Here is a 72,089-nt window from a genome sequence, read left to right on the forward strand (position 1 = left end):
ACTATGTGTGGGTCCTACTATATGTCCTAAAAAAATATTTATTAAATTAAGAATAATATTAAAATTTGTATTAGGTTAAAAGCTCTCCAAATTCTCATATAAAATATGAAAGCTTGTTTCAATCAAGGGACGGATTATTTTTTGTGGCAAATAAAAAATATTAATATAGCTTTGAAATATAGGAACATATTATATGTTTCAATATAAAAACATTGATATTTCCCTATATTTTTAGATTGTACGTAATAAGTCAAATTGAGTAATATTGTATCGCTTTAATTTGTACAAAAACGTTCTTTATATCAATAAATAACTATAAAATATAAACTTACACGTCAATAAGCCGTTACAAAATTTAAGCTCGTGTTTGGTTCTCTTTATAAAAAAAAAACGCACATTTTATTTTTCTTAGGAAACAAGGCTAAGTTGATACCAAAAAATGTGATTTGGTTAACCTTATTATAAAATAAATATATCTTTAAAAACATATGTTGCACAAGTTTATCTAATGTTGTGAAAGCTCATGAATATAATGTTAGTTTTAAAGCGGTTTTTACCAATTGGTATCTCAATTTAGATATTAAAATATAAAAAAAGTATGAACCCATTATCATGGCAATTATTATGGCCATAAGCGCATATCTGACAAGATAATTGGCCGTTACTTTGATGGGTATTCTCGCTTAGAACTCTCGGGGCTGTAAAAGTTTTCATAATTTCACTCATCAGCGGTGCAATTAACGCGATAAGGGAAATTAACAGATCTTGGATACATAAAATACATATATACACATCTATAAAAGTTTTATGACAGATCGCGTTAAAGCATTGGCCGCCATTGTAAAAGTTTAAAACACAATGCATAAATATATATGTATATAATTCTGTACATTATTACCTACTTTATTATGGTTAAAGACAAATAGGTTTAATTTAAGATGTTATATAAAAAGCAGGTTATCTAACAGAACAGATCAAAACATCTTAAAAAAAATATATTATAAGATAATATCAATCACAAGTACCTACAGATTTAAAATAATATTGAAACATCACGTTTTATTACTAAAACTTTCAAACTCAAACCTAATTTAAACGAATGAATTAAACCCAACTTGACCTGATGAAAGTGCTAAACCTAACCATATTTATTGCAATTCCATTATGGCAAGTTGGGTTTGCTTAATTTGCTTAGCTTATGTTTAGGTTATAGCCGCAAAAAGATGTTTCGCAACTGTTTAATTGATTTGCAATGACAATAGAGCGACACATCAGCTGTTAAAACCAAACTCTTTTGAACGTACGTGTAACAATTACATTCCCTTTCGCTCGCTCGCGTGTTAAATGACGAGAGTGAGTGAGAAGAAGTGGGCGTGCGGAACGCATGTAACGCAAGAGAATGTATCGTACCGTACGCGCCTGGTAACAATACATTTTCACTGGTATTGCCTGAAATTATAAACCACCTGTTTGATACATATCGACAGTATCAGTTAATTAAATTATATTTTTACTAGTAGAATTATATTTATTCTAGTAAAAAAATACACATTTACTGTAACATATACAACGATTATTTTTTAAGTATGAATTTTCAAGATAAAATATATCTTATATTTGTACCATCAATTCAATAGTTTCCAATATAAATTATAGTGTGCAACAACATCGTGCCATCCAGGAATGTCATTTTAGCTTATTCCAAGAAGGGGGGGGGGAGCAAAATTGCCTTTGATCGTTTTTTAAAATATTTGGATTTCATTAAGATTCATCGTATTTCAAGAAATGCCATGCATTTTTTAGCCAAATTCAAAGGGTGCAAATGCCCCCTTTTCAAAATAACGTCGCTGGCCATAATGTAATACAATTTTATGATTTGTATAATTAATTCTGTCTAATACAGAGACATGATATGAGCTTTTTTCATAGAGGGGGGGGGGCAATTTTTTTCCAGTCTTACTTCGTTTTTTTAATATTTGGATTTTAATATGGTTTATATTTTTTCATTAATGATATTTTTCTGGTCAGAAAAATCTTAATGGAGGTGGAGGCATTTACCCCTCAAGGAGAGGAAAATGCCTCCATCCTCTCAATTGTCGTCCTTGGCCATAAAGTAAACAGAATTTTATATTTTTTCAGGGTGGGGGCAACACTTGTCCATTCTGTGATTGTTTTTTTTAATATTTCAATTCCAATAAGATTTATTTTATTTCATTAAATCCATTTATCTGGCTAAATTCAAATGCCCCTATCCCCAAAAATGACATTTTTATGAGTTTAATTTATTTATTTAAGCTAGATTTTGGTTTGAACAGCAAATGAACGTTTCGCTACTGGCAACAGATGTAAAAATAGATAAATAATCCACGCTAAAGTGATACTTTTTAACTATAAAACAGATACTTTACAGCAGTAGTGTAGTTCTAAAAAAAGTAGTACCGGAAAGCTACTTCTCTTTAGAGTAATTAGTGAGATATGTGGGTTGTACAGATCTTCTCACAACGATTTATTAAAAGGTTTGTTTAAATTTTTTTGGATTTTTTTGAACGAAGAAACAAATCTTTTAACAAATTGTTGTTAAAAGATCTGTTTCTTCATTCGGCGCCAAAATCAATGGTTATGTAGTCGCTGCGTCACATTAATGCAATATAAACACATTTTAAAAATCAGGTTAGATTCAAACCAGCGGCAACAAACGAGGCTTGGTCTAAACCATGAACACCCCATGAATAAATCTTTGCAATGCATCTATTTAAAAAGAATTATATAGCACAAAAACACCTTTGATATTGTCCAGTAATATGCATGTCATTGAATGAAATACTGTGAATCCTAATGAAATCTGAATTTAAAAAAAACTACCAGCCAGGCCAATTTTTACCCTCCCCCCCCGCACCTCAAAAAATCTGAAATGACGTTCCTAACCGCACGATGTATGTGCAGTTTATTTTTTAGCGCAAAGTTTTACATTTATATTACAAAAATATGATATAAAATTTATAGTGCCAAGTTTTATATTTATAGTACAAAGTATTCAAGTGAAAAGTCACAACTTTATATTAGAAACTAATAAATTTATAGTGCAAAATATTAAACTAAATTAATAACTATTTTTGACAAGTTTTACAAAAGTTTTGTTACAACCTCACATGTTTTAATTTAGTTCATTTAAATGGTTAAATATTTGCTTTTACTAAGATACATTTGCTATCTAAAGTTAGTTTTGAAAACGTTTAGACATATAATAAAAAGAGACTCGTAGATAGTTTTAGAAGAAATTGTCTTAGTAGAGATTTTTGAAAATATTTAATATTCCTAATGAGTTTATAAATGACAAACCTGATATGACACTTTTAAAACTAGTTAATGTTCAAACATTTTTGGCAAGTTAAATTTGTTAAATAAACATCTGCAAGTTACAACTCTGACTCTTATTGATACAAAATCCAAGCTTTATTGGACTTATGCAATTGTATAAAAAAAATGTTTTATGCACAAAAATTGAGCAATTTTAATGACTTAATAAGTGTAAGGTAAAATAGCTTGTAACTTAAATAACAGAATTTCAGATTTGAATGAAATTGCTTTCTCACCTTGAATAACAAAACCGATATTGGTAGATATAACTGTTGTTATTATGCAGTATCAAGAAGAACTCTTAAAATTGCAAAATATCAAATCTTTTAAAACACTATTTAACATAAAAATGCAATGGCGTGACTTTGTATCGAGACAGTAAAAAAAATATTTATGACAAGTTTAGCAATAAAATTATTGTTACCATTTTTATCGTCATATTTAGTTGAATGCGGCTTTTGTTATTGAGAAGAATAGATTGTCTGGATACCACAAACATTAAAAATTTAGAATAAAGATTAAAGGATAATACATAACTCCATTTTTGAGATATGTGCAGGTATAAAAACTACCGCCTACTTCCTTTGATTTGTAGTAAATGCTTATTTTTGCAAAATAAATAGAAAGTCAAGAGTGTAAGGTTATTGAATCGTCTCATTTATCCGACCAGTTACACTTTCTTGGCTTCTCAAATGTAAAACTAGTATATTTATTATTTAAAAATTGCCGGAAAACCGTTATACCGGTATTAAAAGCTCTAGTAACAATCCAAACATTTTCACTACATTTACAAAGACAGAAAGTGGCCTTCGCTGATGTTTACATTTGGAAAGCGATAAGTCAACAGAAACGACTAAGTCCGGGTGGAAGCTTTTCTCCCAAAGAAAGAAACAAACTTCCCTTTGGGCAGAGGATAAACGTGCCGAAGAAGGGTTCAGAAACTCTTTCCGGAATAATATGAATACAAAGCGTGTTTACCCGGTGGCCGCCAGGGATAAATATCCCATCATTTTCTTGTTCACCCACGGTCAAAATTGGACTTTGTAACAAGTACGTGGCTCAACTGGAACCACGTTGAATCTACGTATCTACGTTTGTGTACGTATTAAGCTTGTCACAACTAAATAACTCAATGCGGTGCGTGCGTATGTTGAAACTTTTTCGCTGGACCATTGTTGTTGTTTTGCTCGTCCTTTGTGAATATTTCACCAAAGAATTGTCACAATTGAAAGTAAAATGTCTACGTTATGTGATGGTGTACAATTCGGGAAGGAAGGGGAAAATTTATTTATTTTTCCTCTTTTCTTGAGTGTTTTATTGCTATTTATCTTTGTAGGTTGAAAAAAATTGTATTGTACGAGAGCATAACACGCTCATTGTGAAAATTATCTCATATAAATATATATATATCCATTTGTAATGAATTATATGCTTCAGATATTGTGATGTTATGTACGCATAATAATAATGTACATGATGAAAAATAATATAGTTATTGAGATGTTACATAAGAAACCTAAAATGAACTTATGATAAATATTTTATATAAATATATTACCTTTATAATTTCATATTGTATAAAATAAATCACAAACCACAGAGAATAAACCTATTAACAGGCCTCACAAAAGGAGAGGAGAAAGGGCAAATTCTTTGAGAGGCCCAACTCTGAAACAAATCATAGTAAGAATATATTTACTGAATAATAAAAAATCGACCTAAGATAATAAATCTGAACTAAATTACAGTTGTTTGAGATGTATCTATATCTTTAAGCCTTTTTTTTACATATTATAAAACAAATTAAATGAGCAGAACATTGCCTTCAAAAGCACACACTTTCTATGTTGTACATTCACAATAAACATAATTATTCAATACAAATTGTAGTTTTTTGACGCGACTCGTTAGTGTTAAAAAGTTTTTGCAAATTATTGTTGACTTTATTGCTTTTTTCACGTTTAAAAATTATTAGACATGAGAAGAAATATTTAATGAATATAAATTAGTAGCAGTAAATTTAGAAAGAAGCAAAGAAATAACGAAAAATCAACAACAGCACTAGCTGAATTATATAAATTTAATGTTTTTATAGATTGTATTATTGGTAATTTAACAAATGGATTTAATGCAGAAAAATAAATAAATAATACATTAAGTTTTATGTGGATCTTCTTAAAAAATAAAATCTAGAAAAAACAGTCTCGAATCTATCCCGAAAATATTTTTTAAAATGTCATTTTTGGTAAATCATGTCGGAATACATTTTCGCTAGTAGATATATATGTTTTTACCAGTAAAATATTAATTACTTTGTAAATACTGGTAAAATTATATGATTTTAATTTTCTATATATAGTAATACATATACATATTTACCAACTTATCATTATTTAATTACATCTGATGTATAAATGTAATTTTTTGGTAAAGTTATATTTTTACTAGTAAAGTTCAAATACATTTTCACCAGTCGATATGTATTTCTATTAACAAAAATAAAGTTTAACTGATAAGTGTTAATATGCTGCTCTATAATATCTATAAAGCTCAATTGGATAGTTGCGAAACGTCCGATTTCTGTTCAAACCCAAACCTAACCTAAGTTTTAGAACTTTCGTTAGTTCAAATTCAAAACACAAACTAAGCCAACTCATCTCTCATGGAAAAATAAGCCGAAGAATAATTACAAACAAACATCGCATCTCACATATTGCTCCATAGTTTGTCTGCATTTCGAATTTACACTATGTTTTAAAAATATGATAGATATCGTTACTGATATTACTATAGAATTATAATATAAGAGGGCTGATCAAAGTATATTCAAACTGAATTTTGGTCAATAGGAGAGCTTATTGCTTTTGACGTGGATTTTTGACTTCTGAGAAGGGATAATTGTTTTTGCGCACTCCTATTCAGTGAAATTTGGTTTAGCTGTGCTTTATTTAATTTTCAATAGTAATATTGTAATAAAAAGTCTTAATATAAACGCTTGAAAATCCAACGTTTTCACCGCAATGGCACGATTTCATTGCTTTTGACCTGGACTGGAAGTTCATAATATGGCAACACTGAGCAGCAAAGAAAACACGACAAATTAACATATAATAGGTGTACCGGAAAAGAATGTCGTTTTTTTTGTTATCACTTTTAAGTGGTCAGTTGTGCTTCATCAGTTGAACTTTTACAACGTTTTCTGTGTTGTTTCTCTGACTACGTATACCTGGAGTGTATTAGGACTTTTAAACAAAAAAAATTACAACCCTATATACAATGGAGAGCTTTGTAACGAATGAGAAATTTATTCGAAATTTTATGCTTTATCATTTCATGAAGAAAAAAAGTGCAACACGTGTTACAAAAAATATTTGTGATTTACTGGGAGATATTTTGAATGTTCGTAAATGCCAGAGGTGGTTTAAACAATTTAAATCCGGCAATTTTGATCTAAAAAATAACCCTGGAAGTGGTCGACCTGTTAAAGTGGATAGCGATGTTTTAACTGAGCTGATTCACCAAAATCCATCTTCAACGATTCAAGAACTCGCGGAGCAACTCTGATGTTCATGGTCAAGCGAGCAAGAGCATATCAAAAAAATCAGCAAGACGCGGAAACAAGGAAAATGGATACCTCATGAATTAAGTGAAAAATCTAGGTGAGCGTCTAAACGCGTGCACTGAGTTATTGGAATTAAATACCAAAACTCCATTTCTACAACATCTTGTAACTGGTGACGAAAAATGGGTGTTGTATTCAAACCAAGGACGCAAGAAACAATGGCTTTCAAAGGGCCAGGTACCAAAACCCACCCCTAAGCCCGGGCTCTCTGCAAAAAAAGTTATTTTGTCTGTTTTGTCGGACTGCAAGGGAATAATTTATTTTGAAACATTAAAACCCGGACAGACAATTAACGCTCAAATGCATTGTGATCAACTAGAGCGTTTAGATGCAGAAATAAATAAAAAAAGACCTGCACTGGCTAATCGTTAAATGCACAAAATTGTTTTATTAAAAAACGACATTCTTTTCCGGTACACCTAATAAATATTATGAGTAGATATTTTTAATAATTTTTAATGTCTAATTAAAATATTATATTTCGCATTAAATATGTTTTTAGAAAATATGTCGCAACGGTGGCTAATTTTTATATTTATTTGTAGCATAGTAATTATTATTATTTATTCCAGAAATTATATTACAATGTTAAAAAATATATAAAATGACATTGCCTATACTTCTAAACTACAAAATAGCATTGAAATTAATTAACAAAAAAATAATGTATATGTAACAACCATATATTATGTAAGTAAAAGTATAGAAAAGTCTGCGTTCAATTATTATTGGTAAGTTGACATTTAAATTAAAACATAATTTTATATGCAAACACTTAATAAAAATTAGTAATATAAATATAACTAGCACAATAACATTAATATATTATTAAATACATGTAGGTATCTTGCCAAACGTAAATTTTTAATGAAGCTTGAAAATCAGTTCATTTAACACTAAAAATATTTGTATATGTACATACATAAATACTAAATATTATTCTTAGAAATTAGCAATAATATATTTCAACGAAAAATAATCTTGTATATGCTTAATTACGTAAAAGCATAATTAATTATTAAACATATCTCAACATATTATTTCACTACATTAAACTCGTTAATTATATTATGTTATGTTATGTACGAACAAATGTATATTTGGATCGATTTTTAGGTCATATTGCGTTAATTTTTTATTACACGTTTTGTATTAAAAATAATATAAAATTTCGTTTGAAAACTGTCGTGTCGCTTTCAAAGCTTTTTTACACGTTTAAATGCCAGTCCCCATTTGCAGCAAAATGAAAAAGCTTTCTCCTGAACCTTTGCCACTGAGTAAAGGAATGCTTTTCTATGAATTTCGTGTAGTCGAGTACGAAATGAACAAAAAACCTTTGAACTTTGTAGTTACAGTAAATAACGCTTGAAAATAAGACTAAATATAGATTCTGTGTATAAACGGACTGTAAGTGCCATAAATTAGGTTCTAAAAACGTTTTAAATGTCTATTTTTATTTATAAAAATATCTACAATATATTAACAGACATTTAAAGAATATGAGATAACAAAACATTTTACAGTTTCGAAAAGCTTCAGCCAAATAAATGTAATATTAAATAACTAAAACTAAACGAATTATTGTTATATAATGGTTTTATCTTTGACTATTTCATGCTTAGCTTGAATACCTTTATATAAAATATAATGTATTTTATGCCAAAAAGGGATCCATAAACGTGTTAATCGGTATACCATATAAATAATAAGTAAACAGCTGCGCAAAACCTGTTTATGGTAAAGATTTTATCTACAACATAGATGATTTGTGAATAATGTAATGTAAACTGTTTTATTATATCATAATATTTTTATAAAAACTAGTATGTCGATCTAAAATTATTAAACAAATAAATAATAAAACAGTATTTGATTTCTTTAAATAAAACGGCCTTTTATACACTGTGCTTGAAAATGTGTGTTTTCAAAAAATAGTTTGCCACGTTTAATAAAATGTTTAAGTTATTTTATAAAAAATGGGTTTAACACTAAAACTTTCTTGCATGTATATAGTACCGGTAAAAGATTGTCCATCTATTAATAAAAATCACCATTTAAAAACTAGTTTTTGGTCGCCATTGAATAATATAATATTGACAGTACTCGTCTGTGTTTTGACAAAAAATTTTGAACTTTATACAATATTTGTATAAAATGAATATTTCTAATTTTTATTTGTGTGGATCGTATGTTAGTCTAATGAGAAGCAATTCAAACAATTTTAAATTTAAAATTAAAGTTTGTATTAAACATATATACAATATTAAACAGTAATAAAATGCACCACTTAAGACACAGTTTCAAAACACATAACTTAGGGGCGCAGACCCTTGGCGGCGCGTCATTTAAAGTCTGTTTTAACATTGTTTTGAGGGGTGACGCAGACTTTGTTTTTAATTTAAAGTACTTTTTAGAGGATTTCCTAAATAATACGGAGGCATGAACGTTTGGGTAATAGCGACCCAGTATAGTACTAACTTGATTTTGAGATAACTATAAGTAGTGCTAAGAAAAAGGGTAGTGCACTGTTCAATATGCTCCAATTGATGATGTGGCCTTGGTATCTAGCAAAAAATTAAATTACTAAAAAGCGTTGACAAACGTATGATAAGCCAACGATCACTATTGTGGCGACCACACTTATAGGCACATTTAAAAGGGCGATTGTCTCATTGTTAATGACCGTGACCAAAAACATTCATTCATTACCAATGAGATAACTTAATAAACAATCTAATAGGATTCACCGAAGAGTCTCATTGGCCGTGAGGTCAACCACCCCCTAAACTATATTCCTTAAAAATGTCTTATCACGATTTTTCTCTTTGAAGTGGTTTTGAGAAACAGCATTCTAACCTTTGGATGAAAAAATCCTGTCACAAATTATAGTATTGTAGATGATTTATAAACCACTCTTGAGCAAAAGTGGAATTTAAATAATGAATTAAGAAGTTTTACGAAGCTCTCCTAAAAGCGACACAGCTTCTTTTAAGCAATAAATATTTTTACAGCATCAAGAGAATTTTTATTTTGACAAAATTTCTATACTATAGTCACTCTTTAATCAAAGACCATTGTGCATTTTTAATTGTCATGCAAAGTTGATAAAAAGTGTTTTATTAATAGGTCACTTCAGAAAGTATTCGAAGAAATGCAATCTTACTGTTTGTTAAAGTTTTAAAGGTGTAAACCAATCTTATTTGGCCTAATTGGCTAAAATAAACTCGTTCACTATGAGTCAAAGCTGCTAACATCAATATTATAAAAAAAAAATATTATTTGTAACGCTACTTTAAATACGAAAGGCACTTAGACATCATTACATAATTTAACGTTCCTGTCAGAAATATAATTTAAATGAAAGTAAACGATTTTTGCTATATATGCGCTTATGTACACTAGTTGGAATAAATTATGTTTTTCTCTTGCCCTACAATTGATGCGTGCAGTTATTCTGACGATTTAACGGTGAAGAATTATTTGAGCCCAACCACTGACAGGTGGACATTTGACAACATTGCACATTTCTTACTGTCAGCATTGTCAATTACATACTATTATTTTCTGTGAAGGACGATCGTCACGTCCGTTAGCATCACAAAAATGCACTTGTAGCATTTTACTTTATTGCGCTTTAAGCGTGTATGCTTAAAAAGTGCTTTCTCGTGCTAAATGCACATTTGCGATAAATTAAATTTTCTATCTGAGTGGTTCCTTAAAATTGAATGGCATTATTGCAACACTTAATTGAAAAAAATACCAAAATACTGAATTTAAAAATATGATCTGGTAATAAAAATCAATAAACAATATCGTCATTTAGTTACTAAGGAAAATTGCACAAATCTTTGCAAATTAGTCATTATTCCTATTCGGAAGAGACATAATTAAACTTTTTTTATTAGCCTTCAATATAAAGGCGTTTAAAATATTAAGGGCGAACTTAAAAAATATTTGACTATAAAATTTTTCAATTAAACTCAAGGGCATTTTACAACTTAACCGTGTAATTAAAATGTGAGTTACAATGTTTCATTTAATTTTATAAAAATATTTATAATTTTTCAATTTTAAGCATCGATTTTATATTATATTTCTTTTTGTAGTTTAGAATAGTATTACATAAATGAAGTTAATTCGTTCCTAATATTTTAGTCACTTCATATTAAGTTAATAATAATATTTTAACGAAACAGTAACTAAGTTAAACAAATATAAATTATTGCAATGTACTCAAAATATTGTAGAGGTTTTAGTTTTAGTTACGACTAAAAATATAGGAAGCTTAGTTCGCTTGCTTCGCTTGGTTCCTAACAAAGAGAAATAATTTACTATAATTTTATATATTATGGCACTGGAAAAGAAACTGCAGCTCTTAAAGCTTCTTTGAGCGCTTTCAAAGACGTTACTATAAAAAATTGATTGTAGCTTTTTCTATCAAAGAACCTGATACTCATATATTATAAACAAATTTAACAAGCCTTCATTGTGTTTAATACCAATTCAAAGATACTTTTTTATATAAGGTACACCTTATATAATATTTCTTTCGCAAGTGAAATTATTATAAGCGGAAATGCACTGGTATTTTTAGCAAAGGCTGTCACACAGTACAAATGACAGGGCTGTCATCGCTGTTCCTCAAATGATTCATCACCGTTTCGTTCATAGCCCCGCGGTGAATAATGGTGTGCATTTGAAAATTTAACCCTGTTCTGACCCATTATGATAAATTGGTGCTCGTAGTAATAACCGGGAATGCGCCTCGATAAATACACACTCATATCTTTGGCACTGTACAGCACAAAAATAATCAAATTACTGTTTTGTGGCAATTAATTTCCCCTTTGACAAACAAGTTTTTTTTTATGTACGCATAATGAATTTTTATTTAAAAAATGTCACTTTGCTCCTATGGCGTATTTTTCCTGCAATCGTTTTAGCACATGTTGTAATATATAATAATTGTATTAAAATAATTTGTTTTTGTAAATATTGTGTTTGTCAGAGTCTAACAGCTAAAATCCAATAAGCACATAAAATAATTAAAGTGTTAAAGCGCAAATATATACCTATTCATATAAACAAGTATAAAGAGTAAAATAAACATGAAATTCTCACTGCCTTATATAACCGAATTACGAAAATATCCTAATTTTAATATTTATTAATACAAATGGAAATTAAAATAGCAACTATTACACTACCAATCTGTGAACATTATTTTTTTAAATATTAAAGTTATTTATGGTCTACGAAAGTCTCATTTAAGTGTAGTCATTGTTTAAGTATATAACTTAAGTATATAGAAGACCACTACTTCGTTTATGATTCCCCGTACAAGCAAATAAAGCAACTAAAACTATTTTAATATCAAAATTTTGCCATTTTTATGAAATATGTTTATGTTTTACAACGTTGTACAATTTTTCCACACTCTAGTATTCTTGACCCGCTCTGTATATACGAGTAAAAGCATTAGGCGCTTCAGATTTCTTGTCACCTCCAGACACTACGTGTCGCGTTAGCGTTTTACGAGATTACCATAATTTCACTTAAAATAAAACGTACATTTGCAGAATCACATTAATATGTATTTCGCATTTGTCAGCTAAGACGCATCCTTGTTAACATTCAACGTGCGTCAATCAAATCCAGAATTAGAGTGAATAAAATTAAATATGAAATTCTATTTTATAATTACTCTTAATCTAAGCCAGTGGTTCTTAACCTTTTCAAAGTCACGGTGCACTTTTGATCATAAGAAAACGTGGCGGTGCACCAGAATTAAATGGTCGAAAAAAGTATGTGGACATAATTTTTATTACATATTTAAAAAAAATAATAGTTACATACAAAATTACATACAATTTTTTTACATATTTTTTTAAATTAAATTATATAAAAAGTATTGAAAATAAATTTAGTTAGTTAAGTTTGCCCTAGAACCAATTTTTAATTACGTGTTTTATTAAAAATATTTGTATTAATATTTAAAGGTGCTCTTTGGGTGGCAAATCTAAGTGGTGCATTTTCCCCCTTTGTTTACCCAAAATGACGTTTCTGCTTAACATAATGGAATTTATATGATTGATCAAAAATTAATTAATGTGATACCTGAGCTTGTTGGCTTTTGCAGATATCAGAAATATTACGTCGAATATTTTATGTAGTTACCCTGAATTCTTCGTTTAAATATTTTTCTGTCTTTCTCGTTTTTTAGTTTTCATATTAGTTGTTGTTGAGAAACCAAGCTCACACTATTATGATGCTGAAAACTGTAACAAAATTTTCAATGCCTTTATGTAAAGAACTGAATATTCCTCTTGGACAGTAATCCAAAAATTCTTCATAGTTATTTCGAAAAAAATAATTTTTAGAGTACGATCAGTCGACAATGAGACTAATTTGATGATTTCGTATCCGGTCATAATTTTCTATATTTAAGAATGAAAAATAATGTGCAATCTTTTCTTCCAATAAAGTTGAATGTTCTATTATTGCGGAAATAACTACCTTGGAAATGTTTTCGTTATGTGAAGGAAACATATCTACTTTTTTTTCTATTAATCGATTTTTCGAAAGAGTTATTTTTTTCCGAAATCCTGTCAATTTGTCAATGGATGGCATGAGTTTTTCGTTTTTTCCTTGAATGCTTGTGTTAACGTTATTTAAGTAATTAAAAATATCTGCTAAATATTTATGCTTTAGCATATATTATGCTTTAGCATACCAATCATTATTCTGTAGACATTTTACAAAGTCACCATACCTTCATTTCGAAAAAAAGATTACCAATTCATTCTTAAGTTCTATGAATCGGCATAAAACTTTACCCTTAGATAACCACCTGACTTCAGTGTGAAAAAGCAAACACTCGTACATAGCTTTCATAGAAATGTAAAGTTTTTTAAACATGCGTGTTGATTTTATGAAATTCACTATATTTACAACTTGATTTAGTACAGGTTTTAGTGCTGCTGGTAATGTTTTCGAAACTAAAGATTCTCTATGTAAATAACAGTGCGTAGATATAATATTAGGTTTTCTTGTCTTTGCAAGGGTTACAAGTCCTTTAAATGAGCCTACCATTGAAGGAGCACCATCCATACAAATTCCTACACATAACTCCCATGATATTTTAAATTGTTCTAAATATGAATAAATAAGATCAAAAACATCTTGCCCTGTCGTATGCTCGGTAAGTTCTTTGCAGCATAGATATTGATTCACTATTTTGTTTTCATTTATGAAACGAACGAATCCTAGTATTTTTGCCTTACGGCTAATGTCAGTAGATTCGTCGACTTGTAAAACAAAATATCGCTTGAAAAGTTTATCGTTAACTGTTTTCTCAGTATCATCCGACATATTTAATTTTTTTTTCATTGTATCGTTTGAAAGAGGAATTTTCATAATTTCCTTTTTGATTCATCACCAAACATAATTTTTCCTATTTCACAATATGCAGGTAAAATTAGAGACTCTGCTATAGTATGTGGTTTTAATTGTACAGCAATCAATTCAGCAATCTTGTATGACGCCAATTGTGCCTTATCGGAAATTTTAACAGTTTTTTCAAAATATTTCGCTTGTTTATTGTGCATGCTTAACAATCTTTTGAAGTAATCTTTACTTTTTGATGCAAGATCGGCGTGCTTCGTAGTGAAGTGGCGATTTAACTTGTCAGTATGCATCGCGCTATTGGACAATTTTTCTCCACATACAACACATAGTGGAATGTGATATCCTTCCTCATTGATGCTAGTAAAACTGAAACGTAAATATTCTTCAGAAAACTGTCCATTATTTTTTTTTATTTTACTGGATATATTTTCTTTTGCATGAGACGTATGTCTAGTAACATCGTCACTACTTCTTCCACTTGTACTCCCAGTGTCATTAATATTTTGATCATTAATATTTTGGTCTGATTCCCAATTTCGTTTGGTAATAAATTTATCCATTGTGCGGTATCACGACTATAATAAGATACAAATTGATTGAAACATTAAGATTTTACTATTTTGCGGATTTTTTGTTTTTACCAATTTTCTCGCGGTGCACTTGCAATAAGCTCGCGGTGCACTGGTGCACCGCGGTGCACCGGTTAAGAACCACTGATCTAAGCAGTAGCATTTAAAATTTTCATTAGTATTATTGATAAATACATAGGTTAAAAAATAAAAAATAAACTAGATTTATATGTGCAAGTGGCTTGTACAATATTTATTTTTAAAGCAGATTAGAGAATGAGATAAAATTTATGTGTTTTCAATCGAGAAGTATTATGTCGAAGCAAATGCTTTAAAGGCTTGAAAAGATCTGACGATGCAGTGAAATGAATACAGGGAAGTTATTTCATCTATGCCTTTGATTGAGCACAATACATCTGTGATGTAGTCAGACAAGATTTTAATAATTAATAATGAATCACCCCCAAAATATTTGAACAAACGCAAAGAATAACCTCTTTTAGAAGCAATGATAATCGATTAATAGAAACAGATACTTGTTTCAGAGAGAGACATTTTATTTTTATTTTTGTTGTATAACAGTTTTATTATCAGATAGTTATGCGTTACTTCAGTCATATTTGGGGAAAGTTCATGCTGAACCCAAATTATTCATATATTTTTTCCTGAGAAATCTCAAATTTTATTTTACTGTCAAACAGAAACAACCGATATCTTGTGATAGTTCCTTAACTAAATTATAATATAAAGATCATATTTCACAAAGAAATTGAATGTGTGATCGTCAATTTTCAGAGATCTTGATTTTAGTTTGTCCTTTAACTCCCTATCACCACTATTTATTCAATTTAATGGCATTTTAGAAAATGACAAGTGTGTCTCATTTAGCTCTGGGCTTAACATTTTTACTATGGGTGGAAAAAAACAGTAAAATTATTAACAGAGCTTTAAACAATAGCAAAATTGACAGCAACAAATAGCTAATTTCAAAGTCAACGGCAAAAAACTTCATATGCGTCTTTCTTTATTTCTGCACCGCGTTAAATAAAAGCTTCCAAAAAAGACGTATGTAAGTAAATAATAATTGAATAATTTTAGAGAATAAAATAAATTAGTTCTGCGCTTTTTTTACACAATAGAAGCTTTCTTTGTTTAATCACATTTATGTAACGAAAATTAAATTATTTACGACATTAAACAATAATTATGTATATTTTTGTATATAAAAGTATAAATAAATAATTTTTGTATATAAAAATTTTTTTTTCACAGTGCTACAAATGTTGTTGCTATTTTGTAACTGGCCAAGTAAGTTTAGGTATTCACAAGATTCATTTTAAGAACAGATTTTATGTTTATTTAATTTAAACTATGGCAAACGCGTCCTTTGTTGGTGTTTTCAAGAACCTCCGCCATTAGTTTTAATTTAGAAGTCACCATAACGACCACTTAAACAATGAAAAGAGAAATATCTCACATTACATTGACCCTAGTCTAAACCCTAAAAACATTTAAAATTTGAGGTATGACCATGCTTCAAATTCTGGTATATCTCATATATTTTTTTTTTAATTTTTATTATATACTGATTTTTTAATATTTTTTTAACGAAGTAGTGAATTTTTATATTTTAAATAGCTGTAAATTTGAAACAAGATGGCGTACCAAGATAGCAAAAGTTTTCTGTCAATATGATTTAAAGTAAGCATATCAAACTTAAAGGCTAACGCGGGCCAAGTAAATAAAGTTGAAGTTTTTGCGGGCCACAAATAATTTCAGTTTTCATAAAAAAGTATGTTTATTTCTAAAGCATAATGTAAAGAGAAAACATCCTTAAATTAATTTTGAAGCATATCTTTTCTGCTACTATCTTTCCTACTTCAGGAGAAATCTTGTTCGCAGTGATTACTTTCAAAACTGACCCAAGGTAATTATCAGTAATTTTGGAACTGCCATATTTTTTATTAAATTTTAAAGCAAAATGTGTCCTTAAAAATCTACATAAATAACAATAAAATGGAATAAATAAAAACACATTTTTTAAACCATTTTGTTAATTTCTCAATGATTTTTTTAGCGAAATAAAAAAATATTAGTCGCCAAATTTAAACCAGATGACAAATCAAAATGGATAATAAACAAAGCAGATTTATTTTTAATAAAAAAAAATATTCTCAGAAAATTTTAGTTTTATATTGCCGCGTCTTTGAGAGCCACGAGTGCGTCTTCTCCTGATGCTCGTTAGAGCCAGAAAGCCTGCACTAATCGAATTATCCTCGGCTCTTGCCATTCAGCTTGCATTGCACACCGTACCAAAAGCGCGCGGTCATAAGCGCGCTTGACAAAAGAGCGCCGAAGAAAAACGCTCAAAGAAATAAAATCTTTACATTTTTTTAAAAACAGTTTAATAATATTTTTAATCAGAATTATCGCGTCATAATTTTTTACTTATGAATTAGATGTAAATATAATTGAAGAATTTTCAAAAATAAAAAAAATTAAAACCAACTATATGAGCGAATAATGTGGTTATATTAATTAAACTACCCTTCAATTTATATTTGTACTTCCTCCCTCAATGGAGGGAGTAAATTGGCAGGTCTAGAAACGGTCAAAAAGCTTATAGCCAAATTAACAGGGGTGATAATCTAAATAATATGCCATTAAATCATAAAAATTAGTGACAAGGCTAGTTTTGCCATGTGAAAAATGATCTTCTAGGCATATGTTAAATTGGAAAACCAGTGTGAGACAACCTTTTATATATTCTATAAAAAAACACCCACCCGCCACACTTTTGTAATTGCTCGTCCCAGCAAAAAGAGCGGAAAACAAAGTCGTCTATTAAAGAGGCCAATGTATAAATACAGGAATACGGGCAACTAACGATCAATTTCTTATATATTTTTTCTGACACTACTACTGACACATTTACTTCGAAGTTCAAGACATTAGAACATTAAGAGCTCTCAAACTAACAATTATCAAGTTTATACGAACTTCGACTAAAAGAAGGCCAGCCTTATTTTAGACGACAAAATCCGTCACTTCTCACTTAGAATCCCGTGGTCCAACTCGAGGTCCAGAATCTAGAGTTGCACCCAGAAAGAAAACTTTAAGTATATGATATATAATACAAAATGTACGCGACGTTTTCAATTGTTGCACAAAATAATTAAATTATGTCTAAGAGAAAACAACAATAAGCAACCTGACAATGCATAAATCATAAATATTTTCCTAGCAACATTATATATTACTAAATGAAAACCAATAATTTATTATATATTTTTGTTCAACGCAAAAAAATAAATATTTTGTGTCCAATCTTTCATAAAAACAACACGTTTAAACAAATCTATACTGGGATAACACTCATCATATATTACACGACTGTTATTATTTGCCACTCTCGTAACATAAAGGAACAGGTCTTGGTTTGACGTGTTCTTGTTTGTTTAACTCCTATGGTAAACACTGGAGCCTGACAGCGTTCTCTTGTCGAGTGTCACGACACTCGATGAAATCAAGTGGATCTAGCAAAACCCACCCATCACCACTCTGTCAATTCTGATATATACTTCTGGAGAAAATTCAGGAGAGTATTATTCAATGCCCTAGTGCGACTTAGTTCATTGAACCCGATATTCATCCTTGAAATTTAAAAATCTTAGGTGCTCACAGAACCATTATTATATTGTGCAACAAGATTTAATGTATATCTTATAGCGATTCATGATAATCACGTTGTTAATTTATGTACATGGCAAAATAAATAAATAAACTAGCACATAGTTGTACATTTGATTAAATGCATAGTATTTGGTAACGTCACACAATCTCATGTATAAATACAATTAATTTTAATAATCACTATGCAGGAGGATGCGCTATATATTTTAGATTATACCATGTCCGTTCTCGTACATGCAAGTACTAGCGAATGTTTGCTCACGTTCTCCACAACAAATTACAATTTAATAATTCAAATCCTTACAAATATAGGGATATTTTGTATATAACAACCAACAAGTAATACCCACATACATATGAATATATAATGTGCGTATATTGCACGATGTTCACGCTTTGAAGTTCAAATCTACGCTTAAGAGTTTACTTATAAATGTCTATTACCTTCATATTCTAGGTGTATGTCAACAAAGTCTACACGTGTACCACTAGAACATTAATCCGATCTTTTTTTTATATTTTTAAATCAAAATATATTATTCGAGTGTATCTATGTAAGTAAATTATAGAAAAGTTAAGCAGCAAATCAATTATGACATTAAATAAATATTTTGTTACCAGGTATATATGTATATATTAAATAGTTAAACATCAGTGAAAACAAATTAAAATGCTAAAAATAAAAAAATGGTATTTGCATTCTTTTTACGAAATTAATCCAGATGACAATTAACAACTACTGGTGAGTATTGTGACACAACAAATTAAAACTGAAGTTTTAAAGTTGGTGAAAACTATTTTATTTATTGTTGAGTATTATCATGGCAAACAGTTTTTATTAAAAATATCACTATGCATCTAATGCTGATTTTTATTAAAATAAAAGTATAACTTTATAATTAAAAATTTGATATCTAAACCCTACAAAAAAATCTAGTTCAATCAAAAAAACCAAAAATATTATTTTTATTAAAAATAAATTCGCATAGCAACAACGAATTTATTTTTATAGACAAATGTTACAAATTAATTAAATTGTATGTAATTAATATTATACACCTGTTGCTCATTAATAAGTAAGTGTCATTAATACGTGTGTATCGTATTAAATATTTGTAAACCCGCTTTAGCAAGTAGATACACAATTTTAATCAACAATAATGATTATCGATTACTAGGATTAAATATTGTATATTGTTTATGTTCATATTTTTTAATACTCATAAGTTTAGAAATAAATAAAAAATACCCATATTTACAAAATAAAATAAAATACGGTTTCACATGACAATATGGCAATCTGTTCTGTGACAAATTTATATTTTTAATCAATAATATTTTGACATTCGCAAAAAAATAATAAAATGAACACTTTAGCAAAATGATTTTGAGGAGGCTTTTGATTAAGTTTATTTAATTTTAATAATCAAGTGTTGATCTTAAATCATCTAAAAACGTTCTATCTTAAAAAAATCATGATAATGAAAAATATAAATTTCTACAATACTCTAAATGAGCTAACTTTGCTCCACGCCTATTTTTAAATGATATATACACAACAGTTGTTCACTCTTAACATGTATTATAAAGGATATCCCAAAATTAACACAAGATTTTAATTTGCCGTCATTTGTGCAGTAAATGTTGACAGCTGAGAGTTTAGGGTTATTACAAATAAATAATAATCATAAATGTACTTTATGGTTCAATAAAAAAATAACAAAATATGTGTTTTCTATTTAATTCAAATCTTGCGTAATTTTGGGACACCCTATATTACATTGTATGAGTTTTAACCACTTGCTAAATTATTTTCATTTTTTTAACAACTATTTTGAACAAACGAAAAGAACAACAAACACGATTTAAATATTAGAGAAATAACATACTCAAATAAATGCAGTAATAATTTAAAGATATTGCAAGAACCACCTAATAGCGCATCCATCTAGTAATGGTAATCATCCCTTCGTAACGCATAAACTACTCTTTGTTGGGAATGGACGCGCGCTAGATAGACAATACATTATACCGTTCGTTGAAGTGGCCATCTGGACCGTTTATATTTGAATACATAAACACATTTCCAAGAAGTAATGTAATTGCCTCCCAAGCATGCTCATCTGCAATTTAACAGTGCTGTCTTAAACTAGCATTTTATAAGATGTGACACAGACACAGCTAAAGACAGACGGGGAGAGAAGAGGCAAGAGACCAAATTGACAAGAGAGACATCAGTGGAACGTCCAAAGAAGATATCACTACAATCACATCCGCTTTAATGAAATCACAGCCGACAATAATACAACTCGACACACCAACAAAAATCATCCGACTTTCAAGGCATCCACATTTTTATATTATGCAAAAATATTAAAAAAAAATATTATGCAAAACCTGTCGGTTTATTATTCGGTTTTTTAGTTTAGTTTTTAAATACTATGTGACGCAGCACTATATATATATATATATATATATATATATACATGATACTTACCCGCGTAAGACAAATCCGGGCGGAATAGTGTCGAATAGTAGACAAAAGAGCGCCTGACAAAGCCGCGCATGACAGACCTGCAAATTAAACAAAAAAATATATTAAATTAAATTTTGTATGTTATACATTAAATGGCTTATCAATAAAAAAAATACATATCCACGATATGCGCAGCACTTTATATAATGAATATATATAAAGTGCTGCGTTACATAGTATTTAAGTCGTATCGAAAATCGGGTTGAACTCTTAGCTAAACTTTCAAAGTGGAAAGTGGCTGATATCTTATCGATAAGCTTGGCTTCGCTCTACTTGGTGTAAGTTCATCTGTACTCTCGTTTTTGACTAGGGTGTCTAAAGAAATTGATACAGTATTACACTATTCTGACATATACTCTTACATAAAATGGATGAGACCCAACGACTCTTCTAATCATCCTGAATGTTTAATCTGGGTTAGGCGAAAATATGCATAGATCATGATTTTTATATAAGTGCTTTGAAACTGTTATTGTATTACAATGCCTGATAGCTATTTTTTTATGTTACAAGTCTTTAAACGACTATGTGTGATACTGACAATATGCTGTCAAATAAAAAATATATAAATCTATTAGATCGATTATCAAAACCTGTATTTTCATGATGATAGATTTCGGTTTATTATTTAGCTTTTAGTAATAATATTCGTTTTACTCTAATATATTTTTTAAATATAAGAAGAAAGTCTACAAACGATCTTAGCCTTTAGATTAATACTATTTTTCACAACATATATAATTAGGCATTATAATAGTTTAGTATTATATGTATTATAAAAAAGTACCATACCAATTCATATTTAAGTTGCCACACTGATAAGATTCTATCAAGTCTTGTAATCCAATTTAAATAAAATGTCACAGCTCATTTGTTAGCACAGCAAGAAAAACTAGTTTTTATTATGATGGTTTTAAAACCGTTACTAAGCAATTGTAGTTAATATTCAATTATTGGATAATAATATATAATATGTAAATAATTAAAAAATAATAAAATACAAATGAATTGCAAAGTATCTAATTCAAATTCTGCTTTATTTCCTCTTTCAATATCATTATATGTGCATTTTCTTGTGAGTATATAAAGCGTTAAGAAAAAGACTCCGCGAATATTTATTAAAGTCAATTAAAATTCTCGTGGTCCATTAGAAATATTTGGAAAATGGTCCGCGAGTACCATTAATATTCATTTCGACTCTTCGAGGAATTTATCTACTCAGTCATTGCTATGATATTTATTTCTAAAAATATATATTTATATCTCCCTAGTGAGAGACGCGTTCTAAAAAATATTTTTCATCTCCCAGATTAATAGAAATATGTCTGGTATTAAAAATATGTGCAAAGTTCGCTTTTTACTTCTTGCGTGAAATATTTTATTTTATATATATTTTTCTATACTACGACGCACGCATATAAATTAAAAATATTACTATAAACATTAATAACAATCGACACGTTCTACAAATTCGTAACATTTTACGCCATAAGACACGTCGACTTGTTTAGCTTTCTTAATTACACAGGAAATTCGCAGAAATTTGTTAATTTATATTGGTTGCTTACACGTGTATAAATTATATTTTAATTATTATATTATACTATTATGTGAATTTCCCGCTTACATTAAAAGTTTTAGATTTTAGACAACTTAGAATTTATCGCCGAACGTTGAAATTAGTAAAGTTACTCGAGGAAATTTAAATCGCTATAAACGTTGCAAACTTTTGATTGTAATTTACATTTGTGCGAATTTCAATGTAACATATTATACGAAACGCAAAGCAATATAAATTATCGTGTGTTTTAAATAATTGAAAAATCAGGTTAGAATACTCAATACAGACAAAAAACTTTTTAATATAAAATAATTTATTTATACTAATTCATTAATGTAGATTAGAACAATCCTGCATTGAAAAATCATATTAATCAATCAGTCTTAACTTCAAGTGGATATCTTTACCTACCTATTAGCTATAGCCCAATAAATTTATTTCTTGCCATATTCATCGAACAACTATTTGCCACTGTAACAAAGCCGCGCGGTCAAACTCGCATAAAACAAATCCGCGCGGAGTAGTGTCGAATAGTAGACAAAAGAGCGCATGACAAAGCCGCGCAAAACAGACCTGCAAATTAAACAAAAAAAGTATATTTTTATATTTCACCTAATTTTACATATTATGCATTAAATGGCTTACCGATTAAAATTTACATACTCGCAATAAGTATACCACAAAAAATACGTTGATACATTCATGTGTTTTAAAATAAGTGTCGTTACTTTCATAAACTTTTGAATGCAATTTCTCAGATTGGGACTGTAAGTGATTACGAATTGAGTCACAAAGTGTACTTTCCAAAACCGCAATGAAGTTTCATAAACTTTTAGTTGCCTTTCAACAACCATTGAAGGCGTTGTTATGTAACCAACCTCTTATCGTAGTATTGTACATGTTAAATTAAATAAAAGTCTGCAAACATTATTGCCTTCATACAATAATATGCCTAAATTAGAGTATTAAAAATGGGTAAGATATCATTTTAGAATATAATTCCTGTTTATGCATATATTTTTATTCTTTAAATATTTTTTTTATTTTTTTTATGCACACAAAAAATTCCTAACCCATCACTGGAAAGAAAAAAACAGTTTTTATTATTAATTGGCATTAAATATAAGCCAATAAGTAACATAATATTTTGCAAATTGAATTATTGTTGGATGTGATATGTCATGATGTGTTCTTGTGATGGTGCTTGACGGTCCGCTCTTGGTATGACTCCAAGGCATCTCTCATCGAGTCTCTAGTGCATATTTTTTCATTTGCCCATCTGCCCCAGTCTGCCTCCCTGTGATTAAGTATAACAACTTTTATATTGCTGGTTTGAGACAGTTTCGGCAAATCACAGATGAAGATGTTAGCGGACCAATTGCATCTCTTCTTTGACCCACCCACAAAATGTAATAAAAATCAAATGGTCAGATAGTCACTCTGGCGATCAGAAGAGTATAAGAACAAGATTAATTTACGCAGGGTAGAATGCATGATATATCGCGCATCCCTTCCGAATAAAGAGTAGTTTTTTTGCTTTATATACTTATAACTGATCTGTGAAATAATAATATTGTTTAGTACCAAAAACTCTCTTCCACTGTTATGCCTTACTTTTGAACAGTATTGCTTTCGTATTCGTTAAAATGACTTTTAAGATAATTGTATGGGTGGCTCAAACCCTTACACTTTAATTGGCAACTTCGCCATTTTATCCAGAACTACCACTAATGATATAAATTCACTACGCGAAAAGCGGAGCTACGCTGAATCTAACGAGATAATCTTAAAAAAGCAGCTGGTTTTAACTTTGAGTATCCAGATACAACAGTTGCCACAATTTCTTAATTTTTATATAAACTTTTATAAATTGTCAGGATCCGCATAATGAATATTTTTAAATTGCTAACAAAATACTATTAAAATTTAATTTTTACTCCACTTTCACTATTTATTAGACTCTTTGTCTTTATTACACTAATCAAAGCAATTTAATCAGCCGAGCACTGCAATATACGTTCATGTTGGGTGAGCACTCGGCCGAGTAGATTGACTCTAGCTTAGTGCTCGGCCGAGTAAATATTTTACTATTCACTTCTTAGGTGCGACTATAATATGACCGATGTTACTAAAAATATTTTGCTCTATTGTAGAATTTTCTATTGGTTGATAAACCAAAGAATAAATATCCTTTGAAGTCAAAGTAACCAATTATCGGCAAAATTTCTCATCAATTTTTTGCTAGCAAGTTGAATAAATCATATTTCCACATTTATTTGGGTAGTCTCTTTTATTATAAAGAGGTTTACAATATTGTTTACGAAAAATATATTACACCAGATGTGACAAATATAATAAAAATATGATTCATATATTAAGTTAATAAATAACATTTTTTCTAACCCTGCTCTTTTTAACTTTTACATATTGAGAGCATTACATTGTTTTAAATAGCATAAAAAAAGCATGGTTTGGAGATGGAATGATTACTATATAGAAAAGCATGGAATATATTTTTATTACTAATATATAAATCTTAATTTAATTAGAAAAATAATTTTCCATTTACACATATAAGACATTATCTAGATGTTTATTTATATACATATATATGTATATAAATTATTATAAATTAATAATAATAAGAGCAAATTCATATGCAATATTTATTGACTTATATCAAATTGGGATATGTTCAAAAGTTTCTTCTCTATTCCGTTCCGATCGAGTGTCAGATATTTGAGTCAAAACTACAAAAAAATACAATAAATATCATAATAACATCTTTCATATAAAGTTAATTGATACTAACCATCTGATGCTCTCGGTGATATCGCTTTAGAAAGAAGCTTAGGTCCTGTTATCGATATGATAAAGGCTCCTAAAGGAGCAGTCATAACAATCGAAAGGATACAAATCATTAAAACTGTTTTTCCATACTGTATTTCTTCTTCAGATCCGCCATTTTCAATAACAGATTCTAATGCCAAAGGACCGAGAGCGGCCTAAAATTTCAACACATATTAATTATCATACATTATATAACAGGTCTTAAACATGAATTTTAAATAACCTGAACGGTGGCTTTGGCCAGCCAAGACAATCCAATAAATAGTTTCTCTTTTATATTAAAATTGCTACCAAAGCATATGATAATTGTCGCTAAAACTCTGATGAAAACACCGCAACATAGACAACCCAGTCCAATAGTAACGATATGAGCATCTAACTCATGCAACTAAAACATATATTCAATAGTTAGTTTATGTCAATTTATGGTCATTTCAGTTTATATTTTCAATAATAAATAATCAATATAAGTATATATACAAAGATAAATACTTTTATTTGTGCTCCTGTGATTCCAAACAGTACCGGCTCAAACACCACCCAAAATAATTGAAAAGCGTTTGATACAGGATTGCTCTTCACGTTCCATCCTTGCGTACTCCAATTATGACTTGCCACAAAAGAAGCCGAGATAATAGCTAATGGACCGGCTCCGGAAAATCCCAACTTATCAGCACCCAAAACTGCAGTATAGCATCCAAAAAAGAGCATAAACACCCTCAAGTGGTTAACATGCTTATCAGTTTTTTCTGGAATAAACTTCAAAAGATAACCCCATATAACACCAAACCCGATGCCTCCGATTATAGAAAGTGGACCCTAAAAAGCAAAAATACTTAATATTACAAAGTATGGATCGTTAATCATATATACTTACTTGTAATATATTAATCGTTAATGAAGATTGGGTGAACATAATGCTGCTGATGATTCCAAATATCGCAATGCTTATAGTATCATCTATGCTTGCTGCAGCTAAAACTAGAGTTGGAATGCCTTTTTGCACGCCATATCCTTCATTTTTGAGAGAGATGAAGCAAGGGACAATCACAGCTGGTGATACAGATGCTATGATGGAGCTTAATAAAAATCCTAAGTGGTAAATAAATTGATTTAAATTTAATAAATATACCACAGTCCATATTTATTGATAGCCCAAAAATCAGAGTTGTATAAATTATGTTATATGATGATGGCAAATATTTTAAAATACTATTTAACAGATTTTAAATAAATACAATATATTATATATGAAAAAACTCATTTGATCTTTGTGGCAAATTTTGAGCATTTTTCGTTTAGCCGGTGTGCGGAGTAATATACTTGACCTTCTGACGAACTACCACAAAATGGAAAAAATACAGGCTGAAGACTATTATGTTCTATGGAACTATTAGTAAAATTATACAAAGAAAGTAGTAATTGGATTTAAATACTGCTATAAGCTTTGCATTAAACAAAAATTAAATATCATGATGTTTTCAGCAGAAAAAGTCATATGAAAAAAATAGTACAGTATGTTATTGCATAACTAAAGTTACAATACAAAAATAAAATTAAATTAGCCAACTAATGAGTTATAACTTTGAGCTTATTTTAATCAGCTGGTGTATGGAGTAATTTCTGCTGGCCTATATGTCGATCAGCTGACATTCCAACACTAAGCGACAACGCATTGAATATGAGCCACCAACTGAAACAGCTGACGTCGCAAGACACGTAGTACTTGAAACTTATTATAGAATAAAACATATGACAGCGCTCAGATTTAGGACTAATACAACTTAAAAAATGATCTAATTTGGTTTTCTTTCTATTCAAAAATGAAATAATTATTACTGAAATATAATATAATGCAAGAATTCTAAATATTTGCTACACAACTGATACAAAAAATTATATTACTCACATTTTTCTTAAATACGGACATTTCATTAAAATATACATTACCCCAGTTCCAAGGTAAATCCAAGAAGTAATGACTCAATATTCCAATAGCCACACATTCAACAATCCACGGCAAGAATCCCAACTTCAATATATCGACGTACATCTTCTTTATAGTCGGAACGTCCAAACTAAGACCGGCTCTTGTTAATATGATTATTACAGCAATTTTCCTTTATATAATAAGCATTCATCAATAAAAGATTAAAATGTATTAAATTAATAAAAATTAACTACCTCAATTGAGTAGTGAACTTTGTGAATTCTCCGTCAAGATTCACTAAGCCTATGTTTTGCAGCAAAATACCCATGAGAAGCATCCCGATTAAAGCTGGCAACGTTGTTAGCTTATATAATAATCTTCCAGCTATATAAGATAAAATAACCACAAAAACCATGTTGCATAATTGGCCGGTTGGAGATGCTAAGTTTGGTGCTAAGAAATATATTATGCCCCATAGTGATAAAACTGAAACGATGATAATAATGCTTTATATTAATTCATTTATTATAATCAAATAATAAGATTAGTAATAGAGATGAGAGAGTTCTTGTGAAAGATAGTGACATATTGATCTATCCCTATCTACTAATACTACATAACATCCTTGTCTTTGGTAGATAAAGACGGGTCATCTGTCATACTTATTAATAGATTGAAAGAAACGATTAATAGTGATTCATTCCCACTAGCATGCTCTATGAGTATGATTAATCTTCGAGTTTTATAAATCGGTTATAGGTTCCAGCACTGAAAATTTAGGTTTTATCTACTTTTACTCTTGATAAGAATTTGTCAAAAATTATTTGAGATATACTAGTAGACAATAGCGACTAATCCTTTTGGAATCACGATTGTATATAATATCTCTATGAATTTATTTGATTAAGCGTCATAAAATTTATTTAAAATATAATATTTAAAATCGTATAGGTATTATTTATAAAATAAGGCACAAGAAAATGTTGTTATAACATTGTTTTTTAAAATAATATGTGTATTATATATTCTTACCTATTAATATAAGCGAGATACGTTTGGCAAAGTTTTTGTAAGTTGGGCAAAATGGATATGGACAAATCTTTTGCCAATTATTTGGTTCCCATGATGTAGTCGGATCTGAATGGCGGCAACTGTCACAAAACAGCATTAACCGGGATCTGAAATGAGTAAAAAAATATGCTGATGACACAACCTTCAAGTAAAATTTATATAGAAAACATGTATTGAATCTATAGATAACTGAGAATTCTCAGGATCAATTTAGAGCTTCTCTCCATTATTATTCTTTTGGTTTGACAATTAGTTTTTTTTTAAATGAGAGTTATATTATTTATAGTTAATTTGATTCAATACTGAATCAGACTTTAATGTCCTTATTTTCCTTATCCGATAGATAATTATTTCAATAAAATATGGGTATGTAATATATACAGAGTAAAATGTCTTAAATACAAAGAAGATTAACTAACACATATAATAATTTCACAGCTAAAAAACAATTTTAATGACACTTTTACTCCATGGCAACTAATTAAGTCACTCTGCATAGATACGAAACTCATTAGTTTCAATGTAATATTTAATTTGAACCGCTTAACTACTAAATTATTACTTGTTACCCAATACATATTAGTTTCAGTTTTAAAACAAAGAAAAATTTAGCAGTTTTATATTACCTTTGATGATTATTATGCTCTTCCATATGATGTGATCCATTATGAGAATTACGAAAAATAGTTTGTTGCGAAATTTTAATTGAATAATTAACCTCTTTATTAAATTACTTAGATAATAATTACACAATCGCAAAGTATAATATTTATCGACTTTTCTACTGAAGAATACTTGTTTAACCTTCTTCCTTTAACTCCAAAATCGAACTGAATTTAAAGCACCGACTAGTTTATTCAAATAAATGATAATCAACACGAAAGATGTAGACATGGAATATGTGACGTAAATAAGAGCTATAGTGTTAATATAATTCTCAAACCTGTATGAGCGTAAAACGTTGTTCTGACGTATAAACCAAGTCTTTGTAAACACTGTAATGACCGAAACTACAATACAATGATTATCACATTATTAACACAAATTATTTAAACTAAAAAATATATACAAACATTATAGATTCATGTTTGCTTTAATAAAGTGTTTACAAATATACTTTTCATAGTAAATATTTAAAGATATTTATATAAGATCTAATAAACTTACTCTGCAATACCAGTTAAATTCGGTAGATTGTCTTTTATGTACTCCAAAATAATAGTGTATATCTAATATGTCTAATATGAACCGTGTTTAGGCAAGACATTATTCCTGATTTAATTTTAAAATGTTGTGAAGTCAATCCTACTGCTCCTTTAAAGAGCAGACTCAATATATTGCTCTAAACGAAGTTATTTCTTTATTCGAGGAAATGTACAAAAAAGTTTAAATTTGGATGAACTATCCTGGGCTACACAGCACCTGTCACTGATGCCGAGCGTACGGACATCTTTACGGACATATTATATCCCACTAGCACAGTCTTTCTGCAATTCTTGCCCTCAGTTTATTAGAACATTATTCTCTTTACGGGATTCGAGTCTCTATGTTGAACAGATGTCCAGTCCATCTGAGACATAATATTAAATATACATAATGACGTTAGGCTCCTGATGAAGCTCGTAGAGTTCATTATTGTACTGACAACGTCAACGTACTTCAAAATTGTTCTTACAAGTCTTATCTAGATGTGTTTTGAATATTCTGGATATACTGGTGCTTTTAAAGTGTCTATGCAAAGACCATAGAGATGCCCGTTGGCTGAAGAATAATCCTTTACCAATCCCAGCGCTGATCTTTTTGAATTAATGAGAGATACCAGACAAACAAACTCAGTCCCATCATTGCAGATATCGTCGATTTCTAGTTTTTGCCACCTAGATATCTTTATATTATAATATGTTACAGTAAAGTTACCTTTTCACTGGCGTTTTAGTGAAATAAAGATATACATTTCTGATAGCGAAAATATAATTTAACTAAAATCATATACTGCTCTAAAATATCTACGATGAACTTACTTTGACTGGGTTAAATGTTCAAACCCAAACCTATTCTAAACGAATTAACATAATGAAAGTTTTAAAACATTAGTTTTGGAACTTTCACAAGGTCAAGTTAATTTTGATTAATTCATTTAGGTTAGGTTTGGGTTTGAATAGTAAATTGTTTCATAGACATTTTAGAGCAGCATATAACTTCATTTCAAAATACAGAATCACTATAACATATACCTTGTTTTCATTGTATTTAATAGCAGTCCTATTGATTCCGCACAGCATTATATACTATAGCTTGGAATGCCTCCACAGTTATATGTTAATATCACCCTCCAAATGTTAAAATCATCCATGCCACTTACTGTACCGATCTTCTATAAATGGTTTCCACTGTCCCATTAAATATATTTGAGTCTTGAATTACTTTTCCATGGGCTAAATTAATGAGCAGGCTTGCGAGAATATCACCTTGTCTAAGTCCGTTGAAATTATTAAAATCCTTGAGAGTATTTTGTATGCGGACCTGGCATTCCACTTTTTTTATCATAATTTGCCAAAGGTAATGAGTTTGCATAGAATTATGAACTCTTCCACTGCTTCGTATAGTTTTACTCTATATAAGTTGTCATAAACCGCCATAAAATCAACAAATTTATGATACGTGTGCGTTGAGCTCATATGAAAATCTGTCACAGGAAGTGTATTTGCTCTATTGTGGAACTCTTTCTTGCAAATTCATATGTACTGTCTTCTTTAATAGAATCAGTTCTCTGAAGCAATTTTTCGTAGAGCATATATGATAAAACCATATTATGCTAATCAGACCTTTAGGGTTCTCACATAGTACACGATCACTTTTTTATATAATATATGTGGCATATCACTCTTTCCTTCCTGTCCTCAAGAAATATATTGTATTTCCACACGTCTTTAATTATCTCAAGTATGCACTTAAGAAGTTTAGTTCAGAGTAATTGATTAGTAAATTATTAATTAAATAATAATTTAACTTATATGCAAAATTATATAATAAAATATGAGCTAAGAAATGTTTTTAAAATTTAAGAATTAAATTAATTATCAACTTGCCTCTATGAATAAATAAATAGGCACAATTCTCCATATTTGCTTATGGTCTAAAACTCTAAAGAATAATTCTACCGTAATTTAAAATATGGATGAATCTTTCTTTAAGGGTTACTATTTGCATTGATTCAATAAGAAACTTATCTAGACTGCTGGTTATTTTACGCTAATTGTTCAAGTAAATAACGGCAAATAAAAGCAAGGTTATTAGCAAGTCGGCAAACTGTGGATATGATAATCTGATTAAATATCGTTACTGTTTATATTTGCTATAATCTATCCAGGATGTATAACTAAATCTAATAATCTTGATTTTATACTATAATTTTATTATATCATTGATTAGTATAAAATTAGGAGCAATACTGAAACAATAGCATAAATTTAGAAAATATATACTAACCTCATTCTCCAATATTCAGTTAGAAAACAAACTGTTTAGAAAACTAACACAACTGCACATTTATAAACACTTTATTCATGAGATTGCTACAAACTGGCTGCACCAAAATATTTTAAGTACACACGTCTGGTATTACAGTATAGTGTTATTACAAGATAAATAATCAATCACATTTAATTGAAAATAAATATAAAAATATATTATTATTTAAATATAAATTACATTAAGCGAAGAGGTAGGTAGTTAAGTTTTAAAACATCACTGAAGATATTTAGATTAATAAAATTATTCTGATATAATAAATTCTTCAGCATCTTTTACAATAAAAATACATCACATCGAAAAAATCTACAGACATATTTTTACAAAAATACATTTATATAAATTTAATTTGTATATTGTCATGATATCAAAAACGAAAACGATTTTTAATAACCCAGTCTGCATACAAGCATATAATTTTTATCAAAATAGATAAGATCCTGTATAATCACAAGTCAAATAAGTACATATAATATTTAAGTAGTCCCCGAGTTCCGGTTTAAGATGTATACATATATTTTATAAAGACATTTATAACGCTATCTAACATTAAATACATTAAACACATAAAAAATCTTTGGCTAACACTTTAATCACACGGTATCGTCATATCACATATCTTCATCAGATATTTGATAAGAAATATACAATGACGTACTAAGTTACTCTCAGATTATTTCCTCTCTATGTTATCATCAAGATTCTTCATTTCGTTATCTTCATTATCAACTTCTTCGTTTAGATCAGATTCGGGCTTTGCTGAAATATATTGTGACTTAAGTATAAAAAATAAATAATACATATATTTGGCATTTGACAAATTGACTTGATGTGAAAGGTACTAATAGAAATGGTAATATCAGCACCTTGTTAAAAAAATTACTATAAAAGGGACTCTGCATGTGCGAGAACACGAAATTTTAAGATTAAATGGCATACGACAAGAAAGCTGACATTTGATAATTCTATTGAACATCTATGGTTTCAAAGTAATGAGGTTAAGAACTCTTCAAACTTCAACAAGCTAACAAGTTTTGTAATCTGTGTTGACACATCTTGACACACAAAACTAAAAAATGATATACATGAGACTCCACCATATTGGAAAATAGCATAATAAAGAGCAAATTGTAAATGCTTTCCAGAAGACTGCTGCTAAGATCTATATCTTTAGATGCATTGTGAAAATATAAAATAATATGTTCAGGTATAGACAATGCTATATAACATTTATAGCTTTCAGTCAATAAGGTTAAGAACTCTTCAATCAATTTATATATGTTTAGTCTTGAACTATAATATTATAACATTTAAAATATATCTTCATAAATAACTACTCTGTTTCTATGTAGAAAAACCAGGTATTCAATAATATCCATCGGTAATACGTATAACGATTATTCTCTATTACCATATGTAAATATTATAGCGACGAAGAAATAAGAGGAAGATCTCTATAAAGATAGACGGATCGTCACTTACTGCAAACATTAGCAGAACAACTGAAATCTATAGACAGGTGAGAGTTTGAGTAGAATTAAAAATAAATCCTGCTAACCGATGATTGTGAGTCATGATCCATATCATCAAATGAGCAAAGAGGATATTGTGATTGAAAATGTTAAAAGATAAAGAAAAAGATCCTTCACAAGATGGACTAAGTAAATCAAGAAAGCAACTAGAGTGTATATCTTCAGTGTAACGAAGTATCAGGATCAAGACTTCAAAGACAATAGGCAATGTCGCGAGTGTAAAAGGTTTCAAATTTCAGTGTCAATGAATACAGATAAATTTCATCATTTATTTTATACTTACGACGTGCTTCATCTGATTTTGTTAGTAATTTGGGACCCGTAATAGATATAAGTAAAGCGCCGAGAGGAGCCGTGAGACCAATAGACAAGATGCAGATCATCAATATTGTTTTGGCATACTGCATTTCTTCTTCTGAGCCATTTTTTAATCTAACTGACTCAATCGCCAAAGGTCCTAACGCTGCCTAATAAACACATGTGAATAAAAAGACAACTTTATAAACTATCCAATACGATATAAACAATACTTACTTGAACAGTTGCTTTTGCCATCCATGACAATCCGATGAAGATCTTCTCTTTCAAATTGAAATTATCTCCATTGCAAATTATCACAGTTACTATAACTCGAATGATCACTGATGAAAATAAACATATTGTACCAATGCAGACGACGTGAGAATCCAGCTCGTTCAATTTCACCAAAGTGCCGGTCAATCCGAATAGGATTGGTTCGAAAATTGTCCATAACATTCTGAAAGATGATATGGCTGGATTGTTTTTAGGATCTAATCCTTGTTTAGTCCAATTGTAACCGGAGACAAAAGCCGCAGATATAACGGCTAAAGGACCTGTAAATTTATTATATCTTATACTTACATCTATTTGATTAAATTAAGCATGTATGTAGTAACAATTACCTGCTCCTGCATAACCGATATAATTAAAACCCAAAACAGACATATATCCACCCAAAAATAATAAAAGAACTCTCAGCGGAAGAACATGTGAGTCATTTTTTTCGGAAAGAAAAGCGACCAAGTATCCCCAAAATATACCAAAGCTGATTCCACTCAATACTGAAATCGGTCCCTAAATACAAATAATTTCATTTAATCGACATTCTAATGGATCAAAATAAAAAGTTAATACTGGGAGTAAAATATACACTAAAATTGAATTTCGCTCATAGATTGATTGGAGTATTTTTATTGAAGATATCAAATAAACACTGATATATTAATTGATAAATAGTGCTTTTTAAAATTAGTGCATATAAAATTTCCAATATTCATTTATATAACATTCTTACCTGTAATATATTATTCAATAATGAAGATTCAGTGAACATTATGCTGCTGATAATTCCATAAACTGCAATGCTCATAGTATCATCAATGCTAGCAGCGGCTAAAACTAATGTCGGAATACCCTTATCTGCTCCATATCCTAATTTTTGTAATTTAATGAAACAAGGAACGACAACAGCCGGAGAAACTGATGCAATTATAGAACTCAAAAGGAAAGCTGTAAAATATTAATATAGTATTTAAACATTTCATTTAAAATATATTTATAATAGTTACCCCAATCCCACGGCATTTTCAGAAAGTAGTGCACTAAAACAGCCATCGCTATGCATTCGACTAACCATGGAATTAGTCCTAACTTCAAGACGCCGACTAATAATCTTTTAATTGTTTGATGATCCAAACTAAGTCCGGCTCTTATTAGAATGATGACTAGAGCAATTTTTCTGAAAGTATTAAGTTATAATTTTAAAACAAGAGTTGATAATATTTGCAAAAGTTATAGTATATTACCTTAACTCTGATGTCACTTTAGAAAATTCACCTTCAAGATTCACAAAACCGACATTTTGCAACAAAATACCAGTAAAGAGCATTCCGATCAAAGCAGGTAAAGTGGTTAATTTGAATATAATTTTACCGACTGCAAAAGCAGTGATAGTTAAAAATACCAAGTCAAATAGTTTACCGCGTGGCTTAACCTGATTAGGTATTATCATCAATAGAACGCTCCATATCAAAATACCTAAAATAAAGATTTATAAATTCAATATGATTTAATAAAACAATACAATATATACCAATAGATCATTTGAAAAATTCGTAACCTGATATTCTTATAAATATTTGTAAAATATTATTTACAAAACTGATTAACTAGTTTATTTTTTATAAGAAGTGGTTTAAATAAAGCCATATTAGTGTGTTTTAAAAATGGATCAAATTAAAAATTGTTCTATGATCAACTTTCTTATATTTATAAAAAAGATGAAGAATTTGTTGTGTGAGAAGAGTAAAAGTTTTCCGTGTTATTGATCAACAAGAAATTGGAATATTGGATCATTTAATAAAATCTTATCTACTTTTTAGTGATTATAATAAATTTCTTTGCATTTCCAAGCGTCCGGAAATAATAGTTTAGAATAGAAATTTGGAGTAAATAAGAAAATAATAGTTTTCGAACATTTAAAATGACCCACAAAATACAATACCTGTCAATAATATAGCAATTATTTTCGTGATTTCTTTATGTGCTGGACATTTTATTTTATTACAAAATATTTTCCAGCACGATTGTTTTGAAGTCTCATATTCTTGTTTAGTTTTTTTTAATCTTAGTCTGAAAATTTAATATAATATTAACACAAAAGCATCATAAAAATGTTTGTACACATTAAATATATTTATTACCTTTTAAAGATTGAGATTTTGCTTTTATTTGATTTATTTTCGTCATCGGGTGGCTTTAAGTTGTTATCAGCTTCCATTATATTTTCACGTTGTAATTAAAACAATCTGAAAAAATAATACAAATCGAAATTAGAACTTGTTGACTTTTATAATAGTTAAAAACGTCTTATCATTACAAATGCTTGAAACGCAATGTCAACTGATTAGTTGATAGAACACACTTGACCTTTCGTTTTAGTTAACCCTATTCTGAGTTGCCATTCAATATAAATTGTGCTATCAGAAATAAATAACAAAATATCTAATTCACATAATAAACTATATATAATTTTAAAAACAATCATGTATCAAGAAAATTTAATATAGGATTAGAACTAAATAAATCAAGTTGTTATCATAACATATGTTATCTAGGGACTATGTCATTACCGATATTTTAGATTCTTGAGATATAAATACATAAATCTTCTAACTAAACTACATAATCCATATCTATATATTAGTCAAAACAATGTAATGGCAATAAATACGCAAGACATAACCTAAAGGTTTTAATCGGCCAAAATGCGAAAAATAACATATATAAACAATAAATGCTAGCTGATACGTTGTTATTATTAAGTATATATTGTAACCAAAGGGAATTTTAATAGAAAATATACAATTTTCGTACGTCATTGAAATATTGACATTGAATTTTTTTGACATTATGTTTTGACGTCTTATAAATGTTGCCATATGAATCGTTGAGGCTGAATGTAAAAACATCAAAGGGGAATCTAATTGTTTTTATAAGCATTAAATTCATAGGTATTGCCAAGCACAGATAAAATAAATTAATATGCATTTATTTAAAAATAATTTATTTTTATTAGCTGTAGCTTGATTATTTTATTAATTTTCTTTTTGCTAAATTTTTAAATTACATACCTAAGGTAGTATGCGAGCCGATTTAAATATGTTATGACCAAAACTGGTCGGCACTTGAGTAACACTGGCGTGACAATTATATTCTCTCGACTGGCAATCTTTTACGCATTCGGACGCATCGTCTCGCGTCCATTTTGTAACAATGTGAACACCACAAATAATTCAATAAAATACTACTGCAGCGGCTCAATGTGTCGAATTGCCACCCGTCACCATCACTGCCCCTAAAATAATATTTAAAACCATAAGGAAAGGCAAAAATACTTTAAAAAAATGTTTATTAAATAAAATTTTATTATAATTGATACAAAAATAAGCAAATTGGTACAATAAATCTATGATTTCTTCCTCCGGGGTTAAATGTATTGCGGTTAATTTACCAAATATAGATTTTTGCTGCAGTAGTTTTTATTGAAAAGTATTTACATTTACATGTTAATGTTCGGCAAACGAGACAGCAGGCAGGACTTGCAACCGGCTAAGAGAATAGTGTGCCCGTCACGCCAGTGTTACCAGAGTGCCGCCGAGTTTTGCTATAATAAAACCTAAATATAAATATATATAAATGAGTCCGTAAAGTACTATATAACCTTCGCCCCCCTTCATAAACCTTTATTTTTTAATATATAAAAGTAAAAATAATAACTTGAATGCTTAAAACAGTTCAAAGCATTATTTTTTATATTTTTTAACCCTACTCTTATCAGGACTGGCTATACAGGCAGTCGCACGGGGCGGCAATTATTTTAAATCATGGCGCAATTTATTCTGAATGAGGGCGCCGTTTTATTATATTTAACACAGTTTGGCGATGGGATGGTGACGGGTGACAATTAGACACAGATTGAGCCGCTGCAGTAATGTTTTATTGAATTATTTTAAGTTTACATGGTTATTTACAAAAACCGGGGCGGACACGTCCAAACCGCCTGAAGATTGCCAGCCGAGAGAATAACCGTCACGCCTAGGGTTGCCAGGTCGCCAAACCTAATAGCCGAACAGACTAGCCAGTTTGGCCGGACGTTTGGGTAAAAAAACCCGGACACCCTACATTATTGAGGATTTTGTTTCTCTATATTAATAGGTACGACAAAAAAAATGTATGTGGAATCAAACTTTTTGAATTATTACCATAAATCTCAAAGCCGGACAAGCCGGACACCGTTTATTTTGGCCGGACACGCAATCAAAAAGCCTAACTATGTCCTGCTTGATCCGGACGTCTGGCAGCCCTAGTCATGCTAGTGCTACCCAAATTTTGGCCATAACAAAATCTATATCTAAATGTAAATATGTTCTAGCAACAGTATCGATATCTCCTCGAATCCTCAAAAAGATACCTTAATCAATCATATGTTCATATTTGATCCAATAAAACAATAGCAGTAGTAGTATTTGTAATTTTTATTCACATTATATAATTAACACGGTAATTTAAGTTTTTAGTAATACTGAACAGAAAAATAAATAGTACTTATCTATTATATAATATCTTACACTTATTAACATTGCCTATATAATACAAATAATCAACAACATAATAATATCACTAAATTTATTAAAAATCTATTTGCTCCCTTATCTATCACTTTTTATTACAAAATAACTCTACGTTTGATGAGTATTTACCGTTGCAACGCCGTTTTCAGCTTCTTCAGCATCATCAGACACATCTTTCTCTTCCTCCTCGTCTATAATTGAAATATCTCTTATAGACGGCCTGTGCGACCTTCTCCAGCCTGAAATCATTTAAAAAAGTTTATTATTGTAATTTAATAAAACACATCTTGAATCAACTAATAATAAAAAAAAATATTACCTTCCAGTACTTGCGGTTGTCTAGTTTTAGTTAATAGCTTTGGTCCTGCGATTGATATAAAAATAGCGCCCAAAGGTGCAGTTAGCACGATTGATAAAATGCAGATCATTAAAACAATCTCGGCAAACTTTTTTTCTTCTTCAGTTCCGTTTAGCTTAATAACGGTATCTAAAGCAACTGGTCCAAGAGCTGCCTATAAAATAATTGATTTTACAATCTATCCAAGAAATGAAATGTAAGGTAGAAAATTAATGTATTTACTTGAACTGTAGCTTTTGCCATCCACGATAGACCAACGAAGAACTTTTCTTTAGTGTTTAGATTACTACGGACTGCTATTGCGGCCGTTACAAGTATTCTTACGATGACTCCGGCAGCAAGACAACCAAAACCAATGCTTACAATATGTAAATCTAGTTCATTAATCTGCAAATATTAGGGAGATTGTTAATTCAATGCAAATTATGGTTTGTAAAAAGGAAATAGTACTAATGAATTATATATAATCATACTTCAAGAAACATAATAAAATATAAATAGAGTAAAAATGAGATCAAAATACTCTTAGGGAGAGATTTACCGGTGTTCTTAAGGATTTTGTAACGCTTTTTATATATGTATATATCAGTGGCGTACGGTGGGTGTTAATATTGGGTGTGCTATAAAAAATAAAAAAAACGTACATTTTTTCATTTTTATTAGCCTAGGTTTTGGCATGCCTAAACTGCCTTACAGCTTTTCCCCATATATAAATAAATAAATAAACATCAAACCTAATCTAAAATATTATTATATAAAAATATCAAATTTCCAATAAACATAAAATTATAATTATTTATATATAAAATCTAATCTTCTTTCTTTGATCATAAATTTTTCTATCACGCTGTCATAAAAAGTGCTCTTCTTTTTAATATCCATAAGGATCCCTTTTTCTATTGAAATCAAGCTAAGGCCACATAGCCTTTCTTGGCCTTGGGTACTTCGATAACAATTATTAATTCGTTTCGGAGCAGAAAATGAACGTTCTGCTGAAGCAGTACTGCTTGGAGGAGTTAATATTAGTTTGCCTAATTTATCTATTTCCTGAAAACCTGACTCAAGATTATTTGTGTTCATAAATTGTACAAGCTCATGAACAGATTTCTCTGCAAATTCAGGCAAATGATAAAGAACAGCAAGCTCATTTTTTAAACTTATATAATCAAATAATGTTCCATAGAATTGTTGCAGTTTGGTAAGTAATTCATTTGGAAATTTTCATTTATATTGCTCATATTTTTCTTTCTCCAGAAGGTGAAAATATTCCAATTTGGACATTGAAGAAAACGGTATTCAATTTGCTTACATATATTATCAACTATTGTATTAAATAGTTGGCTAAACGCGTGCTTTTCTTCAACAAGCAAATCATTACTCAGTCTTGGATAATTTTCTTCCGTTACATGAGAATCCCATAATGTTTCATAATTATTTTCCTGTTCATGTATGAGTTCTTGCAAAATTTCGGTAACTTTCTTACAGCAATATAATATGTCAAGGGATTTGGATTGTAAAATGTTGTATAACACATCAGTTTTTCCAAAAAGGTTTGAAAATATGTGGAGAAGTTTTCTTGTTTCAAAATCTTCCAAAAAGATAAGAAAACCTCGTGCTTTTATTAGTGTCGGGGTCCCATAGTTCACAATTTTTCACGACGTCTCGAAAAAAGTCCGTAAATTAATTTCTGTATTTTTGCACTGTGTTACTTAACCGTGATGTGTAATTCCATATTGTAGGTGTAACAGAAGGATGTCTTCTACCTACAAACTCTTGTAAAGCATTTATTCGTTTGGAAGATTTCGAAAAGAATACAGACAATCCATTTAAAGTTTGAAAGAATGATTTGCACACTTTTATATTGGAAAGACCTTGTTGTAATGTTAAATTCAACATATGAGCATAGCAGTGTGTAAAAATGGCCAATGGATAAACTTCGAGTACTTTGGCTTGCAAACCATAAATAAATTGGGAAGAGGCGGACGTGGTTTGCCAATTTTGATTATCTTCAATTTAATTTCATAACTTCTTTTTGAAAATGGATTATTCAAAATATCTTCAACAGTATTCTTCATAATTTTTGGGGTAAATAAAAAAATATAATCTAGAATAGAAAATTAAATATTGATCATATGTAAATAAGATAATAAACTATTTTACGCCAAAATATAAAAAATGAGTGACCTGTTATTGTGATATAATGTAATAAAAAAGCAGCGACGGACGCAAGAGTTTTTGAAGTACGCGCACCAAATTCGAGACCAATTTTACTACTGAGCGCTGCCAGCCGACAGATCGACTTCAGCCGTTAAATCTCGGAACAATTTACTTTAGTCGGCCGCCGCACTCAAGGTCGGCGCGCCACATGAGTAATACATAGCGTGTCGGTCGCGCGGAAACTTTTAGAGCGACTGATAAATACCAATGCATACTATACACTGCATATTAAAATTTTATAATTTTGCATACTACTGTATGCAAAATGATGTCGCTTTATGCCCTAAATTTTCTAAATTTCTAAATTTATATTTGAGATGGTTTTGCGGGTGTGCGCCGCACACCTAGCACACCCTGAATATACGCCCCTGGTATATATATGTAAGATTAATTATATAATATTGAAAGATTAATCATTAAGTTGGCTGTTTAAGACCAAGTTGTAAGTATGATAGTTAAGTACAAAAAAAGAGCTTAACGCAGGATTGGAATCACTACTATCCTTTTTTGACCACCTAATAAATGTTTAAGCGACGTTTTTGACTTTAATTTTGCTACCATTGAAAATCAACTTGGTAAATCTTAGATAAAATATACTGCACGTCCAGATATGTTTAAAAGGAAATCATTAATTGAAAACATTGTAGAGTTTTACATTAAAAGTAAAGGCATCACGAAGGAATGAACGAAATTGCCTCACTTTTGAAGGAGAGTCATGAATTAGCACATCATATATGATTTTCTAAAGTACCACTTCAGTTGACTGCCAAGCACTTATGCAGCACTTTTAAATAGTTTGATTGTTTCCTAGAAATATTTGTTAGTATATATTAGATCTGGGCTCACTAACATCAGTTGAAAAACAATATACTGGACAAAGAATGGCACTACCAGGACCCCATATAGTTGTGAAGAGTTGCAATGACCAATAAAACTAATCGCTTTATTTAATTGTATCTTTCAAAGAACATTTTTCGTTGATATGATACCGTACCTCTTTACTCTATTAAATTATAGCCATAAATACATACTTTTACTTGTGCACCAGTAATTCCAAAGAGAATTGGTTCAAAGATCATCCAAAATATTTCAAAAGCAGTAGCGACGGGGTTGTCTTCAACGTCCCATCCTTGTTTTGACCAATGGAGGCATGAAACGAAGGATGCTGCTATTACAGCTAGAGGACCTGAATATATTTGGTAACACTTTGTTAAAAAATGTATTATTACATAAGGTAACGAATTCATTTTACTATGGATCCAGCGAATTGTTATATATACCAAATGACGCATTGAATAATTATATTTACAAAAACTGCTTACCATTACTATGCTACTTTATAAATATATACAAGTATTTGGTGAGCTAGTTGTGTTTAACAATAAGTGAGGAACGATTGAATTAAAAGAGAATATTATAGTATTTTTAAGCTATTGCTTACCTGCACCACCGTATCCAATAAGTTCTGATCCCATTACTGCTAGTAAACCTCCAAAGAACAACATTAATACTCTTAATGGCACAACAAAAGGATCGTTCCTCTCAGGCACAAATTTTGCCAAATATCCCCATAGTGCACCAAATCCAACACCGCCAATGATTGACAATGGACCCTATAAAAAGAATGATCATATACAATTTCCATTTGCATTTTATATTCAAGTAGATAAAAATCATACCTGTAAGATAGTATTAGTGAGAGAGGATTGTGTGAACATTATGCTACTTATAATTCCAAAAATGGCTACACTAGCAGCATCATCGATTCCTGCCACTGCTAAAACAAGCGTTGGAATACCTTTGGCTACTCCGTAGCCTTTACATCTTAGTCTAAATAGGCAAGGCACCACTACAGCAGGTGATACAGCTGATATAATAGAACCGAGTAAGAAAGCTGCAATTGTATAAAAGCATTTTAAATAACATGTTATGTCAAACATAAATATAGCAAGATATTGAAATGGTCCAGCTTATTTAAAAAATAAGTTGTGTATGGAAGTCATAGCTAATGTAATTTTCATGTATTTTTATAAAGAAATTGCATTGAAATCCATTGTAATTCTGCAACCACAACCTGCTTCATATAAGATTGCAGATAAATAAAGGTGTATTATATATGTTGAATGTATAATAATATTTACCCCAAACCCATGGCAAACCCAATAGGTAATGAGTCATAAGTCCAACTATAACACACTCCACCGTCCATGGGATCAAGCCCAATTTCAGTACAGTGAGAAACAATTTCTTCATAGCTGGAGGATCTAAATCAAGACCAGCTCTCGTCAATATTATAACTAAAGCTATTGTCCTGTGAAATAAAATAAAAAATTACTATCTATTGCATATATCATAAGTATGAACATTAAAACATTTTTATACCTAAGTTCAGAGGTAACGTGACTGAATTCGTGTTCTATATTGATCCACCCCATATTCTGTAACAATATTCCAGTTAAAAGCATTCCGATTAAAGCTGGAAGGGTAGTGATTTTGAAGATTAGCCATCCTCCGAAGTGAGCCGCTATAGCTAGCACCGCCAGGCCAAATAATTGACCGCCTGGTCCGGCGAGGTTGGGTATTATAGAATACACTACGCCCCAAATGAGTATTCCTGAAGATTTATAAGAATATTGATTAATGAATTTTGATGTATTAGTCAAACTTTGTTTGTATTTGAATACATACCAATTAAAAATATTGAAAGTACTTGGGAAAATTGTCTATATGTTGGACACATTGGGTACGGGCATACTTGCTGCCAGTGGGGAGGCTCCCAAGATGGCGACTCGTCTGGATGGTGACACTTTTGACAAAATATGTACCACCATGATCTGAAAACAAGCAAAATAATATTAAACTGCATCTTTGGTTTACTTGAATTTTAGTAATAATCCCGGGAGGCTGTTTTTGATAACTGTTTGCCAAAGATATTTGGCACCGATTCTTGCCTTTGTTATAGTAAGGCCGACGGTGCTTCATGCAAGTGCTTATAATTCTAGCTCGACAGAATTGTAACTGTTAATGTATACAGATACGATAAGAATCCTCAGCGACACGCATGTACTCCTGAAAAGAACTCAAGACACACTGCATGTGCACTGATAAAGGTTCCAAACGTAGATAAATGCAAGAAGTGTGAAACCAAATATGTATGATTTGGAGTATTCAAAAAAATGTTTTTTCTTAACTGAGTAAAAGTGAAACCATGTAAAACGAACACCGCGTAAATCGAGGGATAAGTGTATATATCGCCATTTATATCATTCTTTACGACTAAATGTAACACATTTAGTCGTAAAGAACTATCGTATATATCGTATATATAACAATCGTATATATTGTTATTTATATCATTCTTTACGACTAAATGTAACAAATATTTAACTACCGAATGAATGCATTAACTATAAACTGTCGTTATTTTTCAATATTCAGTCAAACGATATATTTTATTAAAAATCATTTCAATGCTTTATGGTTTGTCAGATTTTTATACTATATTTTTATTTGAAGTACTAATCGAAGTATATTCAAACTGAATTTTAGTCAATAGAAGAGCGCAAAAAGCAATTATTAGTTCTCGGAAGTCAAAAATTCACGGCAAAAGCAATAAATTCGAGTCGGATCCGTCGCAGTGGGAACGCTCATTACCGAACGTTCCTACTATGACGTAGATTTTTGACTTCTGAGAAGTGATAATTCCTACTATGGCGGCGACGGCATGATTTTATTACTTTTGATATAATATGTTTGATTTGAAGTATTTAAAATAAATTCAAAATAATATTTGTAAAAGTAAAAAAAAATCGCGCGGGGCTCCTAAAGGCGATTGCCCTAACACCGGATCTGTCGATAATAGACGCCGTCCGGGTATGCACAATGGTTTGTTTATTACGACAAAAAAAAATTTAGTACATTAAAGAGCTGCAAATTTATAAGTGTTTGCATTGCTTATTTTAGGCATCAAATTGGTTTAAATGATAATATTATTTTTTAAAGCTCATAAAATGTATAATTTCAAAATCAATTAAAAATATGTATTTTTTTATCAATTAATATTATTATATCAAAATTCTGACCCGAAAAATACGAGCCTTTTACAAGTAGAAATGCAGCAGCTTAAGAACTTTGATCTTTCACGGTCTTCCAATTCCAAGCCTTCCATTTTTTTGGGTTTATACTTAATACACACACTAACTCACTATTATTGCTTTTTTTATTTAACTAATGTTAATATAAATCTCATGATTATAATGTTATGTTCATTATGAAGTGTTAACACTATTTTTATACATTGCTAAACCAAGTTATACTTACTTTTCAACGTTGTTAATAGGAGGTGTGAATTTTCTCGAATAAATCGATTCGGTTGTGGACACCTTCTTTCTGAAGTCGTTTATGCTGGGTCTTTCTGGTGTTCAAAAATTTAAAGATCCACCATTTAACATGCTATGTTTATACATATATAAAATAGTACAAGGATATAAAAGGTCGGCTTTTAATATGTACCTTCCATATGTCCGTGGTGTGATGAATGGTGACTATGCAACGACACGTTGTCATTTGAGTTATGCAATATGCTTTTTTTTCTCGCCGGCCCTAAGTCCGCCACTTCTGAATTCTGCGATATTTTTCTGTTCCTATAAGTCAATGAAACATGCATATAATTAGCGATAAGCTGCAGTACAGTGGTTCTACGGTAGATAATAATTTAAATGAACGACGAAAAGTTGAGCATGCGGCCATGACGTGCAAAGGTTGCTGTATATAAAATTGGTATACCTCTCAAAACCATAATTATCGTAACCGCCATTCCTAGGTTCCATAGGTTCAGTAACGATGGAGACTTTACGACCCGTAGGCTGTGATGTCACGGGAGTTTCATCGAAGGGATATTCTTTAATCGCCGACATCCTACATGTGGTGCTTTACCTATAAAATATATTAATTTATTTATTATTAGAATTTTATACCAACAAAAATACAATTATATCAATGAATACATTTTACATACTTTAATTAAAATAGAGACTACAAATAATTTTATTATTTATTAATTATTTTTTCTTTAAACCAGACGAGTAAAAATTGCTAAAAACATACGACTGACGTATTGACTCGCAAGACGATGTAATCTAGGAAATGCGGAATTCATACGGTAGTTGAAATTATTAAGATAATTTTTTGTCACATGTTTTCAGTGGGTATTTTTATATTAATCACATTAATAAACTAAGGGTAGTTCAATATGATATGAAGTATTTGATTTTTTTAATTAAGTTTTTAATTAAATAAAAAATAAATAAAGCAGTTTTATTTGCTAAATACATATGAGACATATTAGAGAATTTATAATATGTACGACTTATTTCGGTTTTAATTGATTATTATGATATTCATCCGTGAGCTTAAGAAAATCTAGGTAAACCTAATATGTGATGATCGACCGGAATTATAATTATATAATCATTACTAATTTCGATCTTTTCGATGAAAAATCAAAGACACTATGGTTCATATGCGATTTGAACCCAGGTCTTTCAGGTCAACAGTCAGCTACTTATACCACTCGTCTATCATGCTGATCAATGCAAGTGAATTCATATATATATAATTTGTTATTTTAAATAAATATTAAAATAATCTTATTTATCTAAGTAGATAATCAAAACAAATGGAAATTAACTTTAGTAGTTTTATCGTATAGATAAAATTACGATTATTTTTTACAAATTAAATATTGCGTTTTAGAAATCATTATTTTTATTTTTTAAGATTTTTTTTCAAAATTAATCTATTTATATCTATTTTTTGCAAAAGTAAAACTCTAAAGTAGTATTGTATATAGATCCAATAGTATTCATTAGATTTTTATTATTCAAAATATTGCTTTTTTTAATGATCTTCTGAAACACCGTTTATACAAATCATAGTGTGCATTTTGCATGTTTGGCGTGACAGCAAACAATATTAAGCAAATAACAAATACATTAATTTTAAGTATAAACAAATCAGGTAGGCATTAAACGGCAAAAATACCATAATTGTACGAGTTTATTATTTTTTTATTAATTAATATTTTTTTAATTATTAAATTAAATAAATATTTTTTCCAGTAAATCAAGTTTTTTATCCTTTTCTTAAAAAAGTGCAAAATTGCTTTTATCGACGATACATTTTGGAAACAATGATTAATGTGAATAAAATGTGTTGAATAATTATATTTTTGTATTTATACATAACTATTATATATTGCTGTTTTTTTAATTGTTTAATACATATGTTTCACTTAATATTTTTTCACTCGAATTTTTAATAATTTTTAGAAGATTGTAACTTTTGATTGTTGGTGACCACACATATAGGCACATTTAAAAGGGCGATTGTCTCATTGTTAATGACCGTACGCCCCCTAAAGATTGTGTGCTTTTTTAGTATATTTAAATGACACTTATAAATTAAAATATATATTATACAAAAATATCAACGAGTAAATGATTTTATTTGCAAATAAACCCATCGATATGTTTAACGATTGAGTGTCTGTAAATTTTATTTCTTAAAAACTTGTTGTTTATAATATGACGTATATTTTACAAATAACACAAATTATGCGATAATTAAGACGCAAATGCAATGATACTGTTTTTTCTGTCGTTATCGATAATTGGCGTTGCACTTATTATCGATTTACTTAGAATGTAATGTAAACCTATGTTTGTATAGTTTTACTGACAGATGCTCTGTAAAAATATTATTAAAGACATATTTTACAGTATTAATATGCTTTAGATCAGTTTTTATATTTTAGCAAATAAATTTTGCTTGTTTAACTCAAAACAATTACCAAATATTAGATAATCCTAAAATAAACGTTGTTTTAATGAATCGGAAGAATCACTTTTAAGTGATTATTTTAATTTCTAAAGATATAACCTTCTTAAACTTCTCGGTCATTTTTATGTTTCATTACCAAAACATGTTGGAGGCTTTGATGCAAAATATTTCGATAGCCCTTTTTTCATATCATCTGTATTTGAGTGTTGCATTGTTTAAAATAAATAGGTATTCGGAAGGAATAAGATGGATGAGATAAAACCTTTGAGTCAAGTTGATTGATTTTATTGAAAGTCAATTTCTGTTGTTGTTTGGCCAGGTTTATGAGTTTCATAATGTACAATTCCTTTGCAATCCCACCATATTTATTTTACAGTGAACCAGGGCTTCGAGGTAAGTTTTGCTACTTGATTTTTAGATAACCATTATTTTCTACAACGACTGTTTTCGTTTAACTCTTATTGATTATATTTATATATCATGCAATTTTATATAAATTATTTACTTGGTAAAAATTCTACCATCGTAATTTTTGAGGCCAAATATTTTTTCAATGTAAGAATATGAAAACATAGATATAACAAAATACGTATTTAGGTTTTAACTGCCAAGGCATAAGCGACAACAATTTTAGAATTACTTAATACAAATAAAAACTAAAAAAACAATGATTTAAATAACCTAATATTTAGCATCGTGGAATATAAATACAAAATTAAAACCATTCGATTTATTTAACAAAAATAAAGGGATTTTTTTCTATTTGTATTATTCATGTCAAGAAAGTAAATAAAACCTTTTGATACACATGTTCATATAGTATCTTAATCAAAACGCTATTTACTAGTACAATAAAGATTTTTTAAAAGCATAAATAAGATATGTAAATATAATTTTATAATGTAGTTAAAAGCGTATTTCAATAATAACATTTTAAAACAATTTTTTTAAATATGTAAAATACAAATAAAATTTGACACCAAATAATTGACGAAATACTTAAATTTATATAAAATAGTTTATTTTATTAATATTAGTTAATAAAATATAATATACAAAATAATATGGGTGGCTTATAATGTTGTATATAAAACTACTAGCCAATGTTCCTAAGCTTCGCAAATTAGAATGCTATCAAGATCAGTTCTTCCCAAATAAATTAAGCCACATAACCATTCCATATTATGTACAACTTTCATATTTTTAATGTAATATTTTTTATTATACAGAGAACCAAAACTATTTTTTTTAATTTAAATGTATATTCAACATATATTATATTTTGAAACAGTGATTGTACTAGATCACTTAATAACACCCCAAGTTTTATTTATCTTATTGTACTTTCAATCAATTGTTTAGACTCTATAAAAATGAGAATATAGACGCGAATAGTTTAATATGATTCCTGTAACTCATCAGCATAAATTTTTGTGTACCATTTTTACCATATAAAATAAAGCTTTCATCAATTTCAATTAACTGAATAATCGTTAGTGCGTGCAAGAAACAAACTTGTATTGTTATAATTAACTTTAACCATGACCTCATCGATACATTATAGATGCATCATATACAATTTAAAATATGTTTATTCATTAAACATTTTTACACAATTAATACAACTTTGAGCTACTTTTTTGTACATACATTACAAGATAAGGATTGCTAAAATAACAAAATCAAATTTAAGATTGGTTAGGAATGTATTATACAATCACAGCAAATAATCTCTCTGTATTAAATATGACTTATTGGGTATTATGATGATTATGTTTTTCAGTGAACTGTTAATCTCAGATTATATGACTGTTGATGGCGTGTCGTATGATAAAATTTACTGATATGTATGTCAAGTGAGGTATTTAACTATTTGACATTGTTTAAACAAAATCAATTTTCAACGATAAATGCAGGTAAACATGATTTTGAAATGATTAAGATTGAGAACATAAATCAGATGTCATTAATATATATTCTATAATTGAAGCTAGCTGGTATAAATAAAGTTACTTTGATATAAATGACATAATAAATTACTGCTTGAGCTTAATATATTATATTATATCAGTTGTAGACGTATAATAAATTAAATTAAAATATTTAATATGTTTTTTTATTGAATATAAAATAATCTAAAATTATAATATATTCTATATTTAAAATATTTTGCCTATACCTATTTTTTTATTAAGAGTCAGTGGACAAAAACTAATACACGCAGAATTCATGTGATCCCTGAATAAAAATAAGTAAATAAAACTTAAGAAACACATAAAATAATAATAAAAAAACACGTAGAGCAAAGAAAAGATTACAATAAATATGTAACCATAATAATAACTGCACAATCATATTTAGTAAAACGTTTGAATGCTAATTTCAAAATGATTTCACAAAGTCATAAAGCTTGAGATTATAAGCGCAAAGGGTGTGATTTTTTTTAAATATAATTACTAAATTTATCGCAGATACGTGCTTAACAATCTTGATAATATATCATGAGAATAACCCTGGGCACAATAATTTATAAAGAATATTACTTTTAGATTAGGAGAAAGTTTTGGTTAAAACTATATTATCTAGTATAATAATAAAATTGCTAATTATATAGTTAAGTGTCTCTAAAACACGTGTTTCACCAAAATCAATATCTTTACAGAGCAAATTTTTATGTATACGTTAAATATATGATATTTAAATCACCATGACGGAATTTTAAAGGTAAAATTAGTTATAGAAAACGGTCTAGAAAGAGATTTGCTTTAATGACTGTTTCAAGAACAACATTTAAGTTGAAATACATATGTATATTATCGAAGCAGTCCTTAGTTCATTATGTATCAGTTGCACATAAAATATTATCATCAAGAACAGTTATGTGACTCACGTGATGCGGTGACCATTAAACGTTTAAAATGTGATCAGTATGCAAAACAGTGTGCAATAGTCGCTTTCTTGGAATAAAGGAAGTACGTTTATAGTAACTGTTACTTTTTATGGTTCCGAATCATAAATTATTGTACAGCCATTATCTAATCGACAATTATTTTAAGCACGCCGATTATAAGTGCTGATAAGACGCTCTAGACACAAATCACTATATCTAATGAGGTCTATTGTATTGATTTCGGTGTTATTTGATGAGATTTAACAAGTAAATCGATTAGTGTAGTATATTTAATTTTTTTAATTTAATTAAATATCACTATAATATGCACATATTTTTAGTAAAAACAACATATATATTTTATGTTTTGTACTACAAATATTTTAATTTTAAATCTAGGATATACATCATAATTTTAGGAAATTGTATAGAATATTTTTAAAGGGATTTTATAATATTAAAAATTTAAAAACATCACTATGCTATCACTGAATAGTTCGCCATTTTCATATTGTCAAGGTTCACCCTTCATTTAAATTGATAAAAAAATCAACCCTTCAGTTGCTAATTTTTTTTGATTACTTTTTCATAAAAAAACATTTCTTCTTCATCTAATGATTATTTCGTTTCTTTCACATTACAACCGTAATATAATTTACATTAGCTCATTTTTAAATAGATTTTTTTTAAATTGATTTAATGCCTATCAAGAAATAATTAAAAATATAACCGTTACATTAGATAAAATTTTAGAGATGCAATCAATACAGAATATAAAAAAATGTTTAATAAAGGGATGCAAAATATTAAGCTAATATTTTAACTTAACAGAATCTTTAGGCGTCTTTGGAAAAAATACAATTCTAAATATACTTTTGGGTCCGTAAAATGTTGGTGCTAACAAAATGTATTTAATTTAAGAAAATAGTTATATACTTTTCTAATATGATTTTCGATTAATAAATATACTATATTATTCTAAATTTTATACTTAGTTTTATTATTTTCTTAGAAGAAAAAAATCACAGTCGACTAAGCTGTGAATCAATATATACAAATATCTCAAAATACAGTTTTAAGACGTATAGAAAAAAATATATAAATAAACACTTTATGAAATATAATTATCGATGTGTTTTATTTTCCATACAATTGGAGCAATCGTCGGATGTAGGTGGTACTGATTAATAAATAATTTTAATTAAAATGGTTTTTGCAGATTTTAAAAATATATTTAAGAATAACCGTTAGGAATAAATCTCCTGATTTGATTGATTTACCAAAAGATAAAAATCATGATAAAAGTGTTTTCGATTTTATTACGAATTCTTTCTAACCCCTCTCCTTTTTTTGTTATCGGTTAGCTCAGAGGATTTAAATATGTTTAATACATCGGAAATTGATAGATAGCTCGTGAATATTTTTTCACTTAAAAAGTCGACCCCGATAACAAACAAACATTTGCAAAAAATCTTGGAAGATTTTTCGCAGAAGTTGTTTACGTGTAGAGAACCTACACTTGCTCTTAAAAGTGATTACGATATCTTTAGTGGAAGTTTATCTAGCCACTGAGATAGTAAAAATAATATAATGGTAAACGAGATCCACAAAAATCATCTGCATATAAAATAAAACTTGAATATGTAATTTACGTATATACTAGGTATTTTCCTAATTCATCTCCCGTAAAACTGATGGTTTTTATTAGAGAATGTTTCTAAGTGATTTCACATGTTCAATTGCTGTAAAAAACATATTCTATAGCGAATGCTCTAATGATTTGTAAAGGCAATAATTGCGGATGTTATTTAACTTCTAACTATATTAAGATATTATTAAGTTAATAATATTTTTTTATATAATAATTATAAATAAAATTAAATCCGAAAAACCACTTGTTATTAGCACAAAAGACTATTGGTATAGTCATTTATATAAAGTCATAAAAGCCATAGTATTTTTTTAATTTTTATTACGTCTGGAAGATCGGAATTAGTAATTAACATATACATAATTATAATTTAGATTATTACACTAATTATATTTTACTGAATTTTATCAATCTGGTGAATAAATATGCCGGTGCATACTAGGTACAAAAAATGATCTTATAACGCTACTTCAGTTTAAAGAGAATATTATATATGTAAAATAATATATATATCTGGCAGGAAAAAATCATAATAATACAGGTTCCAAAAAATAGTGGTGGAAAACAATTTTCACTGAAATTTATTAGTTCAAAAAATATGTTTTATCTATTTTTAATATTATATCTGTGCTTAAAAATATACAGTAATTCCATGACATTTAAAAATCATATCAATAAGATCAGTTTGACTAGATTATTTTCTGATTTCAGCTACTAAAAAAAGTTGATTCGAAAAAATGTAATATATTTTGATAAACGTATGATTTACAATATAAATGCAATATTGTATTATGTTCCAAATTTAGAACATCACAAAAAAACAGTAACTCCCTCACAAAATGTTACTTATTGTCTATGTATTATATATATTTTATAATCAAAAGTTTTTTATTTAATTTTATTTTCAGTACAAAAAAAATACAGGCCTATTTTTTTAATTATTACAACAGATCTAAATTTCGAAGCACTTTTTCGAAGTATTTGTTTAAAAAAGCACTGTTACCGGTTTTAGTATGATGGTTTCCGATCAGAGACCTCAACTCGGTCACTCTGGTCACTGTGGCCAGTCAAGTGGTCACATGTAACAGAGGGACCACGTCCGCCTCGGCGTGTGCCCAGGAAACGACTAATGACTGATTGTTTATGTACTTTGGTGAGATTTTCCAACTCTTTTTCGCGGCCGTCGATAAGCGGCCGTGACGATTGCTTCGACCCTCAACTTGCACAATGGTAAAAGCATACCACATTTTCAGGATAACACTTCCTGTTAAATAAAAAAGTACAGCTAAACACCGTTCATTAGAAACGTAGGAAAGTAAAATTAAAAAATCACACACATCTTAGTTTTACTAAAGAGTAAGTTTTTTTCACATAGCAAAAAAAAGCTTTTGCTTATCTAGCTTATGTTTAATATAGTCACTGATGACGACAATGAAAAAAAAATTCCATTTCATGAAGTATCACTGCATTCTACATCATAAAGCGACTATAAAAATCGACAATATTAAAAACGTTGTGATTAACAATATCAGTTTATTAAAAATAAAAATAATTAAATCATCATTAATTTCAATTTTCTAAATCCTCTGGAAATTTACTACGGAGAGTCATGAGCTCAAAAGAAAAATCTGCATTTAAAAAAGGTCATTTAGCATTTCTAGTACATATAACTGCCCATTTCAATTAACCGAACATACATATTTAAAATTAAAATCAGCTTTGGCATTTGAAATTAAACGGAAATTGTAACTATCTGAAAAGAAAACAATAACATTATTCATTTTGAAACAATGTCTGAACAAAGCCAAGTGAACAACAAAAAATATGCTGCTTTAATTGATATTTTATCACATGATTTTGAAAGTAGATTTTAAAATATTTGATAACAGCAACTGTATTTTATTATATTTGCTACTTGACTCTCAGTTGATATCAACACATTGCCTGCAAAGTTGCAGATATAATGTATATATTTGAAATGAAATATGTAATTTTAATAATTAATTAAGTGTCTTTATTAGACTTTTATAAGCTTATGCATAATTAAAAATATCCTGCACTCTAAATATATGCCCTGTTTATGACTACTCTTTTGGAGAGTACGTTTATTTTTTATTGTGTGAAGCATACAAAAAGTTAAAATTAAAAAAAAAATAGAAGAGCATCTTTAAAATACTTTTTGTATCTCTACTTCCATTATCAAACCAGATATTGATTCACTGATATAAAAAAACTAACTTTTTTATATGAAAAATAAAGTAGCGTTCGACCTATTGTTTTTTTCGAGAATTGTATCTATATATTAATCTATTTTTTTTATTATAAAAAATTAAATTTGTACAAATATTTTTTTAATGTTTACAACCACTGCCATTTTTATAACGTTACATAAATAAATTGTTATAAAGTTACATAAATGCATACTTCTTGAAATGTTTTAATAGGTGTTTGGGAATGACAAAAAATTGCTAACAAAATTTTAACACTCAGATAAGGTACCTTTCTTAAGGTGCTCGTGCCACATGTTTGAAAATATGCATACTTTCTCAGAAGATCGAAAGTATTTGAATGATGATTTTTTATTACTCTAACCGGCCGGCGGCTTTATTTTTGCCTTATTGATCTAAGAACCCGCTCCAATAAAAAAATAAATTACGCATGAGAATCGATAATTCATAAAAAAAAATTGTTTTTGTAAAGTAGCAACAGCTGTTATTAACAATTGTCTCACGATTAATATTGACACCCAAAGGGGCCTTAACATTTTCGTTAAATAGAGAATAATAATTCTGAGCTAAGCTCGAAATTTAAATAGGCAATTAAACGAAAATTATATAATCAAAGAAACTAGACATTCATGTCATTAATAAAATACTTGCAAAATCCAGATCTAATCATCAGTCAAAAAAATAAATTTATTCATCAAAAGCCGAAATAGGAAAAATAGAGATAGAAATTATTCGCAGATTATTAAATGGCTCGACGAATTCTAAGGACCCTCGTGAAATCGTTAAATTATTAGAATCCATTGAAGAAACTGAAAATTTATCATTAGACAATTAGAGAAAGAAATTTTTATCAGCCTTACAGATTCTACTTTAGATGGCATGTGTTTTTTAAAGGGTTAATTTAAGAATCATATGTAATTATGTATCTGCAATACTTCACTGTATTACATACATTTTTTTCATTCATCAAAATTTCTTAAGAATTCTCATTTTTCGAGAAATGAAAATCATCGAAAAATCAGAATGCCTAATTTGACCCATCGGTAATATGATTTACTCATGAGTCAAAAACAAATATTAAATTATAAATGCAATCCTTGACAATTTATGTCAAGCGATGCGGTCTAGAAGTCCCAAAAGGTAAGACAAACCTGCTTTAAAGGATATGAATAGGGATTCCAATCCCGGGCCAAAATTTTGATCCCGGGATTTCGGTATTGCAATTAGTCGATCCCGGGATCCCGGGACCAGTCCCGGGATAATTTTCATGTTATTTTATCGATAAAAATAATTTAAAATGAATAATACAATATATTTTTACATCTGTTTTTTATAACGTACAATGTATAAAGTACGTATAATTTTAGTCTTGGACTTAAAATAAAAAATAATATAATAAAAATAAAAAAGGGAAGGTCTTATATATTTATTTGAGAAGAAAAAAATGAACTTTTGACAATGTATGTACATACCTATGTACATTCATAGATAATTAATTGAAAACATTATTTTGAATAAAACTCACGAAGTAACATCAAAGCATCAAGTGTTTTATCATTTAGCCTTGATCTGATTTTGGTTCCTAAGCAGCCTGCTGCTGAAAAAGCACGTTTAGACTCACAGCCTCAAAGATTCACAGATGACACGTGCAACTCGCGCAAGTTTGTACACGAAATATAACGATGTTGTCAATAATAATTCGATTGTGCTTGATAAATCAACCAAACCGAAAAATTCTGGATTATGTTTTATAATCCCGGGACTCATCGGGTATTGAAAATCGTTCGGGATCCCGGGATTGGAATCCCTAGATATGAATGACCAAATTAAGCTAATTGGAGTAAGCATTGTAGTAAACTCTGTCATAAGAATTAAATAGTCTCATGAAATGACACAAGCAAGAAATATATATGCCAATTATAAACAAATATATGTAACGTATTTTCCTGCTTTCTCAAATATTGATAACGTGTTATTGAAATTTATTAACTTATCACAAGATACTTGTATTATAAAAGTGATTTACTTCTATAATATAAAATATAGAAAACTGATATTTAACATGAAGTGTTATATGCTTGCAATAATCTTATATAAAATAGTTTTTAAAACACATAATAGTTATATCAACATTATTTCAATCGTCAAAGTGATCCAATTATTAGTATTATATAAAATATGTTATGGGTAAATTAACGTTTACTTTGACGTCATAAAAACGTATTTTATTACTGATAAATAATCGTATGAATGAATTTATCACATGCTTTACTATAACAATGATATCAAACAAATAAAAAAAATCTGATTATGTTCTCTTTAATTTTTGTAGATTTTGCAGATATTTGGCGTAATTAACATTACAATTATCTGGTTGATTTATTGTTTGTTCATATGTCGCAGATTCATAATGTTTAAATGGGTGAAGGTTAATCAACACAAGCACATTAAAAAATGATGCATAGATTAAAAAGAACAATAATCGTTATTGGTACGGGGATTGAATATGAAACTATAGTCATCGTGAATGTTTGACGATAAACCTTGTGCTAGACATAATTTAGAACTCCTAAAATTAACATAAGCATTTTTTAAACAATTAATGTATACTGATACTTCAAAGTCAGGGTTTTATAGTGCATTCCGATACTATTGATATCGAAAATTAGATAAGCCGTTGTTATAATAAATATTTTTAAAATCACAGTTTTAACTCACAAAGCCTGTACTTGAAAATCTTGTCGTCTGATAATGGATTAAAAAATATATACATATATATTTCACGATCCATGTTTACTGTTAAACTAAATCAAACGAAAGTAGCGTGATTGATAAGATAAGCTTAAATTGTTATAATTTTCTATATAATAATGTAAGTCCAAATAATGTAAACAAATAATAAAAAACATTAAATTTCTTATAATATAGTACATTCCAAGATTTTTTGACTTTATATTTGTCAAATTTAAGTGGTCAATAAATTTATAATTTATTGTTAACTTAATAAAATTATGAATTTTTAAATTAAGACACTAAATTGTTTGTGTTTTTTTCAGTGATCCTTTAATACTTATTATCTTAAAATAAAATAAGTCATTGATTTATTAAATTTTTTTAAAACTTATAAAGGTCATACCAAACTCTTTAAAAGTTTATAAGAAATACAACCCTGATTCTTTATTTAAAAAAATCTTAAAAACATATAAATTTTTAAATCTTATGCTTTATTAAAATATTTTTAATAAATATGTTCATTCGCATAATTGCTAATAAAATACAATTTATAATATTAAAAATGTCATAAGGATATAACTATATTAAATTTCATTTAAATACATATATATAACTGTATTGTTATTATTAAAATAGTTGAAAGCTAAATAATTGCATTAACTAAACCTAAACTAATACCAGATTTGTTATTATAGTAAAAAAAATATGAACGAGTAATTAAAATTTATTTTTTTTTGATAAAAGGTGTAAAATTATTGTAGTGATATTATCCCATATCCAGATTTAGAGGTCACATTGCCTTGAAGTAATTCATTTCGACTTATTTTAGGAAAACTGTATAATTGTTTATTTTATCACAAAGCTATGAAAAGGTATTCATATAATATGATACTATCCTAAATCAATATATCATACTAAAGCCAGATACTTAATTTACCATTTCGTATGTGTACTTAGGAATAATAATTAATTCAAATGGATCGTATTTATTCAAGTGAATTTATTTTTCTGTGTTCCAGGAAACAAAGGGTCGATTGTTTACAACCTTTAAGACAAACAGGATCTGAATTGCTTAATAAAATATTCTAATTAATTAATTGGCTTCCTATATTTATGTATTGATCTAATTTTCGTGGTAAAAAGTGGCGTACTAAATATCAAGTAATTCCAGTTTGATTAATATAAAATTTTCATTTGTGATGTGATGTGTTTTAATATGGACTCTAGATACGCAAAAATTAAAGTTTTGCATTATTCTATAAGATGTACATCCCATTTAATAACACAAAATTTCAAAGGGAGTTATCTATTAAAGCTGTACTTATCACCGAAATGTTTTCACAACTGCAAGAGACTTCTAAAGTTAAGATTAATATACTGAACAATTACTGTTTTGTATTTTGAGTTCACTTCAAGCAGATCTAATATATTATTGTGAATTTAATCATAACAAACAAGCTGTATGTGATTTTTTAATCTATACATTTGTAGTTTCCCTATTTAATAAATTATTTACTAATTAGAGAAAAATATAATTTCTTCATATTTTTACACGATGCTAAACGGTTGCATCACTTTATACTCAAACACCAATTAACAGCAATTAAAAAATATGTTTGAAGGACTTATTTACAAGATGTTCCGTGACCATAAACATACCGGATCTAACGGCTTATATTCCATTGTAAATTCCAAGTGTTATTATTATATATCAGAGACGCCACTACTCTCTCTAGTAACCTGTAGATGTCATATCAATGCCCTAGTTTTAAATGATAGAAGCAGTGGTTCTTAAAATAATTTTGCTGTGATTTAGTTTTAAAGCTATAGTTTTTTCAACAAATATATATGTATAAAATAGAATATCTACCTTGTAAAAAAAATGTATTTTACTTATTTATGATATTATAAAAATGGTTGTAAATTTGTTAATTTATGTAATTGTCTTGCAAAAAAAAAATTAAGAAATATATAAATACAATCAAACTCAGTCTAAAATCAAGAAAATTAGAAACATATTGTGTTAGCTTAAATAATACAGAAAAATATAGTACGTACCTTATAATTAAATGCAATTTACTGGTTTATAACTATTTTCTAGTTAATAAGATATAAGTAATAATATGATAAATTATGGTAAAAATACAATTTATTTTGCAATACTTAATCATACATTAGTAATTTTTTTAAATTAGCAAGTTTAATACCCTCAATACATATGTACTTAGAATTGTTATATTAAATACAAATATATAGACCTAAACAGAAATAAAACATTTGGTACAAAAGATTTTATTTAATATAATGAAGAAGGTAAAAAGTACGAGTACCTAGACACATATACAGTGTTTGAGTATGTACTAAATTAGGTCAATAGACAATGAGGCCATAATTAAAAACACAAATTTTCATTAGACGATCCTCTGGCAAGTGGTACTCAAAGTGTGCACAGTAAGTTTTTACACAAACAATTTATGCGTTCATAACCTTGTTACTTTTTTATATAGACACAACAGTATATATTGTGTGTAGAGTATATGAGTACTCGAGTTGTATTTTATAATAATTATCGCTGAAACCAGTCACGAGTGATAAATATATATTTTATTATGCTATTTAGTTGTATTGGTAATTGTACGTTATTAAATTTTTATTTAACTTATAAATCAATATCATCAATGCTTTACATATTGTATCTGAAAAAAGTAAAACTAATAAAATTTATTAATTTAATAAAACGCAATATCTTCTTTGGTAATCAACGATGTGTTTTTATGAGCTAAATTACCAAATATTGTATGCTTTAAAAAATTATCACCCGTAAACTGTTGCTCGTTTTTTTATTTGAGACCATTCGTAAACATTGCTCATAATAAGCTGCTGAAATTAGTATATTATAATTAATTATGCGTATCGGGTCTGACGTCCATTAAGTAAACTAAAACCGTTGGTCCTTCAAAATTCGGTGCCACATATCTACGCGAAAATAGGTGCAGCATCCCATAATTTCACATTTAAAGAAGTGGCAATGTCGCCAAATGTACTGATTCAAAGACAGGAATAGACGTATGACTTCCCTATTTCCTTAAGAGAATATGAGCACTACCATACTCGATAATTTAAATGTATTTACACATCAGTCTAAACTTGATCATATGACTACCACTTCGCTACTGACTCGGAATAACGAGGTAAGAGCCAAACTCGTAGCAAACATAGATGCCCCGAATCTCTAAGAGTTGAACCTGATCTTCGAAACGACTTAGAAACAAGCGAGGCGCAATTATTCGAATACTAGCTAGCGAGTGTGTGAATACCGGACCCTCAACTTTTTGGGTTTTAAATATTATTTTTTCTTCGTTCTGATTTTAAAAAATATATTTAAAATTTAATGGTTCTAATTAGACATTATTATTTATGATTTTCAATGATAATCAAAATGGTTCCATCTATAAAAAACTACTTAAGATTTTCAATTTATTTGAAAATAGGTTTACAACTTGACTAAATATTACCAGAAAAAAATATTTTATAATATTTAACGTAAGATTTGAAACTTTTATATTTAATGATAAATCTAAATATTGTATATGAATTTTGAATAGGTTTAAAACTTAGCTAAATATTAATAAATTAAAAATTGTACAATGAAATCTCAATAAAGCGAAGCTCACGGAACCAATGAATAAATTTCAGTATACTAAAAATTCGTTATATTGAATGTAAGGCAGATGATATATTTTTATTTTATTTTTAATTACCATATTACTATAGCCTTCAAAATAACCTTTTATAAGGTTGACAGATCGCTTTTTGTCCATTTTTAAGGATACTGTTTGAAACACAATATAAATTGTGAAACAAATGTTTTATAAAAAAAGTTTGAGGGTCAGCGAAGCACCTGTAATGTCGCTTTCAAACACATCTGGCAGACGTCAATGACGAATTGAATTCAGAGAAATATTGTGTCAAATTGTAACATTACTCTTAAATTCTGATCAAAATATTTCGTTATACTGAGATCAGTCTTCGTTACAGTGAAAACATTTTGTATGACAGTTTTACGGGGACAAATTGAAGATTTGTTATACTGGGAATTTAGTTATCTCGGTATTCGTTACAAAGAGATTACATTGTATTAATTTTTAAAATAGGTTTGTAACTTAACTAAATAAATTAAAATATATCAAAACGTTTTTAACATAAAAAAGAATATAAAAACGTAACATTTTGTATCATTTAAAAGTTGGTTTACAGTTTAAATAAATAATATTAATAAATAGCATCGGTTACACATCCCGTCAAAAATATTACTGATATTAAAAAATATTTTGTGACTCTTTACTGACGCTACAACACAATCGATCACATATAGTTAAGACGTCAGTAAGTGGGAGTTTTGCAACACTATGTGTTTAGTAGTTGGTTGTTAATGAATAGTACTTATTTTGTTGGAAATGTTTTTTCAAGCGTAATTTTAAAAATTATCTGAAAACTATAACTTTAAATTGCCAACGTTTGCCAAAATTTAAATACATATTTTTTCTGTATAGAGAAACTAATACAAATCCACATTATTTATATTATATTTTAAATCCCGTATAAACTAAATATATTTAAAAAAATTTTTTTTTTAGAATTTGATGTTTTTTATACATATTTTGATAAGTGTTTTACAATTTAAATCGATAAAATCAATTTCATAGTTCGTTCTCAAGCGCGCCCAGAACTGGGATTTCCCTTTAAAATTTGACAGCTTTTCTGTCATCTGGCAAGCGCGAGCTGCGCTCAGTTTTGTGCAATTAAATAAACAGTGAAATATGTTACAATCAAAGCATTTTTATTACAAAGTATCAATTGAAGATGATTCAAAGTGATGCAGTATAGATAATATAATCTAAACTATAAATTATGAGTGTGCCAGTAAGTTTTTGGTTATATGAATAATATATCACGGTTATTCTAACAAAATTACTATTGACTTTCTAGGATCAAATATTAAAAGACAGTGGTGATATGGCAATTAAAGGTATACATACCAAAGTTAATTAAACATTACAATGCTAGTAGTAATGAAAAATCTAGTCTTAGTGTAAACAAAAAGTTACATTTTACCACTATAAAGTATCGTTTACAGTTAAATTTCAGAAGCAATGATAGATCTAATAACAATTATGTATGGCAGACAATTAATATATGACATATTGCGACATTTTGTAGAAGATGAAGAGATACCAATCTACGCATTTAATCCTCTACAGTACCTTCCGTCAACTTTGTTCTTCGGTTGTCGTTTAAATTTAATTTATGGATTATATTAGTAGTAATAATTGTTTTTTTTATTATTTTTCAGAAGCAATGATGGAACAATTGGATGACCTATATGGCTACAACGTAGAATTGGTATATATAAACAAAGTCACTGTCAGCAAGTATTATCTTTTTATAAAGAACATACTACATAAGTTTGAAGTAACTGAATATCTTGAATTTAGCTATTCCAAAAGAGGAATGATGGCATAGAACAAAAATTGAATTAAACCATGACGTATACATATTTTGCCATATCGGAATTAAAAATATCCGACTCTTTGATATTTTGTCTATTGATTATTCCAGGGATGCAATCACATATTTATAATCATTGTAAAATGTCGTTTATTAGATAACATCCAAGAAACTACACATTTATAAGCTGTCAGTTGCCTGATATTATATATATAGAGTTCCCGATGCGACAACGCCGATTTGATCGACATTAACTTTCAATCCTCATACATACTAAATACCTGGTTTATTTGCAATTCGTAAAATCTAGCATATATGTGCATTAAATCGGAAGCAATGATAATGTTTATGTAATATAGAAAGAAAAACTCACTTTATGGCCTCGGAGCCTGGCGACGGGAATTCAAAATTGAAGATTTCATTACGAAGATTGATTTACAATTGTTTATCTAATTTAATCAATGTATTCTTCTTATCCTAAACACATTATATATATATTTAATTTTCATAGTTATAACACACCTAGTTAATTTGCAATCTGATTATTTATAAATAAAAAAACTCACTTTTCGGCTTCGAAGCCCGTCGCCGGGAATTCAAAATTTGAAGATTGTTTTATGATTGCTTATCTAGTTTAATCAATGTATTCTTCTAATCCTTGACACATTATGTGTATATTTCATTTTCATAGTTATAACACACCTAGTTAATTTGCAATCCGATTATATTCAGTCAAATGATGAATTAATGAAAATTATTGTCGCACAGCAAAATTTTAATATTAAATAATAATTATTTAAAACTGTTGTCATGGTACTGTCGGCCATTTTATTTTATATTTCAATGCTTATTTTTCATTGGTCGAAACAACAGAATGCATTACCGGTCTCGGAAAGCAATGAATCAAATTTATATGAAATTTTAATTAAAAAAAAAAACAATATATATTCGTTTGTTCATTATTTATAAACAAATTTTCAACTATATTTCATGTGATGGCCAGAAAGTACAAAAGCGGTTTGAATATACATCGAAGGAAAACCAGAAAAGTCTGACAAAGATCTATGGCTGACAACTGTCGAGTAAAACTTAATGGTAATGAAATAATTGTTTACTAATAATTGCCACTTTTAAATATGTGTAGATAACAAAAATGTTACAATAGGCACAACTTGAATTATGATAAGATGATCTGCAGCAAAAATAAATGTGACTACACGTGACAGATGGGATTAGTGTTAGATTAGTAGAGATAATATAAAATATCTTGATTTTTAAATAGTCAATTATTTATCGCCATATCAAATTGAGATTGTACTAAAAGTAATCTGATTTTAGGGACAAGTAAGTGTAATATTATCAGCCAGTAAAACGCTTAGTGAATATGTCTTGTAGTTATATGTATTGCAAAAATGAATAAATTATTATCAATATAAAAATATAAATCTATTACAAAGCACACACTGCGCTCAAGACAAATCCCAGCATCCTTGAGGCTTTTCTGCAAATGTTTTCTATATGCTGATGGAATCTGTAGTCCTCTTAAAATATTACAAAAGGATCGGTTACTAACATATTGGTATTGGTGTACGTATTGTGATTCTTTTTCAATTAGCTGAAAATGAGAAATACAAGTAAATGCAATCCTAGCTCTATTATTTTTGTTTGAAATTCACTGCAGTTTCAGAAGTCTGCTGATGTGAATGATTTTATGCGTTTCAGTATTTACAATCATATTGTTTAGAGCATGACAATGTATATCATTCTAAACCACGATAATAATGTTAGGATTTACTGGAAATGTTTTTTGCTTAAAATGACCTGCTGTCTAAAGAATGTGGCGATTTCTATTTCTGGCTAATCACGTGTTCTTGTAAATATTTTTATTTTTCCATTGATAAATGCTATCTATCTATTGTATAAGAACGCAAAACCCGTGTATTTTATTTAGTACATGATGTTATTAAACCAAACTGTTTCCTTAGTACTTCTTATTTATATATAGCTAAATATAGTTTATATTTATAGAGTTATATGCAGCTTTAAATTCGACATATAAATGTTGTTTTGATTTTCTACATGTATTTCTCAGTATTTCTCTCAGCAGTTAGCTATAAACAATGTTTTATAGACTGTATATTATAATTTTATACGTCTATAGTTGGAACACGTCTACTGGTCACTCTTTTTCTACTATAATGGGTTCCATTCAGAGAGCATTTTTTATCTGTCTAGTATTTTTTTTATTAAATTATTAATAATATCACTTCAAAATCCTTCTCTTAAAGCGCGCTGATCATTTGCATGATTTTTCACATACAATGTCAATTGATTGTTTCGCAATTTGAATTGCGTGCGCCCTCCGCACAAGCGCTACACAATTGCGCATATTAAATCCAAATTTGTAGCGAAAATTGTAGCGATTTGCTCACGCACGTAGCAGTTGCGTTTCACGTGTATCATTAAATACAACATGGGTATTCCTGTCGTGAATTCGCGACCTTTCATATGATTGTATCGTGTAGTACTAACATGTGGTGATTTAATGTGTTATAAAACAGTCCATCTGTGTTATTATTTCTAAGAATCATCATAACCAAAACTATACAATAAAACTTATATTTTGTCAATGTTTAATGTCAAATGTACTATTCAATATTTATATTTTTTTTTTTCCTTTTTTGTAAATTTATTTTCAAGGCGTTATTTTAATGCATCATATGCACTAAAAACATTCGTTTTTTTATTAATCAATGTAAATCTTCCCTTTACGTTAATTTGATTTAATTGTTAACGTTTCAAACAATTCTGTTTTTTCTTGAAAATTATATAAATATCTAAAAAAATTTGACAATAAATTTTTTTTGTATGCATTAATGTAATCAAATCTTAGTTTTCTGTCAAATGTACTATTCAATATTTACACATGTTTATAAATTTATTTGACAGGCTAAAGCGTTATCTTAACACGTATGCACTGAAATCATTAGTTTTTTTTATTAATCAAAAAATATCTTTCCTTCAAACACGGCAGATGTTAAGTTGACTTAATTGTTAGTGTTTTAAACAGTTCATCTAATATTTCTATTCCTTTTTTAAAATTATTTAAAGTTCTAATATAAATAAATTATTTATTAAAACGGACTATGAATCGATAGGTAGAATAACTAGCATTTACAAAATATTTTAAAAAATACATGAAAATTTCTACGGGTACTATTTGCATAGCTGTCCATTTATATGATTAAAAAAGACCATAAATATTTGCGTCAAAATGATTTTTTTAAAATTAAACAAAGACGTTTAACAAAGTATCTTTTTAAACCATAAATATAAATTATGGTGATCAATATGTATATCAACTTTGAACAATATAATTGTCCTTATTCAAACGCACTGTTAAGAAATTCTATGGCATTGTCTTGCTCGGAACAGACTTTTGTTCTCATTAATTCGCGTAAATGAACCGTGAAAGTCACCACGTCATTTATGGATAGTCACCCTTGAAAGTTGTTACAAGCGCGTTGAATTACAGGGGTGTTATAATGATGCAGATATTAATCATTCGGCGTGATTAAAATAAACCCGTTTACTATTGCTCGAAGGTGTTCTTAAAACAATTCAAAAATAATATGTATATAAAATAAAGTCTGTCTGATTGACTTATAGTTTGTACTGATTCACCCCGTTATGACTATAATTATTCATAATAATAAATACCATGTAATAAACTATGTATTATATATACATAATGAATTACTAGATTCTATAGTAAAACAAATTTAAGTAGAAACTTTTGTAAAGAAACTCAAACTCCACTCTTGTGAGGAAATAAATGTATAGCGCTGATTATCTATTTAATAATACACTATTAATTAGTCCATGAACTTTTCTCGCGCGCCATTGAACACTTCCTTCCTAATGCGATTAATCCTAAAAATCCATTTACGTCAGTTTTAAGTGCAACAATGAATATAATATAAGAATTGTTATGCAAATCAATTTGCGTCAGTGTTAAGCACAATGAGTATTAAGAATCGTTATGCAAATGTATTGACGCTTTATTGTTATCAATTGTTTAAAAATAAGAACGACACTTTTCAGATAGCTTAGTGTAATAATTCATTCTTGTGTCGTCCAATAATGACAATGAAAAATGATTTTCAGTTGTAAATTATCTGCGTTTTTGATATAAACAATAACGGCAGTTAAAAACGCATTTCTCATTGCGAAAAAAATTGCGTGCTCTTTTTCAATCAATACTATAATGACAGAAATGTGCGTGTGGTATTACTAAGGATTGATAATATATAATTAAGGTACTTCAAATAGAATAAGTGGCAATGTATATACAAACATCTTTATACATAATGTCTGTATTATTTAGATATTAAAAATAAATTGCAATTATTTTTAAAAAGTCGGTTAAGTTGTTTTGTTAATGAAAAAGTACTTTGAAAATATTTATTTTATACGTAAATATTATAAAGAGTTATAAATATTGTTTAAACATTTTTTGTCAACTATAGATTCATATAGTTTCAGAGCTACATTGACGTAAATATGGATACGTTCCTAGAAACACCAAATCAAAGTTTCCATGAAGCCAAAATAAATTTTAATTTATATTGTTATTAAAACACACGTAAATAGAATTTATGTTAAGGAAATGCTGATTCTAAGATTATTTCCAGTAATATTTACAATCAGTAGAAGTTCAGTTGCAAACTTTTATAATTAAAATTTACCTGAATTGTTGATTATTAATTATTTTAAATTAAATTCAGACCTCATTTATAAATTCTTTAACCGCAGATTTCTTTATATATTTACTTATTTAATTAACAATGTTTATATGCGGAATAAGGAATACGACTTATTTTTACTCCGTTCCATTCTGGCAGATCAATTTCAGTTATAAAATCATGAATTTTATGCAGTTTAAATTTTTTGTGAGATAATGACTTTAAAAAATATCTCAAAAGTCATTCTTTTATGGTTTCTTCTGAAACAGTACCCCAATTAATAGTTTATTTTATATATTTATTATCCTAATCAGTTGCCATACAGCTGGATATATTATTAGTAATAATTTTCGAATTTTAAAGTTAGTAAGCAGACACTAGATTTTTTTTATTTAAATATTTTGCGGATTTAGAAAATATAGAAAAGCGTTGACAAACTTGTCCCAACACTTTTATGAAAATAAATAATGTTTCTTTTTATCTAGATCAAAAAATTAAGAATATACTTTGATTTAAAATATATTTTACTAAATTTAAATATGTTTAATTGATGGAATAAATATATTCCAAAGCGAATGCTGTAATAATTTAATAAATTTATATACTAAAGGTTTATTTTAATGTAGATATAGGAATATTTTAAGACTTTTAATTTTAATTTGTACCGAAAACAAGTTCTTAAAAATGAAAAATTTAGCTAAGCAATTAATTTTCAAACTCGGTTATTATAAATCGATAAACCATGTTTATAACAATATAATATGGTAAAATATTTCTAAAACAATTTTAGTTAAAATATATATATATATATATAGACATTTCAACCTGATTGTTATGATAACCAGGAAAAAATATTACATACATGTATTTATTTACACTACTAATTGTAAAATATGGTAATACATAAAATAAATAACATTCTAGCTGTTGATTAGTATTAGGCATTATTTCACTTTTACTTGCCTACCAGAAAACTATTTTGTAAATAATTGTGTATAAGTATATTTCAGATACATTAAATTCAAACTGATTTTGCGCATTATCTATTAAATAATTTCTTGTTAAGCTTTTTTAATTCTCGCTTAAATATATAAATCGAAGTCCTACAATATACATTTTTAACAAAAAGTTTTCGATATATAGCATTTAAACCGTTTATTCCAATATTCGTCCATAAGATTTAGATAAACTTAGCAACACTAATCTAAAGTGATCGATCAGTTGTGAATTATCAATTTAATTATGTCCTCGTTGTGTTTGAACGAGTGAGTTTTATTCTAGTTAAAAAATATTACCTTGCACATAACTTTCTCAAGCATAGATCACTGATAAATAAAACAAACCTCATGGCAGGCAATCGTGTCCGATAATAATGATCTACCGTTCTCAATTACATAATCGTAAATCACAGGAGTCAACCTCACAGATCACCGCACACACACGAACAGTTTGCACACAAACGCGCGTTAATTTGATTTGCACGGGCGAGTTGACAAATCGTGATTCTAAACGTTTAACGTGCATAAAACTGCTACATCGTAAAGCGTCATGCGACAAATCGGTATCGTCGCAAACGCGGTCAAGTTTATTTCAGTCAGCCACCTTAACTCCTGAAATTGGTGAACTCTAGACGTGATTGAACACGGACTGACGATAAGTCTTAGATTCGAACATATTTATTTGTTGATTTATTTCTTGTCATTTGATCTTAAAAAAAACAGTTAAAACAAATCGTCTTGGAATTTATCAGTCACTACTGATAAATTCCAAGTATTTCTATGGATCATTGACTGCATAAAATGCATTTATAATTATAATGTGTTTATTTCCTGATTCCCATTACTTCCTAAAAAATTTAAAAAAAATTCATTCTCGCTTTAAACAGCTAAAAGTCCTAGCAAATTATTTCAATAAATATCATCAAAGATATAAAAATATATTATAGTCAAGCATATTTATTTCTTCAAGGATCTCACTACCAAATCGAAAGGTTTGTTGCCCTCTGCGGCACTACGTGGTTGCGAATCTCGGTGAGGTCGTCGAAAACAGCCATGAGGGCACACACCGCACATGAATCCAAATTTACAGATTTGAGTATCCAATGACATCATTAGGTATGCACGACGGTAAGTCTTCTCGGTTACTCCAGACGAAGGATTCTGGAGATCCTTGGTGCAATTAGCTTGAACTGTGGTTTCAACCGACATTCGCATGCAGGTCTCACGTGGGATGCAGTTAACCTCTATTTTATGGCGTATAGAAAATATCTCGTTGGCGGACATTAATCTTCCCCACGTGTTGAATGTTTGCACGTAAAATGCATTCAATGGCGTCATATAAATCGTGGTGTGTGCTGGAAATCATTAGAATGAAGCAAATCGTAAATAGATTAATAAATTGTGTTGTGAATTTGGTATACAGGTAGCATATTTTACAGTTAGATATTGTTTAATTTAATATAAATAAATTATTACGAATGGATTTTATATTGAAAAAAAAATTAAACAAGTCCAATTTCTATTCAGAAACCAAATATTAATGCGCTCCACCAATCAATAGAATTTGTAAAAAAATAAAAAGAACAGCTTATTTTGTGCCGGCAGGGGTCATATAATTTTTTTATATTTTAAATACCAATACGAACTTTCTCTTTTTTAAAGCGTGTTTTTGAGCGACAGGGTAGATCTCTTTTCTGCTAATAAACCTTTTCAACACATTCCAAAGATGAAACTAAAATGTGAAGAAAAAAACTATTATGTAAATGGTGCAAAAAATAAGAATCACACGCAGACGATGACAGAATACTTACTCGTCACCCTACAGATAAAACTATTCTTAATAAACTTGAATAGGAACAATATAGCTCACGTACTTATTTAATACTGCATTTATACTTAAATTTGTACTAAAACAATGTAAGATTGCTTAAGTGATCACAATTTTCAAATGAAGAGTGCTCTAGAAGAAGCATCGCTATATCGAGCAATACATTAATCTCAAATTTCCTGATATTTTTTTATATTTAAAAAATAAAATTAGACTGCGTTATTTTATATAATTTTATAGATACGAGTACTTCATATGATTTCAAGTAATCTTTACAATATCATATATCATTTAAAATAATTTTCACTCACTGTTAATCGACCCGTTAAATCAACGGAGTTAAGCAATTACCAATGACGCGGTACTGCAATAATTATTTTAATTGCACTTTCAACCACAGTGTCAACAACTGTACTCAGAATCACGTGTCATATGCTTTTATGTTTACCCAAATAATTGACACAACCATTTTTACTCGTTTCAGAAACTCTAATTGTTGGAGTAAACGGAGAAAATGGCTTCGATTTGCGCAATACACTAATTCATTATCGGCTCACGATGGGAGGTATTGTAAATAAAGCAATCAATGAGACGTGCAAATAATTAAATATTAAAGAAAAAATGAATTAGCAACACTTAAGATAAGTATTACTCATTTTAATCTATTACAATAGCTTAATAGTGAAGAGGAATGTTGATCCACAAAATTTTGATAAAGTGCTTATCAGGACTTATCAAAGTGATACAATGAGTTATTTTCGTTATAAATTTTTGATTGATTAATATGACACGAAAAATGTAACAAAATCAAAGACACTTATCAGATTTCGGATCAGTTTCTAAACGTATCTTAACATGAAAAAGTCATACCTTTAATACGAAAAATCGACAAATCAGTGGAAAGTATTAAGTCAATTATCTCGTTAATCACGCTGGAAATCTTTTGTAATATCAAATATTCAAAGAAAATATATTTGGGCTAAGTAAGATAAGATAACATTTAATGATAAAATATCTTCATTTAAATTGCGTTCACTACCAATCATAATATATGTGTGCTTATCTTTTAGGTATTTCTCTAGGATACATCATAGTATTATATATTTAATTTGCTAAAAATAAGTTTATTGTTTTTTAATAAATTGTGCAATAATTGATACGTAAATTTTGAGCTGTAAGCGTCTTCAAAATGATTTTTTCTGTGTTACAGACGTTGAGCTGGACCAGTGAATGCGAAGAGAGAAGCGGCAGCTTCAGCGATCCTTGCTGGACTAAAGTTGA

At 28.8% G+C, this 72,089-nt stretch overlaps 2 protein-coding genes across 3 annotated transcripts; both read right to left on the bottom strand.

The window, feature by feature from the left end:
- Positions 1–25,402: 25,402 nt before the first annotated feature.
- Positions 25,403–32,221, bottom strand: LOC148235693 (sodium/hydrogen exchanger 9B2-like). Of its 2 annotated transcripts, none has more exons than XM_088184537.1 (9): positions 32,086–32,221; positions 28,558–28,703; positions 27,780–28,011; positions 27,546–27,715; positions 26,473–26,687; positions 26,088–26,414; positions 25,819–25,983; positions 25,558–25,750; positions 25,403–25,495 (listed from the first exon to the last, which is right to left on the bottom strand). In XM_088184537.1, exons 1-9 carry the CDS (start codon positions 32,088–32,090, stop codon positions 25,425–25,427), a joined length of 1,524 nt encoding a protein of 507 aa, XP_088040663.1. In that variant the 5' UTR covers positions 32,091–32,221; the 3' UTR covers positions 25,403–25,424. The 2 variants fall into 2 exon arrangements, with proteins under 2 accessions (XP_088040663.1, XP_088040662.1); XM_088184536.1 differs by lacking the exon at positions 32,086–32,221 and adding an exon at positions 29,223–29,428.
- A 262-nt stretch (positions 32,222–32,483) lies between these two features.
- LOC148235694 (uncharacterized) lies at positions 32,484–53,896 on the bottom strand. Its single transcript, XM_088184813.1, has 23 exons — positions 53,772–53,896; positions 46,173–46,322; positions 45,900–46,030; positions 45,708–45,801; positions 44,076–44,221; positions 43,770–44,001; positions 43,529–43,698; positions 43,067–43,281; positions 42,829–43,000; positions 42,419–42,573; positions 39,393–39,557; positions 39,132–39,324; positions 38,925–39,051; positions 38,820–38,824; positions 36,383–36,452; positions 36,184–36,311; positions 35,486–35,717; positions 35,249–35,418; positions 34,975–35,189; positions 34,583–34,754; positions 34,194–34,513; positions 33,943–34,126; positions 32,484–32,886 (listed from the first exon to the last, which is right to left on the bottom strand). The coding sequence occupies exons 2-23, from the start codon at positions 46,301–46,303 to the stop codon at positions 32,801–32,803; spliced, it is 3,513 nt and encodes a 1,170-aa protein (XP_088040939.1). The 5' UTR covers positions 46,304–46,322; positions 53,772–53,896; the 3' UTR covers positions 32,484–32,800.
- Positions 53,897–72,089: the final 18,193 nt, after the last annotated feature.

Source organism: Plectrocnemia conspersa, unplaced genomic scaffold (assembly GCF_051122295.1).
Source record: "Plectrocnemia conspersa isolate PC_06_02 unplaced genomic scaffold, ASM5112229v1 ptg000004l, whole genome shotgun sequence".
Lineage (NCBI taxonomy): Eukaryota > Metazoa > Arthropoda > Insecta > Trichoptera > Polycentropodidae > Plectrocnemia > Plectrocnemia conspersa.

What these genes read in the sequence shown, in the direction of transcription:
- LOC148235693 (XM_088184536.1), bottom strand. Translation starts at nt 29,248, where the DNA reads ATGGAAGAGCATAATAATCATCAAAG. An exon ending in GAGCATAATAATCATCAAAG is followed by an intron (nt 28,704 to 29,222) that starts GTAATATAAAAC and finishes TACTCATTTCAG; the next exon opens with ATCCCGGTTAATGCTGTTTT. An exon ending in ATCACCGAGAGCATCAGATG is followed by an intron (nt 25,496 to 25,557) that starts GTTAGTATCAAT and finishes ATTTTTTTGTAG; the next exon opens with TTTTGACTCAAATATCTGAC.
- LOC148235694 (XM_088184813.1), bottom strand. Translation starts at nt 46,303, where the DNA reads ATGTCGGCGATTAAAGAATATCCCTTCGATGAAACTCCCGTGACATCA. An exon ending in AATTGCTATATTATTGACAG is followed by an intron (nt 35,718 to 36,183) that starts GTATTGTATTTT and finishes TCTTTATTTTAG; the next exon opens with GTATTTTGATATGGAGCGTT. An exon ending in TATCGGTTATGCAGGAGCAG is followed by an intron (nt 34,514 to 34,582) that starts GTAATTGTTACT and finishes ATAAATTTACAG; the next exon opens with GTCCTTTAGCCGTTATATCT.